The 71,629-nt window shown below is 37.4% G+C and overlaps 4 protein-coding genes and 1 pseudogene across 9 annotated transcripts; all 5 read right to left on the bottom strand.

Annotated features, from left to right (window-relative positions):
* Positions 1-14,783: 14,783 nt before the first annotated feature.
* On the bottom strand, positions 14,784-15,419 carry LOC149397849 (germin-like protein pseudogene; annotated as a pseudogene).
* A 14,150-nt stretch (positions 15,420-29,569) lies between these two features.
* On the bottom strand, positions 29,570-62,582 carry LOC149397846 (mediator of RNA polymerase II transcription subunit 15a-like). 2 transcript variants are annotated; one of them, XM_089614128.1, is made up of 6 exons: positions 31,297-31,338; positions 30,803-30,906; positions 30,504-30,606; positions 30,299-30,404; positions 29,940-30,094; positions 29,570-29,827 (listed from the first exon to the last, which is right to left on the bottom strand). In XM_089614128.1, the coding sequence occupies exons 2-6, from the start codon at positions 30,886-30,888 to the stop codon at positions 29,744-29,746; spliced, it is 534 nt and encodes a 177-aa protein (XP_089470254.1). In that variant the 5' UTR covers positions 30,889-30,906; positions 31,297-31,338; the 3' UTR covers positions 29,570-29,743. The 2 variants fall into 2 exon arrangements, with proteins under 2 accessions (XP_089470254.1, XP_089470253.1); XM_089614127.1 differs by lacking the exon at positions 31,297-31,338 and adding an exon at positions 62,518-62,582 and having other exon boundaries at positions 29,571-29,827.
* LOC149397848 (aconitate hydratase-like) lies at positions 54,305-57,522 on the bottom strand. Of its 3 annotated transcripts, none has more exons than XM_089615563.1 (9): positions 57,281-57,522; positions 57,110-57,178; positions 56,785-57,021; positions 56,336-56,354; positions 55,369-55,558; positions 55,143-55,196; positions 54,882-55,020; positions 54,742-54,798; positions 54,305-54,637 (listed from the first exon to the last, which is right to left on the bottom strand). In XM_089615563.1, exons 7-9 carry the CDS (start codon positions 55,011-55,013, stop codon positions 54,527-54,529), a joined length of 300 nt encoding a protein of 99 aa, XP_089471689.1. In that variant the 5' UTR covers positions 55,014-55,020; positions 55,143-55,196; positions 55,369-55,558; positions 56,336-56,354; positions 56,785-57,021; positions 57,110-57,178; positions 57,281-57,522; the 3' UTR covers positions 54,305-54,526. The 3 variants fall into 3 exon arrangements, with proteins under 3 accessions (XP_089471689.1, XP_089471686.1, XP_089471687.1); XM_089615560.1 differs by having other exon boundaries at positions 55,143-55,287; positions 57,281-57,521; XM_089615561.1 differs by lacking the exon at positions 56,336-56,354 and having other exon boundaries at positions 55,143-55,287; positions 57,281-57,521.
* Positions 58,826-60,797, bottom strand: LOC149397847 (UTP--glucose-1-phosphate uridylyltransferase 3, chloroplastic-like). Its single transcript, XM_089615928.1, has 3 exons — positions 59,950-60,797; positions 59,652-59,824; positions 58,826-59,574 (listed from the first exon to the last, which is right to left on the bottom strand). Exons 1-3 carry the CDS (start codon positions 60,049-60,051, stop codon positions 59,526-59,528), a joined length of 324 nt encoding a protein of 107 aa, XP_089472054.1. The 5' UTR covers positions 60,052-60,797; the 3' UTR covers positions 58,826-59,525.
* Positions 60,924-62,665, bottom strand: LOC149397845 (mediator of RNA polymerase II transcription subunit 15a-like). Of its 3 annotated transcripts, none has more exons than XM_089614125.1 (5): positions 62,557-62,665; positions 62,273-62,366; positions 61,905-62,007; positions 61,700-61,805; positions 60,924-61,499 (listed from the first exon to the last, which is right to left on the bottom strand). In XM_089614125.1, exons 2-5 carry the CDS (start codon positions 62,356-62,358, stop codon positions 61,213-61,215), a joined length of 582 nt encoding a protein of 193 aa, XP_089470251.1. In that variant the 5' UTR covers positions 62,359-62,366; positions 62,557-62,665; the 3' UTR covers positions 60,924-61,212. The 3 variants fall into 3 exon arrangements, with proteins under 3 accessions (XP_089470251.1, XP_089470250.1, XP_089470252.1); XM_089614126.1 differs by lacking the exon at positions 62,557-62,665 and having other exon boundaries at positions 60,925-61,232; positions 61,345-61,499; positions 62,273-62,487; XM_089614124.1 differs by lacking the exon at positions 62,557-62,665 and having other exon boundaries at positions 62,273-62,488.
* Between the last annotated feature and the right edge of the window lie 8,964 nt (positions 62,666-71,629).

Here is a 71,629-nt window from a genome sequence, read left to right as displayed (position 1 = left end):
AGTCTCCCAAGACTGCACAAGAGATTGAGGACATGAGAAAAATTCCTTACGCCTCAGCCGTGGGAAGTCTCATGTATGCAATACTTTGTACTAGACCAGATATCTGCTTTGCAGTTGGCGTAGTAAGCCGTTTTCAATCCAACCCTGGACCCGAGCACTGGATTACTGTTAAGCATGTTCTTAAGTATGTTCGGAGAACTAGGAATTTGATGCTTACATATTCAGGTACTGACTTGACTATGACGGGATATACCGACTCCGATTTTAAAGTGGATAAGGATTTCAGGAAATCCACTTCAGGATTTGTGTTCATCCTTAATGGTGGATCTGTGGTTTGGAGGAGTATCAAGCAATCTTGCATTGCTGACTCCACAATGGAAGCAGAATATGTGGCTGCTTGTGAAGCAACCAAAGAGGGTGTGTGGCTTAGAAAATTCCTTAAGTATTTGGAAGTCGTTCCAAACGTCGACGAGCCCTTGACCCTTTATTGTGTTAATAGTGGGACTGTCGCTAACTCAAAGGAACCTCGAAGTCATAAGCGCTCTAAGCATATTGAGAGGAAATACCATTTGATTCGAGATATCGTGCAGCGTGGGGACGTGGTGGTGAAGAAGATCTCAACGGTGGACAAATTAGCAGATCCATTCACCAAGGCCCTAGCCAACAAGGTCTTTGACCAACATCAGGAGGGATTAGGCATGAAGGACTACTCACATATTCTTTGAGTCAAGTGAGAGTTTGTTGTCAATGGTGCCTACAAGAAGAGTAGTAGTATTTACTTATGTACATTTGATGTAATAAAGTCTCATGAAGACTCTTGCTTGTAACTGCTGAATAACTAATAAAAGTTGAAACGTTCATTGATTCTTCCTTGTATATTTGAAGCTTTATGATAAACTATAAACTTTACTCCTTAAACAAACCTAACAACAAATGAAGAGTCAAATATAGATTTTCATGAACAAACTCTTCATGGTTTGCTTAAAGCAATATATCCACCATCTAAGGATCAAAGGGCTATTGATCTCAGTATGATTGTTAGGAGAATCTATGATGTCTGGTTATGGGACATTGAGAGTTGGAGACTCTATAGTTCTTCCTACGTATCTTCTGAAGGTACTGAATTGACCAGTGCACTTCTAGAGACAAAATAAGAACAAACCATTTAACCTCTTTATGTCTCGGAGTCACTATGTATGAATTGCATCATGCTTACCTCAATCCTGAAATGAGACATGTCATTTCATAGCTTACGTATTCTCATTTGAGAAAGTCAGAGTTCTAGATTCACTATGTGATATAGACAAGACCTATTGGTGAAGTACTAAGTTATGAAGAGATCATGAGTAACTTTGTGAAGATCTCATAGATCTAGAATTCATGTACAAGATTGCTGAAATGCAATGTATATCACCTCATGCTTTGTTCCTTGGAATGTGAATAAATGAACTGGCCAGTGTCCAAATTGAGTCATGACTCTTTTGGATGAATCAATGTTAGCTCCTCGTCAATACATTGTTTCTAACTTATTCACAAGCGACAAAGGAGTTGAGGAAATAACAACTAGAAAGGTAAAATGGTAATTTTGTAAATCCCATCTAGTTGATGATATTCATGAAGGGTAAACATAGATAATATTCAATGGATCCACTCATTACAATTAAGTAGAATTCTTGAGTAGAAAATATATTCATTTGAACCGAGAGATTTCAGTGTCAACTCTTTAGTGGAGTCAATTGACATTAAGCTAGAACTTGGAAAAAGTTTGTGAACTTTTGAGTCCAAGTATGCTAGCTCAAGCTTTGTTCATTTGGATCCATAATGTCACTACCACAAGTAATTAGAGTAGGATTAGTTAAACTAGAAGCTAAGTCAAAACAAGAACTAGACAAGTTTTACGAAAATTGTATAAAGGGTAATTTTGTCCTTTTGGACATGGGATGGTATGAATGTCAATAAATAAGTTTTTTTGACATTGTCATATGATGACAATGGGTTCAAGTCACTCGGCCATAATGAGAGAATTGGGCCTTGAGGATTGAATTTCATTTCATGGAATTTTATTTGAAAATTCTTAATGGGCTTTTCTTATGTTATCATGAACAAATAAAAAGACATCTAGAAGCTCCAAACCGTCCACACCAAAGAGAGAAGAGAGTTTATTTTGTGCATTGATGTATGAAGATACTTGCCAAAAGAAAAAGAGGAAACAAATTTTCTATGAGGACAGAACATGGACGGCCAAGGCAAGAGAGAGGCAATCAAAAGAGGAAACAAACTTGCTTCTATAAGCTAGTTTGGACGTGTTACATGAAGAAAAGAGGAAATGAAGATTTGCTCATGAATATGTGATTTTCTATAGAAAAAGATGTAACTACCTTTTGAAGGTAAACTTCCTCCTATAAATACCCCACCTCATTCACAACTCACAACACACAATTTTAGAGATTGAGAGCTTCTCTCTCTAGAAAAGTGGCAGCCCATCTCTCTCTCTCTCTCTCTCTCTCTCTCTCTCTCTCTCTAACCCTTCTTGTTTTTTTGTTTTGGCACCTAGGACCTCATTAGACCTAGCATTTGTTTTAGCTCTTTGGCTCCAAGACTTGTTCTTGAGTTATCGTGTTTAAAAGTGCCCACACACTGAACTAACCATTCTCTTAAGAATCTAGTAGTAGAAACTTTCGTGGTTGCTCACAGGTTCAAGAAGACTAGTGGGAGAGGCGTGCTGTGTGGGGAGACGAACGTTTCCACCTTCCGAAAGCTTCTCAACGTTCAAGCTCCATTCGCGGTTGGTACCGAGTAAAAACTAAATGTAGTTTTAAAAATTTTAAATTATATGTTCATGCACTTTGTCTAGGTTGTAAAATCGTTTTACGTGTTTTAAAGAAATTTTTTTATATTCCGCCGCTTGCTAGAAGCGATAAAACTTTTCTTAACCCTATATTTATTCCAACACTCTCGTATCCGTCAACAACTTCTTGAACAACTGCCGCCTCTCTGTCTCACTGATTCGGACAATTCTTCACCACGTGCCCTTCTTCACGACACTTGTAACACTTGATGATGAACTTCTTCGAATTCCAAGACTTCGACCGTGAATTTTTCTTTCCCTTAGTGTCTCACTTGTCGGATCTACCTCGAGCCATGAACAAGTTATCTCCGCTAGTACCTTCCATCTCTATCCGTCGTTTGTGTTCTTTTGACTTCAAAGCTCCAACAACGTCGTCGAGCTTAGTTTCCTCTCTACCATGTTGAAGAATCTTAACCATGTGCTCGTACGACCTCGGCATAGAATAAAGCAAAACCAATGCTTGATCCTCGTCGTCGTATTCATGTCAATGTTCTCCAAATTGACAATCAACTTGTTGAACTCATCGAGATCTCCATCAAATCCTTTCCTTATGCCATATGGAATGTGAAAAACCGAGCCTTCAGAAACAAAAGACTCGACAATGTTTTTTTTTCATATAAAGTGACTTTAGCTTCAACCATATCTCGGCCGCCAACGCACACTGTATCACCTCCCGTAAGACTTTATCACCGAGACTAAGAATCAAGGTGTTAAAGCCCTGTCAAACACCTCCACCTTCTTCGTCGCGTCCTATATCGCCGGAAGCTTATCGGACCTGTTAAGAGCCTTCCCGAGACTCATGTTCCTAAGGTGAGCCATCACACCCTTGTGTTCTTGCTGAGAATTCTACTTAATGAAAGTTTTTCTATATGTACATACTTGAATTATCAATCCATCTATTATATGCAATAACAATATCAAATTACATACTTGAATTCATCTTAATAGATACGTAGGTCCTTTACATAGTTAACAACATATTAGCGATAATAATACAATAACAATATCAAATTATATAAATATAATAACTACACAAAGAACAATAACAGTCATGATTAGCAAAAACCTCAACATATCTTTGTTAATCTGTTGACCGAGCTTCTTCAATTAAGTTGCACAAACGCATCTTGTCCAGCTTGTTCATCTTTTTCATAAAATGAGTATTATAATGATACAAAGTACATTCTACATCCTTCAAGAATTCTCATGTCCCTTGCTGCCGTGGGTGCACTCCCGGAACCAGACCCTCATCTCCATGGTGTCACTACGAGAAATACTGAAAACAGCCCAACAACTATAGCCGTGACTTTTGAGCTAATAATACCGCGATATTTAGGAGATTTTAATAGCCGTGGACGTTCATTTAGGTTGTCGTGGACATTAAACTGAATTCATAGCTGTTTGAGTAGGTAGTGATTACAGTGGTGCTTAAGGAAGAGGTCATTGAGAAGCTTGGCTAACAAGCGACTGGGTGTTGCTAGACCATCATTCAATTATGTTACCTGCTTTTCGAAATCTGGAGGCGGCAAAACGAGAACTTCCAGATCTGTTACATGAAATTAGTACGAGATTCCTGATAACCCTAAATATCTTGGCCATGTGAGCGGGTGGTGGTTGGCGTGATGATCAAGTTGCGGCTTCAAGTCGTTTTGCATCAATCAGATAATTTTATCATGGTAACATCACTACTACAAATATGGGCATCAGGTGCGACAAAAGTCGCACCTGATGCCCACCGAGTCGCACCCGATAGTACTATCGGGTGCGACTAAGTCGCACCTAATAGTCCGCAACTAATACTATTGGGTGCGACATGTCGCACCCAATAGTATATACTATTAGGTGCGACACTATTGGGTGCGACTTATCGCATCTGAAGTCGCGCCTATTTTTCTGTGCGAAAGGAGGGAATTTGACTTTTGGGTGCGACATGTCGCACCCAATACCTTACCCGCCAACATATTGGGTGCGACTAGTCGCACCCAATAGCCTACCCGCCAACTTATTGGGTGCGACCAGTCGCACCCAATACTCTTCCCGCCATAGTATTGGGTGCGACTAGTCGCACCCGATTCCCAATTTATTTAAATTTTTTTTACAAATATTAGAATTAGAATATAATATTATTAGAATTAGAAATTAATATTATTAGAATTATAATAGAATTATAATTAGAATTAGAAATTAATATTTCATATTAAAATATTTTTAATATACAAGCAACTAATACGAATTTGTTCGCTAATATAAAAATATACAAGTGCAACTATTTTCGTTGTTGCCAATAAAACTTATCTATAGAGGAATTTCCTCTTCCTCCAAATAAGTTGCCTCCGCGGCCACTACTGCTGCTTCCTCCTCGGCCATTGCCGCTACCGCTAGGACGATCACGCTGAAACTCCGCAGAACCTGGCGTTTCATTATCAGCCATTGCCGCTGATGTCGGCGTAGGGGAAGCCTGAGTATGCATCTGTGTAAACGAAAGCAGCTGTCGCTGCATCTCTTCCATCTGCATTTGTTGTGCCGCCATTTGAGCTTGTTGTGCTGCCAACTGAGCTTGCAACTCGGTATACAGTACTGGATCGGCGCGTGACTGAGGTGACGAACCAGACGAGCTTCCATCTTGAGCTCGAGCCACACTCAAAGCCCTAACTGGTGTCGTGGGTCCTATCCCGACATCCCAATCACGGCGTGGCCCGAGAACGTCATGCATCGCATACTCCTCTATGCGTTCGAGGCTCACCTCTTCGCCTCTCTCCTCCGCTTGTCGCAAAATATCTGCCACTTGGGCGTTGATTCGCGCCTTTACAAAAAACCAAATAAAATTATTATATAATTATTATTAAGTAATTAAATAAAATAACTTACAAATTGTTGACTCGCGAAGGGCGTTGTCCAGTTGCCGTTAATATCTTGATGCTTTTTCTCCCACGTCGCTAATGCGGAGGACAATGTCCCATCCTCCTTCCTCTGCAAGTTTTAATCATCAAAATAAGACTAATGTGTCTAATGTTAATAAAAATTAAGCAACTTACGCTCTTCTGTCGATGAGCGAAAAAGGTATCGACCCTTGTCTGGCCTTTGTCTGCTTCTTCTTCGCATTTAGTCGGTTGCGGTCAGCCTTTGCATGCGAGACATAAATTCATTTAATTCGATTCGATGAGAAAAAAAAATTCATGTTCAACTCATACCTTATGTTCCGGTGTGTTGAACACCTCTATTGCCTTCAACCAAGCCTCGTACGTATAGCCCTTTGGTGTTTCTTCTCTGGCGAGCTCTATTTTCCCGCAAAACTTGTTGAAGAATCTAGATGATAACTTTGACTTTTGGTTGCGTCGCAACCTTTTCATTTCGCGAATGATAGTAGACTCTATCTCGTTGCGAATGCAATCAGCTGGCACTCTCTCGCCAGTTGTAGGATCCTCGTACACAAAACGGTACTCGTTATGGATTGCGGTCATAATGGCCGTCACATGCTGAGGCTCGACTTCATTCCAGTCATTTGCGTGTGCTTGAAACGTCGCCTTGATCAAGTTTCCAAGACGGTTCGAGAAGGTGCCGATCAAGGGATTTTGCTCCCTGATGTCCTGGTAGATCATCATGTGTCGCCGATAGTAGCGAACTACATTCGCACCAGGAGTCCCTACCCCTGCTCTTGCTGACACGAGACCCTTCGTTGGTCCACGTGTGTTCTTCGATCCGGAGGATCCCGGCGTCTGTGGTGGATCCTCGCCTCCACCTGCTCCAGTCGACATCCTATAAGAAGAAAACAAAATTAGAAAACAACGAAACGTGGACGACACCACGAAATTTTATTACAATGCCCTCACATATGGCGGAGGAAAACCGTGGTTACATATTAGATAAATAATACTCATTCATCATCATCACTGCCTATAATGTTAGGATCTTCTATATCTACATCAACATCTTCTCCCTCAAAAACGATGTGTGCCTCATTATCCTCGTCAAATTCTTCATCATCGTCAACGATACTGACTAGCTCAATTTCAGCGGTTTCGTGTCGATGATTCAGACCTTCGATGTTTGACAATTCTATTGTCAATGGGACCAAGGCTGATGTGGTAGGGTCAACTTCGGGAATGTCCCAAATCCCTCGATGATTGCATTCCTGAACAATTTCCCAATCGCCACCTTTAACAAGATCTTGGATGTAGAAGACTTGTTTCGCCTGAGTCGCGAGTACGAACGGCTCATCTGTAAACCACTCTTTAGCGGTATAAGAACTCGTCGCTCCAGTAATCTTATCAATATGCACTATTCGCCCCTGTATTGTACTTGTCACCATACCAAATGCATTTGAATAGTACGACACGACAGTTATGTCGCCCTGTATTGTACTTTTCTTATCCTCCAGATACCTTCCAATGAACGTTAGAGCTTCTTCTACAACGTAAGCTTCCGCAATAGAGCCTTCGGGCCTAGCTCTGTTTTTAACAAAATGTTTTAACGTCCCAAGGTATCTCTCAAAAGGGTACATCCACCGCATATGAACCGGGCCGCCATACAATGCTTCCTCTGGTAGATGAATCGCCACGTGAACCATGATCGTGAAAAAAGCAGGTGGAAATATCATCTCAAGCTTACTTAGTATCTCGACAAGTTGTGCTTCAACTCCAACTCTGACCAGTAAGGCAACTCGTAGAAGATGCTTTTCTTCGCCCAATTAAGCTCACTCTCGGCTCGCTTTCGTTTTCTGCCAACGGAACCAGCGTATTTGCCAGTTTTCGTGCAAGAAACACTAGCCAACTGAGCTAGTATGTCTTGCGGAGTCAACTTGTCGGGTTTACTGCGTCTCTCGTGGCGATTTGTGTAGTGATCGCTACGTTTCCTCAATCGGTGACGCGTGGGCAAAAATCGACGATGGTCGTAGTACACAATTCTATTTCTGACTTTCAGTGACGGCGTGTCAAGGTTGCACGTGGGACAAGCGAGATACCCTTGGCCACTCCATCCCGATAAATACGATCGAGCCGGAAAGTCGTTTATCGTCCATAGTAGCGCAGCACGCAACCGAAACACTTCATCGTTGGCTCCATCTCGAACGTTGAATCTCGTCTCCCACAATTCTTTCAGCTCTTCAACTAGTGGCTGCAAGAACATGTCCATGTTTTTTCCTGGTGAGCTCGGCCCGGGAATAAGAAGCGTCAGCATAAGGTACTCTTTCTTCATGCACAACCAAGGCGGCAAGTTGTACGCAGTCAGCACCACAGGCCACATGCTGTACGCTAGACTCATTTCTCCAAACGGGTTGAACCCATCAGAAGCTAATCCAAGCCGTACGTTCTGAGGCTCTTCGGCAAATTCTGGGTATCTCTCGTCCAGGTTCTTCCACGTCGTACCGTCCGCAGGATGTCGCAAAATGCCTTCTTCTCTGACGCGATCTCTTTCGTGCCACTGCATCTGAAGCGACGTGTGTCGAGAGGCGTACAACCGCTTCAATCGATCTTTCAGGGGAAAATATCGCAATATCTTTTGCGGTATCTGTTTCCCAGTCGGCTTCCATCTGCTCTCGTTGCAAACTGGGCACACTTCAGCTTTCTCGAGATCTTTTCGAAACAAGACGCAGTCGTTTGTGCACACGTCGATCATCTTGTACCCCATGCCGAAGCGCTTCAGTTTCGCCTTTGCCTCGTAGTGCTTTTTCGGAATTCGGTTACCGGTTGGATGAGACTTCCTCAAGAGCTGCAAGAGTTCTGTGCACGACTTGTTCGTCCAATGGTTCGTGACTTTGATGTGCATCAACGAAACCAAGAACGACAAAGACGAAAACTCTTTGCATCCAGGGTACAATTCTGCTTCCAACTCAGCAAATAAGTCTTCCACTTGCTCCTCCGCACGCACCTCGCTCGGGGTCGGATCCGCAAAGTCGTCGAAATCCTCGTGGTCCATGATATCATGCAGGGCGTCGTGCAATCCTCCTACTCCTCTCTGATCAGTTCCAATGGGGTCTTCACCATGAGTAAGGACAAGGCGCTCGCCGTGATGATACCATTCTGTGTAGCCTGGGGTAAACCCATTGTCCATGAGGTGATGTCTTACGACCCCGATGGCGTGCCATCTCACGTTGTTGCAAGACTTGCAAGGACAACGATATTGGCCATTTTCGTTCGGTTGTCTGCTTGCAATGCGGATAAACTCGTTAACCCCTGTTTTATACTGCAAGCTCAACCTCTCGTTCTCGGTAACCCAATCTCTACTTGGATTAGACATTGATTTCGCTGAACGAGAAAGACAACGAGAATTATTAATTAGCATTGAAAGTCTGATCTTACTAAAGGACCGAGAGCGAATTTAGAAGGAATGAGAGAGAGACTGTGAAAGGTATCTTATTTTTTTTAAAATGGATTGTTGAAATTGTGGGAAAGATACTAAAGCGCCTCAAAATCCTGGAAACAATCCTGGAAAATGGATTGTTTTTGAAAATGGACTGTTTCTAGTGGATTTCGATTCTAATTGGTTCAAAACTCTACCGAAATTTTGGCAGAATTTCCCCTATAATATTGTTAAACCAAAAACCTGCAAACTACTTTAAAAACATTTAAAATCCATCCAGAAACTATCATATTAATTAACTAAGTCCTAAACCGAGCCTCCGTGGCTCGGTCACAACATTTTATCAATATCTATAGTTTAAACAATTAACCAATTTCAATCTTAATTAAACTAACATTTAAAATTTAAAATTAGTTACATAACCAATTTCACTATTAAGTACAAATTGTTAACAATTAAACTACAAATTAATTAGTTAACTAAACTAACAACTTATAACCAATTTGATTTCCACTACAAATTAATTAGTTAACTAAACTAATTATAAACACTATATATATTAACAATTATAACTACAATAATTAATACATGTACTTATTAAACACAAATATACTTCATTCATTAAATTAACAAATTAATCAACAAGTGAATTAAATTAACTATTTATTAACCTAACATATTAACATACTTATTAAAATGTAATAACTAATTAGCATTTTTATAAACATGTGAATTAATTACATAAATAACAACTTAACAAATTTATTTACCTAATTTATGAACTTAACTAACTAATTACTATAACTAATCAATTAATTTAATTAACATAAATAACCACTAACCTTCACCGACGGGGCTGCGAGGTACAAGGCGCGGCAACGCGGAGGCGACGCGACGAGGACGGGGCTGAGGCGACGCGGCGAGGACGGGGTTGAGGCGACGCGGCGAGGACGGGGCTGAGGCGACGCGGCGAGGACGGGGCTGAGTCGACGCGGCGAGGACGGGGCTGAGGCGACGCGGCGAGGACGGGGCTGCGAGATGATGGCCGGGGCTGCCGAGGCACGACTAAAGGTCATAATTTACAAAAATAAAATAAAATAAAATAAAAAACATACCGAGGCTGAGAAGATAGTGGTCGGAGGTGGTCGTGGCGGAGGGATGGTGGTCGGAGGTGGTGGTGACGGAGAGATTGTGGTGGTGGCTCGCGGTGGTGGCCCGCGGTGGTGGCTCGCGGTGGTGGCCTAGGTGGTGGCTCGCGGTGGTACCTCGGAAAAGAGAGAGCGAGGGAGATGGTGGTGGCTCGCGGTGGTGGCCTCGGTGGTGGCTCGCGGTGGTGGCCTAGGTGGTGGCTCGCGGTGGTACCTCGGAAAAGAGAGAGCGAGGGAGATGGTGGTGGCTCACGGTGGTGGGAGGGAGAGTCGCAGAAGGAGGGAGAGTGCAGAGGGAGAGAGAGAGGGAGGGCTGTTGTTGTGAAGAGATGAAGAAGTCGAAGCTGTTTAAAAACAAACCCTAGTAATCAGGTGCGACAAAGTCGCACCTGATACTAGAATAGGTGCGACTAGTCGCACCTAAAAACAATAATAGGTGTCGCACCTAAAAACAATAATAGGTGCGACTAGTCGCACCTGAAAGTAAAAAAATAAATAAATAAATACCACGTCAGACAAATGAAAAAAATGAGGGGGAGAAGTTGAGCGCTTATTTTTTTAGGACTTTCAGGTGCGACTAGTCGCACCTGAAAGGTTTCAAAACTATTAGGTGCGACTAGTCGCACCCAATACCACTTAAAATCAGCGAATTTTTTTTCATTTTTGGAGCCTTTTGGGTGCGACAAGTCGCACCTGTTGCCCATTTAGGTGCGACTTTTAGGTGCGACAAGTCGCACCTAATGCCCTTCCGCACCAGAAAGGCTTATTTGTAGTAGTGCATGACCACGTAAATTGTCGGTCTTCTGGCCGACCCTAGCTCATTAATTTCCCAATCCCTTAATAATATAATCGTAGTGATTACTATCTCGGCCTATAGAAAAAAATATAATATAAATAAAGCAAGTAGGTCATATATTGTCAATTAATTTTAAATTTTCACCAAACTTGTATAGAGTCTGATGTTTCGGAGCGTTAACTATTGGATATTAGAGTTAAGTTCACATGTACAGCAATGACATATGGAATCTTCTTGTATTTATAAATATTAGTTTAGTTTTATATTGACTAGTTATTTCATATTGGAAAAAAAAATGGCTATCTATTGAATAGTTGGTAATAAAATACCTGTAGTTCTCGTTGCTGTGTTAAGCGAACTAGCTAAGATTTTAATATAGGATATAAAATATAACACTCCGAATTAAGTAATCCCAAATTTTAAATTTTAGTTTTAACTTTTCATAGCAAAATATTCGAACCTTACTCACAATTATAGCACCTAATATTAAAAGACACGAAAATGGAAACAATTAAAAGATTTAAATTGTAAGGTTAGCAAAAATTAAGCACAAATTGAAAAATTAGGTATAATAAATGTAAACGTAGAAAAATAAACGAATATTTTGATTCTATTTCAAACTTACGGCGTGCATGATATGAAAGCCTATAAATGCGAACGTATTTCTCCCAATATCCCTTACAAAATCATTAAAAGAGCACATAAAGAAAAAAAAAATATTGAAAATATGAGTATGATGACTCTACTCTCTACCCTCTTCCTCTTTTCAATCCTTCTCTCACCGTCTTTCGGTGCCGTCCAAGACTTCTGTATCGCAGATTACACCGCCCAAGAAACCCCTTCCGGGTCCCCTGCAAAGACAAGTCAAGGGTCACGGCTCGAGACTTCGTGTTCTAGGGTCTCGGGTCTCGAACAAACACGTCCAACATCTTCAAATCCGGCCTCGCCGCGGCGGACTACAACACTTTCCCCGCAGTCAACGGCCACGACATTTCCAGCGGAAGAGTAGGCTTCGAGGCCGGCGGTGTAAGCCCTCTCCACGTTCACCCGATCGAGGGGCAGCGAAATCGACTTTCTCCTCGAGGGAACCCCTAATCGTCGGAATCATGATACCACAGAGAACAAAGTTCTCTTGACGACCCTCAACAAAGGCGACGTGGTGGTCGTCCCTTAAGGCCTTTTGCACTTTCAATACAACGCGGCAAGGTCAAATCCGGCTACAATCATCGCAGGGTTTAACAGCGACAACCCCGGAATCCAATACGTTCCTTACAGTCTGGCTGGAAATAATTTATCTACCTTTTTGGTGAGTGTCAATACCTTCATCACCCCCAATGAAATCAGGAGGATCAAGGCTTAATTTGGCGGAAGTGGATAAATACATTATGTTAGTTTTATTACTTGCCGAAAGACTATGAATTTACGTATAATCAATCATAATTACTAGAAAAAATTGCCTCAGCTACCGCTTGATAAGATTTTTCCAATTTTCCACCAAAAATTTAATTTGGGCAAAAATACTACTACACCACTTGTACAAATATAATTTTACCCTCAACAATTGATGTCAACAATTTATGTCAATTGTTGACATAAATGTCAATAATAAAATATCGATTATTGACATCTATGTCAACAGACAGAGAACCCAAAACTCACAGATGTCAACAATAGATATCAATTGTTGACATCTATGTCAACAATAAATGCAATTGTTGACATCATGTTGAGGGTAAAATTGTATTTGTACTACTGACTTACTAGTATTTTTGGCTAAATTAAGTTTTTGGTGGAAAATTGAATTTTTTTTTGTTATCAAATGGTGGTAGTTGATGCAATTTCTATAATTACTACTCTATATATATGTTTCTGCCACAACTTTTGCCCTGATACTTTTTTTGTCTAGCCTTGATACTTTTTTTTGTTTCTCGTTACAACCATTTATCTCGAGTTTCCGTTTGTTTAAAAAACAGGTCCTTCCGCCAAATTGCTCAATTCTGTTAACTTTTTTATTAATTTTTTTTAATCCAGTGTTGCGCATGCATACCCAATTCAGAGGAAAATTATTCAAATGCCCTTGGATATGATAAGTGTATAACTTATTGTTTGATTAAGAAAACGACTCAATTTTCTTTGAATCGAAATCGACAAAAACCCCAAAATCAACTTAATCCCCTCGACCTAAATCCCCATAATTGAAATTATATATTTGTCATAATCGAATTTTGCAAAGAACAAGCAAGCCCATGGCTCGGGTAGTACTTGGAGTAAGAGTCGAATTTATGCAAGAAACGAAGAAGTCAAGTTGACGAATCAAAATTGAGGAACGCGGAGATGCTACTGTTGATTGGTTTGCTATAAGCAAACTTCATGGACAGAGTTATATACTGGAAGAAGGTTTTTCGGATGTTCTGGTATGCTGTAGAAGAAGTTTGAATTTTTTAAACTAAAAATAAAAATTTATAAGGATTTTAATGAATTTATGAATTCAAGTTTGAAGTTTGCATAACAAGAAGAACGTGATTTTGCTTTTTTACTTAAGCTATAATGATTTAATTTTACTTTTATTACTAGAAAAATTAGAATGGTATTTTGAGATCCTACCGTTAACATGTATGATCTTGGGGTACATGGGTATGAAAGTATTATTTTATCCTTACCCCGGACCCAAAATACAAACATTAAATCTGTATATACTCGGATCTCTGAATCCAAGATTTATGTAACTTTTGGCATTCGATCAAGCACGAAAGCAAGCTGGTCAAGTCAGCCCCATATATTATATTCTTTGTGTTTAATCAAAATTTGATGATTATTCCCATACTTTTTAAAAATATGAGATGTATCACATATTACCACTACTATCAAATTTATATCTTATGAAATTTTACTGACGCAAATTTATATTTCATTTAAATTTTAAATTTTGCATAAAAATATAAACAAAAAGGCTGTTGATTTTTTTAGAATGGATCTGAATGTGGAGTAGGAAGTTAAAATTATTCGTGGATTGTTGTGAAAGATAAATGAATGCAAATACAATGATGTCCTACAATTTTTATTTTTATTTTTTATTAATGTATGATATTATTAGCATAAACTTTGTCTTATTGACGTCAATACTATTTTGTATGCGCATCTTTTATTATTATTATTATTAATAGTATCATATATAAATACCTATTAAATAAAAGAGATATAGTCGCCGCAAGGCATAATATATAGCCATGAATTGTGCTGCTTTGGCGAGTAAGCACATGGTTATTTTAGTTGCAATTTTATTTACTGTAGTGAATGGACATTTTAAAAAATTTACTCCTCTTAACGGCCGTTAGTTTAGAGGTATAGGACAAACCATTACCATCATAATGCATCATTTTGTTGCTGTTTTTTTTTTTTTTTTTTTTTTTTTTTTTCCCCTGTTTGTTATTTGCATATATAGTTGTTATCATATATCTTGATGTAGTCTATCGGTTTTAGTTTTTGATGTCTTGTTACTTATTAGTATTTGATTTAATCATTTTTAACTCATATATTCCTTACAAATGTAATAGAGGTAGAACAACATAAAGACAAAACTAACCGTCTCCTCCAAAGCATAGATAAATATTACTTTCTGAGTAGCAAGAACATAGTCTTTTTATTTTATTCAATACATAGAGCAGATATATTACGATCGTACGATATAACGTATTTATCCACTCCCGCCAAATAAACGCTTGATCCTCCTGATTTCCGGGTCGCTGATGAAGGTATTGACACCAACCAAAAAGGTAGGTAAATTGTTTCCGAACAGACTGTTGGGCACGAATTGGAGGCCGGGGTTTTCGCTGTCGAACGCCACGATCACCGTGGCCGGCCTCGACCTCGGTCCGTTGTATTGGAAGTGCAAAAGGCCTTTAGGGAAGACGATCACGTCGCCTTTGTTGAGAGTCGTCAAGAGGACTTTGTTCTCCGTTGTGATGATTCCGGCGATTAGGGCTCCCTCGACGACGAACACGATCTCCGTCGCCCTCGGGTGAGTGTGGAGAGGGCTTATTCCGCCGGCCTCAAAGTCTACCCTAGCCATGGCGATGTCTAGGCCGTTGAGAGCCGGGAATGTGGTGTAGATCGCGGCGGCGAGGCCGGATTTGAAGATATTGGACGTGTTCGTGCGAGGCGCGAGACCCGAGAACACGAAGTCCCGAGCCGTGACTCTCGACTTGTCTTTGCAAGGAAACCCTGAAGGGGTTTCTTGGGCGGTGTAGTCTGCGATACAGAAGTCTTGTACGGCCCCGAAAGCCGGCGAGAGAAGGATGGAAAAGAGGAAGAAGGTAGAGAGTAGTGTCATCTTATTTACTCGTTGTTTCAAAATGTTTTGTTTTGTTTGTTCTGATCATTATTTTGTTAAGGATATTGGGAAGTACGTTGGCGTTATTTATAGGCTTCCATGTCATGCACGTTGTAAGTCTTAATTTTTTACGCAGGTACGTACACCTATTTGACTTAATTTTCTTCTTCATTTTGAAATAGGATTTAAGTCTTTTTTTCTAGTTTTATTTTTGTTTCTTTTAGTTTTTATGTTCATCGTAATGCTTTGAATCTATACATTGTTATGTTCGCAATTTGACAGAGATTGAGAGTTTAATGTGAGATTGATATCTTCATATTGATCAATAATAACGTTTGTATCCATGTCGCCAATCCCTTTTGCGGTACATTATTCTTCAAAATGTAATGCTTTGAATCCTAATATTGTTTGATGTTCGTTTCGCAAATATGACATTGTGTTGATCATATTCATTTTGTTTTACAATTTGGAAGGACATGAATCGTTAGAGAAAAAGGAGTGAGTGTTTTTATTTATTTATTATTATTTGTTACTCTAATGGCGGAGTATTATTTGGTGATATAATTATGAGTACTGTTCTAATAATTTTCTATGAAAAGTAAAAACAAATATTTAATTTACTTAAGTCGAGTATTTTAATCTTAAATCTGGGTATTTTGCTATTTTTATACGATATTTGAAATCTGAGCTAGTTTGCTCAAGATATTTGCTTATAGTGGCTAGTAAGGAGAATATAAATACTGGTTAGTTTTTGACGAGCTATTTTAACCGATAGCCAATTTTTTTTTTTTTTTTTTTTTTTTTCCAATGAGAACGAACTAATTAATCAGTAAACATTTATTTTCTCATAAGTATGAACTTAACTAGCTAATATTAATAAATACAAGAAGATTCCATTTATCATTGTTTTACATGTAACTAAACTCCAATATCTAATAATTAACGGTCTAGAACTTCAGACTCTATACAAGTTTGGTGAAAATTTGAAGATAATTGATAACATGACCGACTTGCTAGCTGGGCATGGGCATACGTAAACTTTAATACATGCCCAACTTCGTTGACATTTTCATCAACTTTTAGTTTGACGTATGGATTTTCAACATAATTTATATTATTACCGAATTTAGCACCCGAAACTAGGGATAGAAATGATGTCCACACTATTCATGAAAAAAAAAACTATATCTAATCATTACCCATTTTTTTTAAATGGATTTGGGTAACATATGAGGGTTTTCCCAATTAAATATTATATCTTTTGTGAAAAAATAAATAAATCTTAAAAATATAGATTGATGAAAGTATAAGAGAAAAACTCTCTCAAAATTTATAAATTAGATAATATACACAAAAATAGTAGGTTGTCTAACCTAGTTTTCTGTGTAAGAAATCATTTAAAACGGTTAAAGTATGCGTATTGTATTTAAACATCATATTCTACCCATACTCATATACTTTACCAATTTCTCATTTATTAAGATAAGATCCTATCTATAACATGTGTGATCTTGGGGTACATGAGTATGAAAGTATTATTTTATCTTTACCCCGAACTCAAAATACAAACACTAAATATGTCTATACTCGGAACTCTGAATCCAATATTTATGTAACTTTTGGCATACGAGCAATCACGAAAGCGCATCCCAGTTTTCGAAGAAAAAAAATGTAGCATAACAGATCAATTTTTCAAGGGAAAAACTGAACGACCATTTTCAAGCCGGTCAAGTCGGCCCCAAAAATTCTCTCTCTCTCTCTCTCTCTCTCTCTATATATATATATATATATATATACACATATATATATATATATATATATATATATATATATATATTCCTTGTGTTTAATCGAAATTTGACGATTATTCCCACACTTTTTAAAAATATGAGATGCGTCACTTATTACCAATTTACTACTACTATCAAATTTATATCTTATGAAATTTTATTGACGCAAATACTATCTTTTTTATAATTATTTGTTGACTTTTTTTAATATATTTTTTTTTCTCTTAATTGTCCACAATACTCTTAATGATTAGTACTTGCATGGTAGATGAGAGTTTGGGCTCCGTACTTGTAGCGTGGGTGCACTTCCATCAACACACAAACGGTTCTTGGACGACGGAGGCCGCGAAAGTCGCATATGTAAGTTGTACTTCTAAATCATATTTTATATTGGATACTTATTCTTACTAAAACGCTGATTTTGATTGTTTTCTTTCACATGTGTACGTAAGAGATAGAATCAAAGCACCAATAAACAACATTCAGCGGCAAGCGATGGAGTGAGGTGTGGAGGAGGAAGTGATGAACGTTGTTCTCGTGGAGAGTGGAGACTGGGAAATCAAGATAGGTACTTGAGTGATTGGTGTGGAGGAGGAAGTGATGATTGTTGGATGTAGGTTTTAACACAGAACTAGAGTAAAATTGTATTAGTCTTGTTCTTTGATTGCTTGTGTTATTCATGAGCTATTAAGATTGATTGCTTGCACGTTAAGGTATTTCAGAGTTTCACTAAAAGTCAACAACAACGATTTAGATAATTTTACCATCATCCGATCCACGTGCGGCCATAAGATTCGGTCATAGACTGAGAGACATGCGATTTTAAATGTTGTTCCAAAAGCGAAATTAAGGTGAATAATACTTTGGCCTTTAGAACATAATAGATTCATAATGGGAAAATAACACATTTATACCCTGTGTTTTAGTGAAATGTCGAGTTTAACCATCGGTTTTCAAAAATGTCGAGTTTATACCTTCTGTTTTACTAAAATGACGAAATTATACCTTCTGTTTAACTAAAATGACGAAATTATACCCTGAAATAGATAACAGTGTCACGAATATTCTTTTTATAGACTTTTCATTGACGTTGACTATAATATTTATATATAAACCCAATTATCTTTAGTCATTCGCGTCATATATGTAATTTATTTAAAAACTAAAAAAATAAACAACAGTCTCTTAATCGTGAAGAACACAGAAAGAAGCAAATGGGTAAACATTGATAGTTGATAGCCATCAAAATCGCATATTCGAACAGAGAATCAAGGATTTAGAGTTACAATTCGAACACGGAATGAAGTCATCTCTTATAAGGTATGAGTTTTATTATTTAATTTCAATTTAAGGCTATTTTTATTTCAAAATTGAGAATTTGGAAGTTAGGGTATTGATTTAGATTTGATTCGGTTTTTTTTATATAAGAGTTAATATCAATGAAAGGGAGATTTGTGACGCTATTATTCATTTCAGAGTATAATTTTGTCATTTTAGTTAATGGCATAATTTCGTCATTTTAGTTAAACAGAGGGTATGAACTCGACATTTTTTAAAACCAAGGGTTAAACTCGACATTTCACTAAAACACAGGGTATAAATATGTTATTTTCCCATTCATAATTATGTATTGTTTTTGCCTAGGATGGTACCAAAATTATTTTTTGGTTCTTTTTACATAATTATAATTTTTTATACTGTTGCCATAGCGTTCACCAAAATATTTTTTTGTATATTACAATATACCTTTTTATTTTATTTATAATATGTGAACAATGTTGGAGCTAATTGGAACAAAATCTTTAGTTCCAGTTAGGCCGAAATTTAAATATTTCTTGTTCATGTATTAACTCTATATCAGGTATATCTATGGGTTTCTTAATGTGCAATCTACGATAAGCAACCAAAATAATATTCCTTGGTGAATAGGGCAAAAACTGTTCACATTGGAACATCCCGTGGCATTTGAAATTAAAATTCAGGTAAGACCATATTGGAATTCGGTGAAATTTGAAAGGCCCAGGTTTAATAAGAACTAAGAAGTCAGGGGTCAAGGAAGATGATTCATCTTGATGGTGGTTTGTCTTTTTTTTTTATTATTATTATATTCGTGTTCCCCTATGTTTTATGTCTTCGTCCAAGCCTTCCGAGGCTTCTACTTCTTGACATATATTGTAACACTCAAATTTTCAATTGAAAATAGTTATTTATTAATATAAGTTTATCTTGTTTATCGTATATAGAAGCTAACAATTTATGTCTTATCTCTAACAATTTAACACACATTGTGGACTTTCTTCCGAGCCTCTCTTCAACATCTCAGAAAGGAAATTACTATCACTCGCATCTTCTCTAGTTGGATGAAAAGTAATGTTAAAAATCTATTCCAACATAATAAAATTCATGTCTTGTGTATTGTCATGTGGAAGATATATATGGAAAAGAAGGAATGCCTTGTTTTGGAGACATCTTTATCAATATTGGAATGAAACATCAATAATTGAAACGGATTGTAAAGAGCTTCTGGATGCTATTTATGGCCCGATTCAACTCATGGACTGGTAACTTACAGGTGGAATTTCATTAAGAGTTTTCTAAATAATACACAGATAATTCATGTGTATCGGGAGTGCAATATGGCAGCAGACGTTTTATGTAAATTTGGTCATTGTAGAGATAAGCTTGAGATGTTTCGTTTATATAGTCTTCCTATCAAGTTCAACAATTTTATATTAAAAGATAGCAAAAAATTTAGATATCAATCTTTGTGTCATTTATACCTCATGCTATTTGTTTGTTATTTATCAAAAGATGGAACCACAATTTTCCTTCGTCATAAGTGAGATTTTTAATAAAAATTCGCATGGTTCTATCTGGCCACGCTTAAAAAATAACTAACAATTTATTTTAGCTAGATACATATATTTGAAAATAAATCCGATTCTTGTCGTTTTTTTACTAAAGAGAAATAAATATAATACTAATTCTATAAGAGTTAATGCCGGCTAAAATATTCGAAGTTTTACGTTTGGGTGGTACACTTAACTACCCATTCTTTTTGTTTCGGCAGGTAAAATAACAAAATTTGTTTTTGGCTCCACCGTTGCAACCTAATTCAAATCGACGACTCAGACTTTAACAGTCATTTTACTTTATTATTTTATCATTCTCTTATGATAAAAAATAAGAATTTTTTACTCGAATATTCCCTAACTTTTTTAGAGAGTGGCATTTTAGTCCCTAAATTCTTTCTTAAAGTATTTTAAATCTATTGATTTTGTAGCATTTTGGTCCTTTTCGAAAAAATATATTTTATTTCATGAAATTATATACCATATAAACTTAAAACATGTTTATATACTAATATACATTGTTAATTTTACAAAATAAATTTATCAAAACATATTTTAATCCTAAGGCACTAAATTAATATATATACAAAATTAGATTTCTAAAACATTAATATGTTTCTTTCAGTTTGTAAATATGTTTTAAGTTGATTAATTAGGTGTTGAATTTTAGAAAAATATTATAATTTTTTTCTTTCTAAAAAGATCAAAATAATACAAAATCAATAGGTTAAATACCAAAATACTTCAAAAAATAAAAAAGTTTAAAGACCAAAACGCCAATATCATAAGAGGTTGGGGACTACTTCGCAAAAAAATTAATAAATTCATATAAATAAAACACAAAAAATAAATTTAAAAAGTCTCTCTCTCTCTCTCTCTCTCTCTCTCTGTGTGTGTGTGTGTGTGTATTCTTCTGTAATTAGGATTTCAGTAAGATAACAAAACAACAACAATTTATTGTTGGAAATAAAGAGTATTTATTAATAAGTGTATAGTGATTTGTGGATAACAAGTGTATTGTATTGGTCTCGGGCTTGGGCTTGGGCAAGTCCTTATCTTTTTATTGCAAAATTCACTTGCGAAATGTTTTAATTCCATAAACAACTGTTGTGTTATGTTGAGAATTAATTTTTGAGGTTGTGTAATTGAACCGTTTGAGGAGTTATAAGCTTGTCTGAGGAGTGAATCCAAACATATTTGTAACCCACGGAGTTAGTGAGCATTAATGAATTAATTGGCTATTATGGCTGAACGTTTTGGATGGTTCAATTCGTGTAACCACTGCCATGCTCAGCTATAAAAGGCCTTGAGTTCTCTCATTCCGAACACACAGTAAAACCGATCCATCTCTCTCTCAAAAATTGTTTTCTTTTACTTGTTTACTTGTAGTCCGGTGGTAGTTTCTGACGCTCGAGTTCTAGTTCTCCGAAGTTGAGTCTTGAGGTGCATTTCTCTTCTTATTAGTCGTTGTATCCTCGGAGACTTCCGCTCATGAAATCCAGCACCCGTGGGAGGACGATAAAAAGCTTCAAGGAAACCGTCCAACGGGTCTCGACACTTTCCTTGCCGATCTCTTTTTCTTATTCATTTCCGGTTTATGTTCTATATTATTTCCTTGCTTTTGACTTTAATATCTATCTATATTATTTGTAATATTGCTAACAATCTTGAAGCTTTTTTATATTCCGTTTAAATAGTTTGCGAGGAATAAAAGAATTTTGAACGCTGTTTCTTTTCTCTGGATTCGGTTTTATTAAATGTTACTCATTTTGTTGCTTAATTTTGTTGCTTTCTTTTGTAGAAAATGACTAAGTGAAAGACACGACGAATGTGAGTGCTGATGGGAGTCTCACCGAGAATGCCTCAGTGGTGAACACCCTGACTACCATGATGGTTGGTCAAATTCATGTGACCTTGGGTCAAGACTCGATGGCGGCTACAGCCGGGAACGGACCTGCGGGTCTTGTCCAATCAATGGCTTCAATGGCCATGAACGGTTCAAACGGTTCCGTGGATGTGCCCGCCGTCATACCAGGCGAGAAGCCCGAGAAGTTCACGGGCTTCAACTTCAAGCATTGGCAACAAAAGATGTTGTTTTACTTGACAATGCTCGGTCTTGCGTGGTTCCTGACCGAAGATCCACCAACTCCTCGCGAGGACGAAACCGATCGTGTAGTTCTAATGGCGTTTAGCGCATGGAAGGATTCCGACTACTTATGTTGGAATTCTGTGATGAATAGTCTCAACGACTCGCTGTAAAATGTGTATTGCTCCAAAAGTTCATCCAAAGAGCTTTGGGATTCATTGAATCGGAAATACAAAACCGAAGACGCGGGCTCTAAGAAGTACATCGTTGGCCGCTTCTTCAATTTTCAAATGGTGGATTCAAAGATCGTGGTAAGTCAAGTCCAAGAGCTGCAACTTATCATCCACGAGATTCATGCCGAAGGGATGATCATTAGCGAGTCATTCCAAGTTGCCTCTGCCATCGAGAAAATACACGCGGGGTGGACTGACTTCAAGAACTATCTCACGTACAAGCAAATGAGATGAGTTTTGAAGACTTGGTTGTTCGTCTCCGAATTGAAAAGGACAACCGTGGCTCCGACAAGAGGTTTAAGACCCACTCCGAGAAGGCCAACGTCGTTGAACATGGCGAGAGCTCAAGGGGAAAGAAACCCGCAACATATGCTCTGATAGAACTCATTCTCCACCTTAGACTCGATGGAAAATGGGGATAAGTTGTTCGTGGGCGACTCTGCCACCTCTGAAGTCAAGGGAAAGGGCGACGTCTTTCTGAAGATGACCTCTGGGAAGGAGTTGAAGCTCACGAATGTGCTCTATGTGCCCGATATAAGGAAGAATCTTATCTCTGGGACTATGCTGTGTAACCATGCGTTTAAAATGGTTTAGAGTCTCAAAAGATTGTACTCTCTAAGAATGAGATGTATGTGGGTAGGGTTTATATTAAGAATGGTATGTTCAAGATTAATGTAATTGCCATCAAGGTCAATGAAATGAATAAGAATAATTCTTCTGCTTAGATGATTGAGTAATCTAATTTATGGCATGGTAAACTGGGTCATGTGAATTATGACATGTTGAGAAAGTTAATTAACTTGGATTGCATTTCAAAGTTTAATATTGACTCAAAACATAAATGTGAAATTTGTGTTGAAGCAAAATTAACGAGAACATCTTTTCATAGCGTTGAAAGAAGTAACGAATCTCTTGACTTAATCCATACCGATTTATGTGATTTAAAATTCATGCAAACAAGAGGTGGAAATAAATATTTTGTGACTTTTATTGACAATTGTACAAAATATTGTTACATCTACTTGCTTACGAGCAAAGATGAGACAATGGAGAAATTTTTCATGTTCATTAGAAGTTGAGAATCAACGTAATAAGAAGATTAAAAAGGTCCGAAGTGACCGAGGAGGTGAATATATTAAACTTTTTGGGGGCGTTTTGTGCACAACATGGTATTATTTACGAAGTCATTCCTCCTTATTCTCCTCAATCAAACGGCGTTGCCGAACTAAAGAATCACACTCTCAAGGAGATGATGAATGCGATGTTGGGGGGGGGGGGGGGGGGGGGTGGGAGAGCAATTTTGTTTGCAAATTACCTTTTGAGCAAGATACCTCGAAAGAAGGAGGATAGGTCTCCGTCTGAGTTATTTAAAGGAAAGAGACCTTCCTATATATATTTGTGAATGTGGGGGTGCTTGGCCAAAGTAATAGCTCCCCTTCCAAAGAAAATGAAGATATGACCAAAAATTGTAGATTGTGTCTTCATTGGATATGCACACCATAGTAATGCATATCGATTCCTTGTGTATGAATCGAAAAACCCCGATATACACGAGGATTCAATTATAGAATCTAAAACTGCTTCGTTCTTTGAACACGTGTTTCCTTATAAGTATAAGGAAGATGAACCTAGTCCATCAAACCAATTTCTTGACGATATTGAGGAAATAACTCAAGAAAATGATGACGAGTCTGAGGACGAGATAAAGTCCGAGGGACTTAGACGAAGCAAACGAGCAAGGGTAGAAAAATCATTTGGTTCTGATTTTCTGACATATACGTTAGAGACTCCACCTCAAACATACAAGGAGGCTGTAAACTTCGTTGAGGGTCACTTATGAAAAGATGCCATAAGAAGTGAGATAGACTTTATCTTGCAAAACCATACTTGGGAGTTTTTTGATCTTCCTCCTGGAAGTAAAACACTTGGTTCAAAGTGGATATTCATGAGGAAGATGAAAGTCGATGGTACTATTGATAAGTACAAGGCAAGACTTGTAATCAAAGGGTATAGACAACAAGAGGGGTTTGGCGACTTTGAGAATATGAACGTGAACGTGAACGTCTCTTCAATGCAAATCTGAACGTCTACAAACGAGTTGGGGAAACAATGGGCGATGAAGATTGAGAGAGAGCTTTGGACGGAAATTTTATCATCTGATTATTCTGTAATTAATTCTTTGCTCATATTTATAGATGACTTCTCATTTCTTGAATAAATTTATGATTGTTGTAACTTGTGCTTGTGCATTGTCGCTCAAGTTTTGAATAACTGTGAGTTTCATTAGCAAAAAATTCAAATATAAGTTGATTTTTTATCATTGCTTTTACATTTTTTTTAATTTATATTTAATCAACTATGCTTTTACAGTTAAAGACCGGTAACTACAGGCTACATCAATGTTTTTTTTCGGGCTCGAACTGATCTATTCGTTTGTTAAACCGGGTAAGATCCTTGACACTAAACTAGTCTAAATAAATACAAAAAAATTAAGTAACTGCCCACCTAAACTTAGAGAAGTTATAAATAGCTAGTATTTGGTAAATTTTAAGTAAATAATCATTATAATGACATGACATTATGTGGCACATGAAAGATTTTTTATTTCCAGTTTTGAATTTCTCTTGTGGATCTACTTTGATTTGTGTTGATTTTGTTATAAATGACTCTGTCATTGTGACTATGAAGTTAAGAGGTGCTGGAAAACAAAATTTGGTAAATTTTTCTGGTCGCCGAAAATCGCCGCCGCCGCGGGACTGCCACCGTTGCCGGCACTCCTATGTCAAAATTTTAGCCAAGACCATCCCCTGACATCTTTCGTTGTTCCGAACTAAATGTATTGACATTTCTAGAGACTAAACGTAGGAACTTCAAATAATAATTATTGATAACATTGACCTTGAAGTTATATTAATTTAATGCTCGTGTGTATCTAACAAAATAGTGATCGATCGTGTATTCACGTATTCTTCAATGAAGAAGGTTAGAAGGGTCTAACTCATACAAGCCAAATCAAGGACACAGGACATACAATAATGTAAACATGGCATCAAGTACTGCTCAAATAAATAATAACTCTCAAATGAATACCTCCTCAAAGGATGACTACAACATTCAACAAATTTTTTTTAAAAAAAAGAACATTCAAATCGGGAAAATAAATTAACGCTTTTGATGAGGAGGTTGCACAAGATTATAAGCGCTTGATGAGTTGCGACTTGGAATTTGATGAGCCAAGAGGTTGAGTTCCAACTCCATTGTCTTCATCTTGGAGCGGAGATCATCCAGGATATGGTCTTGTTTCTGTTCTCCAGCAAGTAGATGCAATTTACGCCAATGTAGACGAGATTGAATGCGGCGATCCAAGATTGCGAGTTGGGATTCCATCCTCTTGTGGGTCAAGCGGAGAGCCAAGTGAGATAAGGCGTTGGGGGTCAGCTTTCGAATGATGCCTCGCGTGAGGCGCTTCTCGTTGATTTGGGCCTTGATGAGCTCAAGCTGTTGGGGTGTGAGGAACTTTGGGCCTGCCTTGACCAGCTTCTCCACGACCCGCTTCAGCAGCACCGGCAGCATGTCCGCCTCGAACAGCTTCTCTTCCCGTTTCAACTCATTGTTTTCCTCTTCGCTGCTTATATTTAGGGTCTTGAAATTCCTGTTGGACGGTGGCAACAGCTCGCAGAAGCCGTTGTTGAGGACGCGGTCAAGTGGAATGTCGGACTCGGCGCACGCGAGGATGCTGTAGTTGGACTTGTTCCTCACGCGTAGGTAATCTGGTAGTCTGTTAGCATCATCACAATCATGGTGATCGCTGGTTTCGGGTTGTTGGAGGTATTGTTGGAAGTGCTTGAGAAGCTTGGGTTGAGACTTGAAAACGACGTGGCGGAGGTGGTCCAGGCTAGCTTCTTTGTCTGCATTGAGGAAAGGATCGAAGGAGGCCATGTCTCGGAGGAAGGTGGCGTAGGACTTGGGTGATTCGCGCTCCAGCTTCTCCAAGAACCCACCGCACTTCTTCACCGCCCATTCCATCCCATCATCGCTCGCCATTGCTGTGTGTACGGAACAGACTAGTAATGAGGGACCCACAACAACAACAAAGGAAACTCAGAGACTGCGTGTTTCTTCAGCTGCTTTTCTTCTTCTTCTTCTTTTTTTTTTTTTTTTTTTTGCCGTGAGAGAATGAACAAGAGAAGGTACGGTTGGGGCTTTATTTATTATACAAAATAAGGGATTTGAGTAGGATTAGGAATCCGAAATTTACGTAAATATGTTTAAAAAAAAAAATTTAACCTCTTCGTATGTCATTATAGTCACAAAATAAAATAAAGAATTTAAAAGACTTATTTTTAACCTCTTTTAATTTTGGTGTTGTGACTAAATAGCCTCTAGTTAATAAAATTATAAAATAAGTAATGTCGTATATAAAATCTACAAAATGTCAAAATATAATAAAATTTAAACTTATATATATACACATCTACTCATATGTATGTATAGAAATATACATTAATAATAGAGTATATATTTATGTGATTTGGAATAAAGGTATTCTCTAACTTTTGATTAATTGTATATTTTGTAATAATGATGAAATTTAATGTATATATACGTAAAATTATAATAAATTAAGCCACATAAAACTTGCCAATTGTATTTTAGTCATCGTATTTAACTGGTTAGTAGTTGAAAATTAGTGAATTTGATGATGTGTAAAATGTTGAAATAGGATGGCTAAAATACGATTTAACCAGATTTCTGTGATATTTATGGTGTTGAAACAAAATTTACACACTGAGGAAGAGTATGAATGTGTCAAGTGAACAAAATTTAACTACATAATGCTTAATACCATTTGAGAGAAATTAAGGATTAACGTCAATTAGTTAGAACGAGGATAACAATATTTTCATATAGTAAAATTATAGAACATATATTTACATGGGCAGTGTAGCAAAAATGAAATTATACAATTTGTTTTCAGTCTATGTTTCACAACTTTTAGTGAAATAACCAACAGGTTTATGTGGCAATAATTAAGGTCTGATTTGCCCTTATTTATTAACAAATTCGTCATTTTCTCTCTCTTACTTTTTTCCTACACTTTTTTTACATAAAAACTTCAAAAAATCATATTTATCTCATATGAACTTGAAATTGAGTGATTTCAAATCCTGCGGATTCGTGATGCCGAGATCTTCAAATATAGATCCATTGTGTTTGATGAAAAATCATGTTTAATACCATAGATGTAGAAAAATCACGTTACTACCTTAAATATGAAAATAACTGAAATTTTTTGAAATTATAAAAAAAAATTTGGAAACGTAAATATGATGCATTAACATGATTTTTCATCAAACATAATGGGTGTATTTTTGAAGATCTCGACGCCACGAATTTGCAGGATCTGAAATCACTCAATTTCGAGTTCGTATGAGAAAGATACGAATTTTTGAAGTTTTGATGCAAAAAAAATTATTTGAAAAAAATAGGAGAGAGAAAGTGACGAATTTGTTAATAAATAAGGGCAAATCAGACCTTAATTATTGTCACATAGGCCACTTGGCTATATCCCTAAAAATTATCAAATGTAGGCTAGATCCAAAATCACATGTTTAAAGTGGCCTATTTAGTTACAAATCTCTATTTATATTAATTTATAAAAAGTGAGGGCATAATTTGCCACAATTAAAGAGTTGCATAATTTTGCATAACTTTTCACAATTAAAAAGTGTTCATGATGCTGAAAAAATAAGTGAGGGCATTATTCAGAAGTTTACCCGCTAAAATAATAGCCTTCACTGAGTGACTATTTTAGAGAAACAAGACTATGGTCTTTATCGTTTGTTCGGTAAATCGCTTTACATGTATTTACGTACCATGCCGAATATGTTAGAAGACCAAGGATTTAGGCGGGAAATTCGACCCCTATATGTTAGAAGAGAACCATAAAAACAATCGTAGAGTTTCTATTCCCTTCCTGTTATTGGAAGTTCGTGTTTCATTCAGTTTATAATTCGTATTTGTTGTATGTGTTTCAGAACAAGTTGTCATAAATCTTCACCACCAAATGTTGAGTCGAAGTATCCTCCACGATGAAATCAAAGTGCTCATTCCATATCGGATTCAAAGGAAGTGTGGTTGAAGCTTGTTAAAGACTTGGAGGTCAAGAGAGACACCAAGAACAAGACTGCGTTATGTTTTGGTGTCTTTTTCTTGTATTGAACTTCTTCCGGCTTTGCCGAGTTTTCAATAAAGTGCCGGTGTTTCTTTTAAAAGAAAAAAAAATTAACCCTGCAGCGGTACTTTTGTTGACTTAAAAAAAATAATTCTATCACGAAATAAAAATTAAATTTATGATGATTGTATCAAAGAATAAATCAAAATGGTTTTGGTAAGAATTTTTTTTACTGTGTTCAATTTCTTAGAAAGTTATCTATTTAAATATATATATATATTTAGATTTCTATATTCTTTAGCTAAAGTTAATTAGTCTATTTAATAGTCATTCAAACAAAATAAGTCAACAGAGTTTCATGCCTAAAATAGGGTTTTTTTTACGCATAACCTGAATCGTAAGTATTTCAGGGTTTTCATTATCTGATATAGGTAAGTCTAAAACTAGTGTAAAACGTAGATTAGGGTTTTTTTGGCTTTGCATTGTTAAACTAGTATATGAAGGTTAAAACTAAGCATTATCCGTCTAAATTTATTTTGGGATGACAATAAATTAATTTATGCCTATCTTTTGAGGCTTACGCCTCTATACGCCTAAAGGCTTACGTCTCGCCTCAAAAACAGAAATCGCCTCGATTACCGTTTACACCTTTTAAAACTATCATAAATATCATACATTTTTCGTCATTTCGAGTTATGGAACCTTCAAACACTTGGGGACGCTCGTGAAAGCTTGGACAACCTTGAACGCCGGTGGATCGGAATCACTTGGAGATGTCAGAAATGGTCGAAATTTGGTGGAGCTCATCGGATTGGGGGTTTGAGAGAGAGAGAGAGAGAGAGAGGGAGAGAGAGATTTTCAAGGAAATTTTTGTTCGAAAAGTGTCCAAAAGTTCAATTTTGGATATTATTAAACTAATGAGTCTAATCTTGGCATTTTGATAATTTTGAGGTCTACAAAATGAAATTTCTCAATTCAAAACTATATATACCATACCAAAACCCTACAGAAATTTCACTGAAATTTATATGAAATTAGATTCTAAAATTCAAACTATACTATACGATATCAAAACCTATATATCAAAATTATATATACACCACCAAATGTAGTTATACTAATCCAAAAATAGGCCAAAGTCTTCCTTGTTGCTCAAGCCTTCCTTGCTACTTTATGTACCTACGAAGATCAAGACAATCGTTGTAATTTGATAACGATTTCCTGATTCATTTTGCTGAGTTCAGGTATTTTTTCATCCTCCACAAGTTTGATCTGCAATAAAGTTTATAAATTTAAATTCGTCAACATTAGTGTCTGGTAGTCCAAATATGTACTCGTAGTACAAACAAGCAGGGACGCCTTGGATTTCCGGATTCTGACTAACCACATTTGGCATTCCAGATGATAAGCTTGAAGAGTTCTGTACTCCGACCCGATTCTGAATAATTTGAGGTGATAATTGTCGGCACTGATTAAGCGGCAATTGCATTCCGATTGACCGAGCCTGGTTGTGTACACCGGGTTGCATGCCCAGAGATCCTACCCAAAAACGTAACATAGATTAAGCACTATAATTCTATCATACAAGGCAACAAAAATAAGAGAGCTTTTGGTCAAGTAAAAAGCACACAAAGAAAACCTATTAATACAGATTCAGCCATGATCTGCATGTTATTAAAAGGCAGGAAAGTCAAAGCAGCGAAAACCATAGCATTGTACCACCTAAACACTTCAAAGGTTTACCTTGATCCAGTGGCCGGTTACTATTGTCAACTCGGTTGGGCATTGAATCTGAAACCCAGATGTCTATCTTATGCATTCGTTGTGAAATTTTACATAGATAATCCCACTAGAACAGTCAACATCCAACGAATGCATTATATACATATTTATATGAAACAAAGCATGTTAATATTTGCATCAGCTTGTTTGTGTGTAAAAAATGTACCTTGCTCAAGGCTTCATTGTAGTCTTTTTCCTCAAGCCCTTCAGCAGCAAGAACATATTGCTCTTGATAACCGTATGGGTGAAACTTCTTTAGTGAATCCAGCCTTTACATGAAATACATGGTCAGATTTGTTACTAAATAAGTTTTGTTCTAAACAAAAAATTGTAACTTTCACAATGAAGATCTCCTATGAAACAATGGACAAACCAATTTATGAGACACACAACGTAATTTATAAATAAATGCAGAGACCTCAAATGTTAACTTTCTCGCATTCTGAGTTCGAAAGTAAGACTCACATCCTATTGACCATCTGCTGTCGGAAAGGTTGCAACTGTGTCCGCCAATCTTCGGTGTCCATAGGACTCGAATTATTCATGTCCATCAAAATAGCTTAAAATCACTGCCACAACACAGCAAACAAATGAAAAACACGAAAAACCAGGCTCGGTTTATCTAATCTCAACGATTATATATACATGAATGTATCCGACTGCGCAATCATAAAGTCAAACAAAATCCAATCACGAAGCCATTTTTTATTCAGGTGAATGAAAAAACCCCCTAAAAGTTAGATTCATTTTCAGTGCAACGCAAATTGGTTCGATCGTAAAGGCGCTTGCTATAATAAGGATATGAAATCAAGGGTTAAATGATAGGGTTTCGGACTGGAAAAACCGGACATCGGAAAGTTCGGTGTTCATTGAAGAACAAGTGCGAGCTTTAACGAGGATGGAGAAAAACGCTGTTATGACAGAAAATAAAAGAAAATATGTATACACAAACTACGAACCTCGAATAAAAGCAGATTAAGAATCAGGTAATTACTCACGAAACTGTTTAAAACGACATGTCGTCTTCTGGCCGGGTTTTATCTTTTGGGTTCCGCTTGGTTCACGAAACTGACAAAATATGCTTTACAGTAATAGTCAACTCAAGATAAATACTATTAATTTGCAAAAATTTTAATAAAATTCGCATGGTACTTACTGTCCCCGCTTAAAAGAAAAACTAACAATTTATTTTTGACAAATACATATATTCGAAAATAAATCCGATTCTTGCCCTTTTTTTTTTTTTTTTTTTTTTTTTCCTGAAGAGAAATAAATATAATACTAATACTGTAAGAGTTAATTGCAGCTAAAATACTCAAAGTCTTACGTTTAGTACGCTTAACTACTCATTTTTTTAGGCGGGTAAAATACCCAAATTTATTTTTGGCTCCACCGTTACTACCTACTTCAAATCGACGACTCAAAATTTAATACTCATTTTTTTTATTATTATTTTATCATTCTCTGATGAAAAAAAAAAGATTTTTGGCTCAAATACTCCCTAACTTTTTTAGAGAGTGGCATTTTAGTCCCTAAACTCTTTTTTTTTTTTTTTTTTTTTTTAAAGTATTTTGGTCTCTACCCTATTGATTTTGTAGCATTTTGATCCGTTTCGAAGAAACATATTTTATTTCATGAAATTATATACATATAAACTTAAAGCATGTTTATATACTAAAATAAATTGTTAATTTTACAAAATAAATTTATTAAAATATATTTTGATCTTTAAAGCACTAAAATAATATATGTACAAAATTAAATTATTAAAGCATCATGTTACATTTTTTATACTTTTTTTTTTTAAATTACAAACAACTTCTTTTAGTTTGTAAATATGTTTTAAGTTGATTAGGTGTTGGATTTTATAAAAATACTATAATATTTTTTAAAAGGGATCAAAATGCTACAAAATCAATAGGTTAAAGGCCAAAATGCTTCAAAAAAAAGTTTAAAGACCAAAACGCCAATATCATAAGACGTTGGAGACTATTTGCGCACAAAATTCAATAAATAAATATAAATAATAAACAAAAAATATAATAAAAAGTCTCTCTCTCTCTCTCTCTCTCTCTCTTCTTCATTTCTTCTGTGATTGGGATTCCAATAAGATAACAGAACAACAACAATTTATAACTTGTATTTGTTTTGTGTGTTTGAGAAATAGATAATATTGAATAGAGAGAAGAGGCGTATTTGGGTTTCAGAGCAGTGAACTTGACTCTCTTGACTGTTCTCATTATCGTGTATATATATATATATATATATATATATATATATATATATATATATATATATAATTACATGAACTGATCTCAGTAGTTACACTCTAACTAACTCTAACAGCTTACTCATAGGTAATTCTAACCGTCTATACAATCTCACTTACTTATCCTAACTCAGCTCGCTACTATATACTACAATACACCCCCTCATGCTCAAACCGGCGCAACGAGATTGAGCTTGGAACAGAGCTTGACAAAACGTGGAATGGTAAGTGGCTTAGTAAAGGTGTCGGCGACTTGATCTTCAGTGGGCACGTAGCGAACTTCAAGCTGGTTGGACTGGATTTTCTCTCGTATAAAATGCACGTCAACCTCGATATGTTTCATCCGAGCGTGGAAGACTGGATTTGAAGCTAGGGACGCGGTTCGGATGTTATTGCACCATATTATTGGTGTTTGTGCGTCCAAGTTGACTCCGAGCTCACTGAAGAGTGATTGAAGCCAAATGACCTCCGATGCCATTGAAGCGAGGGCGTGATACTCCGACTCAGTGCTGCTCCGAGCAACAACTTCTTGTTTCTTGGATGCCCGGGAGATTAGACTGTCTCCAAGGAAAACACAAGTCCCTGTTGTGGACTTGCGACCATCAAGATTACTTGCATAGTCGGCCGTCGGAGAAGGCTACTAAGTTGAGCCGAGGAGCTGCAGCGAACTTGAGTCCTTGGTCTGGTGTGCCAGCGAGGTAGCGAAGGACTCGTTTGTAGGCATTCCAGTGGTTGATTGTTTGGGCCTGAAGAAATTGGTTTATTTTGTTGACCGAGAAGGATATATCTTGACGAGTCATTGTGAGGTATTGAAGGGATCCAACTGTGCTCTGGTAGAGAGACGGTTGATCAAAAAACTCGCCATTGTCTCGATGTAGCTTGTGACTTTGGCACATAGGTATAGGACATTGATTGGACTAAAGCATATTGGTCTTTGTCAACACTTCTCGAAGGTACTTTTTCTAAGTTAGGCACATACTAGACTTATCACGCGTGGCTTCAAATCCTAAGAAGAAGCTGATTGTGCCACGACTCTTGAGAGTGAAGGCTTTGTTTAGGTCTACAATAGCCTTTGAGATCAGACTTGGGTTATTGTCGATCACAAGTATATCATCGACATAAACAAGCATTAGAATGCACGCTTGTTTATGGCGATAGGTAAACAAGGACGTATCAGACACCAAGTTTGTGAAGCCCCACTCAAAGAGAGCTTTGTTCAATAAAATTATAGAAAATAAATTTACATTAATTTATAAAAAGCGAGGGCATAATTTGCCACAATTAAAAAAGTTGCATAATTTTGCATAACTTTTCATAGTTAAAAAGTATTCATGATGCTGAAAAATAAGTGAGGTAATTATTCAGAAGTTTACCCGCTAAAATAATAGCCTTCAATTATATTAAGTTCCCTGGAATTGAAGCCAATCGGGACGTTAGAGTTGACCAACAAAGATTTAGGAGAGAAACTCAACCCCTGTATGTCAAAAGAGAACCAGAAAAACAATCGTAGAGTTTCTATTCCCTTTCTGTTAGTGGAAGTTCGTGATCCATTCAGTTTATAATTCGTATTTGTTGTGTGTGTGTTTCATAAAAAACTGTCATAAATCTTCACCACCAAGTGTTGAGTCAAAGTTGTTGGAATTGATCTAGGGTTTAAGAAAAAGTTTAAAAAATTTTCTTTTCAAGTAAAAACAATTTTTACTAACCTAGACAAAGAGCAAGCACATGTAAATAAAAACTAATATGAGCATAATAAATTTACTAACCTCTTTAGAAGCTTGAACGTTGATGAGCCTTCGGAAGGTTGAAAACGTTCGTCTCCTCGCAGCACGTCTCTCTTGCTTTCCTCGCCAACTCGAGCAACCACGAAAGTTTCTATCACATGAATCACTCGAGAATAAATGAATTAGTGAGTGGGCACTTTTAAACACGACGACTCGAGAACAAGTCTCAAAGTCGAAGAGCTAAAACCACTAGGTCAAATGAGGACCTAGGTGCCAAAACAAAAACAAAAATAACTAGAGAGAGAGAGAGGAGAAATCGGCCACAAGGTCTAGAGAGAGAGTCTCTCAATATCTAACTTATGTGGAATGAATCAAATGAGAGGAATGAGGTGGGGTATTTATAGGAGGAGGATTACCTTCAAAAGGTAGTTTCCTCATACCCCTTGCACGTCCAAATGAGCTTCTAGAAGCCTTTGGATTTGTTTCCTCATTTGCTTTCTCTCTTAGTTGGCCGAAAATGCACTTTCCTTCTAAAGGAAATTTGTTTCCTCTTTTTCTTTTGGCAAGTATCTTCATACATCAATGCACAAAATAAACTCTCTTTTTCTCTATGGGGCTGCACGAAATTAGTCTCCCATTCTCTTGGGTTGGACGGCCAAAGGGCTTCCAGAAAGCCTTTCTAGATTTTTCTTTACTTGTTCATGACAACATAAGAAAAGCCCATTGAGAATTTTCAAGTAAAATTCTATGAAATGAAATTAATCATGAAATGAAATTAATCCACAAGGCCCAATGAACACATCATGGCCAAGTGTTCTAGGCCATCATATGACCATGTCAAAAAAATTTATTGACATTCATTTCATGCTATGTCCAAAAAGACATATTTACCCTTTTGACAATTTTCGTAAAACTTGTCTCGTTCTTGTTTTGACTTAGCTTCTAGTTTAACTATTCATACTCGATATGATTTGTGACAGTGATCTCATGGATCCAAATAAACAAAGCTTGAGCTACACACTTGGACTCAAAAGTTCACAAACCTTTTCCAAGTTTAGCTTAATGCCAACTGACTCCACTAAAGAGTTGACACTGAAAATCTCTCGGTTCAAATGAATTTATTTTCTACTCAAGAATTCAACCAAATTATAATGAGTGGATCCACAGAATATTATCTATGTTTACCCTTCATGAATATCATCAGCTAGTCGGGATTTACGAAATTACCATTTTACCCTTCTAGCTGTTATTTCCTCAACTCCTTTGTCGCTTGTGAATAAGTTAGAAACAATGTATTGACGAGGAGCTAACAAGTCACATTGTTTCATCCAAAAGAGTCAAGACTCAATTTGGACACTGGTCAGTTCATTTATTCACACTCCAAGGAACAAAGCATGAGGTGATATACATTGCATTTCAGCAATCTTGTACATGAATTCCATATCTATGAGAACTTCACAAAGTTACTCATGACATTCTCAAAACTTAGTATTTCACCAATAGGCCTTGTTCGGAATCACATAGTGAGTCCGAACTCTGACTTTCCCAAATGAGAATACGTAAGCTGTGAAATGGCATGTCTCATTTCAGGATTAAGGTAAGCATGATGCAATTCATACATAGTGACTTCGAGACATAAGAGGTTAAATGGTTTGTTCTTATCTTGTCTCTAGAAGTGCACTGGTCAATTCAGTACCTTCGGAAGATACCTAGAAGAACTATAGAGTCTCCAACTCTCAATGCCTCATAACCAGACATCATAGATTCTTCTAACAATCGTACTGAGGTCAATAGTCCTTTGACCCTTAGATTGCGAATATATCGTTTTAAGCAAACTACGAAGAATTTGTTCATGCAAATCTACATTTGTCTCTTCGTAAGTTGTTTAGTTTGTTTATGGACTAAAGACTAATGTTTTATCATAAAGCTTCAGACAAGGAAGATTGAATGAACGTTTCAACTTTTTATTAATGAATAAGCAATTACAAGCAAGAGTCTTCATGAGACTTTATTACATCAAATGTAGAATATAAAGATTACAACTCTTCTTGTGGGCACCATTGACAACAAAAGTATCTTCCACAATGAAATCAAAGTTCTCAGATAACTTTGAGAGAGATGAACGAAAATGGGTTTGGTGATCGAGAGAGAAAAAGCTCTTCTCGTCAGTGTATTTTCATTAAGTTATGAACTATTACAGATATTGGGTTATATACACTTGATGGTTCTCTAACTGCTCTGTAACAACTTAACTACCTATACAGCTCATCGCCAGCTCATCTAGCCGCCTTCGCTTGACCAGCGTGTTGCACACGCTCTTCATCTTCAGTAGCTGAGAGCTCTGTTATTGTGACAACTGACGTGGCTCGTGGTGATTGGCTATTATCCCCCCTCAAACTATACGGCGACTCGTTGACGTGTAGTTTGTCACGTAGCTTTAAGAAGCGAGTAACGGAGAGACTCTTCGTGAGCATGTCGGCCGTTTGGTCAACAGTAGGCACATAGCGAATTTCTAGCTCGTTGCGCAGGACCATATCTCGGACAAAGTGGAGATCAATTTCCACGTGTTTTGTACGAGCATGGAATACTGGATTGGCGGCCATCGCTGCAGCTCCGATGTTATCATACCAGACAATCGGAGTCTTCGAAACTGGGACCCGAAGTTCACGGAGGAGGGATCGAAGCCAAGCAACCTCAGCAGCAACATGAGCTAGAGCGCGATATTCTGCCTCCGTGGATGAGCGAGCAACCACGCCTTGCTTGCGCGAGCTCCAGGAAATGAGACAGCCGGCAAAGAAGACGCAATAGGCACTCGTGGAACGTCTGTCGTCAGGATTGCTAGCCCAATCCGCATCCGCAAAGCTAGTCAGGTGTAACGACGGAGCAGGTCGAAGCGCTAGACCATGTGTAATAGTGCCTTTGAGGTAGCGAAGAACCCGCTTACAAGCAAGCCAGTGAGCCGAGGTCGGAGCCTGAAGAAACTAACTTAGGTAATTGACCATGTGAGCTATGTCCGGGCGCGTCATCGTAACGTACTGAAGAGCGCCAATCGTGCTCCGGTAGATAAAGGGATTGTCCATTGCCTCACCGGTGAACTTCGACAAAGAGACACCTGGGGCAGCAGGACTTGGGCAAGGTTTGGCACCTGTCATGTTGAGACGTTGCAGGAAATCAGCAATATACTTCGACTGGGACAGGTAGAGACAATTGGCATCACGAGTGGCTTCAATTCCGAGGAAGTAGTGAATTGAGCCGAGTTGCTTGAAAGCAAACTGAGAGTGAAGATCGCTGGTCAGCTGGGCTATGGCTTGATCATTGTTGCCGGTGACAAGAATGTCATCCACATACACGAGCAAGAGAATGTAGACACCGGCATTGGCAAACATGAACAACGAGATATCAGCTTTGGATTCAGTGAACCCCTAGGTGAGCAGTGCTTGGCGAAGCCGGTCGAACCACGCTCTCGGAGCCTGCTTTAAGCCGTACAGCGCCTTCTGGAGTCGACAGACGTGGTTAGGAAACTGTTTGCTGACAAAACCACCCGGCTGAGCCATATACACTTCATCAGTTAAGACCCCGTTAAGAAACGCGTTATTGGCATCCAATTGCTTAACATCCCAATTTTTGAACACTGACAACGTAAGAAGCAACCGAATCGTACATGGCTTGACGACGGGACTGTAAGTCTCTGAGAAGTCTACGCCCGGAGTTTGAGCAAATCCCTTTGCAACTAAGCGTGCCTTGTAGCGTTGGACAACACCAGATGGAAGATACTTAACCTTGAAGACCCATTTATTCCCAATAACCTTATGAGATGTTGGGGCAGGAAGAAGGGACCAGGTCTGGTTCTGAGAGAGAGCAAGCAGCTCCATCTCCATGGCTTCCGTCCAGGCAGGACTAGAGAGAGCTTGTTTAACTGAGCTTGGTTCACTTGGGCCAGGTAGGACAGCAATAGGATGATTTGACACAGTGAACACTTTCGGCTTAAAAATCCCGGATTTGGATCTTATGTGCATGTAGGTGGTGTTTACCCGCTGTGGAGAAGTTGCTGGTAGACCTGGTACACTCGGCAGACTTTGACAGATGGCTGACGTGGCTAGGCTGTAGCTGTCACCGGGCTGGGCACTAGGCTGAGCAGAAGCCAGCCTGGGACCACTGACATCTTCAGTCTGCATTGGCACGGTACTGGGAACACAGCTGGGACCACCGGGTAATGACAGTGGAGATGTATGTCCAGCTTGGTTTGCAAGGCTACACGGTATGGGATTAGAATTGTTTGGGTTATTTGTGAAAGTGGTACTGTTGCTGGGACCACTAGGTTGGACAGGACAAGGATTTATTTGTGGCATATTAGCTTTTTCTGACTGAGGGTAAGGAGAGAACGAGGAAGATGGTAGTATTATGGGTAGTGACTCATCAACTGGCTGAGACTCATCAGGAAAGAGCATTGAATAAGGAAATTCAAATTCATTGAAAATAGCATTTCTGGTTATGTACACCCTACCAGACGAGTGAAGACATTTATATCCCTTGTGTAATGGGCTGTAACCTAGGAAGAGGCATTTTGAAGACCTAAACTCAATCTTGTGATTATTGTAGGGTCTCAGATGTGGGTATACACTACAGCCAAAGACTCTAAGGAAGGTATAGTCAGGTAACCTATTATACATTTTTTGGAAGGGGCTGAGACCGTTAAGCACTAAGGTAGGTAGGATATTTATGGTAAAAACAGCAGAAGAAAAAGAATCCCACCAGTATTGGAGAGGTAAACGAGCTTGAGCCAACATTGACAACCCCAGTTCCACGATATGCCGATGTTTCCTCTCAGCTCGTCCGTTTTGGCCGTGAACATGAGGACATGGATGTCTTTCTGCAATGCCTTGATCAGCAAGAAACGGAGACAGTGGCCGATATTCTCCTCCCCAGTCACACTGAACACCACAAATCTTCGCATGCAGTGACTTTTCGACAAACTTCTTGAAGCTTTTGAAGACGCCAAGAGCTTCTGATTTGACTCTTAGTGGATAAATCCACGTGAATCTTGTGTAGTCGTCGATGAAGTGTATGTAGTAACGATAGCCTTGACTCGAGACTATGGGTGAGGGCCCCCACAAGTCTGTGTGTATGAGCTGTAGTACACGAGTAGATTTTGTCTGTGAGAGGGTAAAAGGCAACGTGTGACTTTTTCCATATTGACAGGCCGAACAGAAATCCTATGTAGTTTTCTTTGGACAAGCTATATTACATTTATGTAAAACGTTGTGTACAATTTTTTCTGTGGCATGGCCAAGTCTATTGTGCCATAATTTCCATTTATCACTACTATTACACACAGTGAAACAGGAAAACAATTGACTATTGCACTTATTTACGTTAGAGGCTTGTGCACTATCTTGAACTTGTTCGGAGAGAGTTGATGCTGTAGGAACCGAGACATTGAGAGTTAGAGGATTGGACTTGAGCCTTGAGGTTGATGTTGAATTTTCGAGTGAGTAGAGGCCATTCTCAATCGTTCCTCGAAGAAGAACTTTCCCTGTTCTCTTGTCCTTGATAACACAAGCATCAGCGTGAAATTCGACGAATACATCATTTTCAGATGTTAACTGTGAAATACTAATCAAGCTCTTTTTTATTTCAGGAACTCTGAGAATATTTTTCTACTTGACTCCTCTAGTATCACCATTATTTATGTTTTTATCCACAAGACTTGAATGTCCAAGATGAGTAATAGTTTGACAATTACCATTTCCCACCATGAGCTTCTCTTTTCCTTTGTAGCTTGTGCTCACTTGCAGATTTTCCATGTCCGACGTGACGTGGTTCGTTGCACCGGAATCTGCGTACCAGGCCGGGTCAAACACAGTCTCTGGTCCTGCGAAGAATGCTGACATGGCGGCTTTCGAGTCTTTTTGTGGCTGAGGAGTTGATTGTTGTTGAGAGGAGGGAGGTGTGGCCTGATAAGATTCATCAAGGCGGTACCAGCACGCTGTTGCGATGTGTCCCTGCTTGTTGCAGATCTGGCACGTCGGTCGTGAGTTGTTTGATCCTCTAGCACCGGAGAACCTTCCTCTATTTCCTCTGTTGCGGCCACGTCCTCGTCCATGAGACTCAGCATAATTCACCATTGCCGTGTGAATCTGGCTATCGATGCTGCTCGCAAGGTGTTCGATTCGAGATTGCTGAGAAAGCGCCATGGCCAAAACCTCTTGTACAAAGATTTCAACACCACTGAGTTCCTGGCTCTGTAATTTATCATTCACCATAGCTACAAGAACATCATATTCACTCGGCAAGCCCATCAGAACAGCAAGAACGAGTTCATCCTCAGAGATTTCGTAACCAGCCAGAAACAAGGAATCTTCTATGCTCTCCATCTTTGAAAAATAATCAGAGATGGAAAGTGAACCTTTCTTGGTTGTTTGCAACTGGAGTTTGAGCAGCATCACTCGTGCTCGACACTTGACTGCAAATCGTTGTTCCAAAGCGGTCCAAAGAGCTTGAGAGGTTCTGATTCTGGTCACGGATCGAAGAATCGTTGTTGATAGTGAAGAGAGCATCCAACTCAGGAGCAGTTGGTCTTCACGAGTCCAGATCTCGAAATCTGGGTTTGGAACTGAGATTTTTGTTCCTTGTTCGTCGATCAACTCAACAAATCGTGGCGGCTGAGCTCTGGTTCAATAGATCAGACCTTGAAGGTTGTGACCTAGGATCGCCAGAAGAGTTTGAGATCTCCAGACGAAGTAGTTCTCGCGGTCGAGCTTCACCGTGACGGCATTGTTGAGCGTAGCTGCGAAGTGTGGATTGATCACAGGTCTAGGATCGCTGTTGATCTTAGAAGATGACGGAGAAGAGAGACCTTCATTCGCCACTGTAGTCGCTCTGATACCAAGATAACTTTGAGAGAGATGAACGAAAATGGGTTTGGTGATCGAGAGAGAAAAAGCTCTTCTCGTCAGTGTATTTTCATTAAGTTATGAACTATTACAGATATTGGGTTATATACACTTGATGGTTCTCTAACTGCTCTATAACAACTTAACTACCTATACAGCTCATCGCCAGCTCATCTAGCCGCCTTCGCTTGACCAGCGTGTCGCACACGCTCTTCATCTTCAGTAGCTGAGAGCTCTGTTATTGTGACAGCTGACGTGGCTCTTGGTGATTGGCTATTATTCTCATTCCATATCGGATTCAAAGGACGTATGGTTGAAGCTCGTTAAAGACCTGGAGGCTCATTCCATATCGGATTCAAAGGACGTATGTTTGAAGCTTGTTAAAGACTTGAAGGTCCAGAGAGACACCAAGAACAAGACTGCGTTCTGTTTTGGTGTCTTTTTCTTGTATTGAACTTTTTCCGACTTTGCGATGTTTTTCAATAAAGTGCCTGTGTTTCTTTAAAAAGAAGAAATAAATTAACCCTTCAGCGGTAGTTTTGTTGACTTTAAAAAAATATTTTATCCGGAAAAAAAAAATTAAATGTATAATATGATTGTATCAAAGAATAAATCAAAATGGTTTTGGTAAGAATTTTTTTTTTAATTGGGTTCAATTTCTTAGATAACAGTTACCTATTTTAATATATATTTTCATATTTGTGTATTCTTTAGCTAAAGTTAATTAGTCTATTTAATAGTCATTCAAACAAAATAAGTTAACAGAGTTTCATACCTAAAATTTATAACCAAAAGGGGTACTAGCGATCGACTTTAAAAAGATGGTATAAATGTTGTGTTTCCAATAAAACACGAGCTACATATTATATTCATCCCATTTGATTTTTCATGGAAGATGAATTTATGATTGGTGAAATTCCGTTTAGCGAGAGAGGCAAGATGTCGCACCAATGTAGAGGCAATGTGTTCAACAACTTGATCTGATGCAAATAATGGATAATAAAATAAACAGTACGTAAAGTAAAGGACACACAATATGTATACCCAGTTCGGTGCAACGTCACCTACATCTGGGGGCTCTCAGTCAATGGAAATGATTTCACTATCAAGTAGTCAATAGTAGAAACAATGGACTTATATGAACAACACTGAAATCAATGCCCTAGAACTATTACTACAAATGATTACCAAAACAGGGACGCCCCCTGTATTTGAGACCCCTCTCAATTCCACTCTTCAAGCACGCTCCGATGCTTGGCTAGCTTTAATGTCAACGCACGTGAAGACTTTAATCAGGCTCACAAAACTCAATCTCACAAACACTCAGACTTTTGGAAAAGTGTTTGTAGAATTAAACCGCTCTTATCAAAACAAATAGTCTCCCAGTTCGCCAATGGTGCACGTCTAGGATCCTTAAGTATTTTGATAAACTGTCAACAACTTCTAAGGGGGTAGCACTCGGCTTTTATAGCAGTCATACAAGTCTGGAAGTCAAACTAGGGTTTCCTTAACCATAAGCGCGTGAAGATTATCAAGGAAAGTCTTCAGCGATAGGATCTGGCAAAACATGAAATTTGCTAGAATTACAATATGCGCACAAAGAGAAAGATGTCTCTACAAATCCTAAAGCATGTTGTCCGACATCTTTTCAACTTGCAGTAAAAAATAAGCCAACACATAACGTAACAACAAACTCCCTATTTGGCTATTTTTTAGGCAAGCACTTCCAGAGCAGTTCTCAGTTAGTTAAAGTCTCAGTCAAAATAAATTACATGAAAGACTACCTCTCCCAATGATTGCCTCAAAAACATACCAAAGGCATGTATAAACTAAAACAAGGGAAGACATATATCTGAAAAAGCAGACGAGAACTGAAGCAAACAACATATAATCACCACAATCAACATAGTCTGAATACACATATCGAAGAGGACAGAAGAGGCTGATCACAAAGAGAAGCCAATGAGTGTATCAACCAGAGCATAAACAACTAAAGGTGACCAAATATTTAGATTGAACATAACAAATAAAGAGAGAATCTATAAAGTATGAGTCCCGGCAAAACCTTCATCATCGTCATCTTCATCTTCCTCATCACCACTATCGTCCACATCTTCTTCCTCGTCCTCTTCTTCATCTTCATTCTCTTCATCTTCTAGAGCAGTCAGAGCGGTCTGTGTTGGTTGTGAGGTAGAAGCACCATCAGTACAAGGAAGATGGGTCATCACCTTAATAAGACCCAAACAGCTTTCCGGCGAGTATAAGTCTCAATGATCTCCTTGAGAGTAGAGACTTCCTGAATAAGAGCCTTGAGAATGTCACTCTATACAATCTCGGAAAGAACAATAACCTACAAAGTTTCACCAGTGATGACAGATGTCGCGATAGAAGTCATGACAAGATCACGAGCATGTTTCCCTTCAAACAGCTTGTGACTGAAAGTCAGTTCACTCGGAGCCTTTCCAACAACATCATCAGTATGCAAGACGTCCTTCTATCTGATAGATGAGACAGGCTAAGTCAGCCTTGATGCTAGAGCCGTGAGAGGAAGGGACCCAATTGGCAATACCAATCCTATACAGTACGAAGTACTTGACAGAGAGATCAGAAGAAGTTAGGGAACCTTTCTTCGGCCAAGTCTTCTTCTCGTCATTTGAGAGCTCTTTAGCCATAACATTCATGGAGGGAAGACGATCAGCATTAATAATCTTCCCACGACCCATGAACTCGTTGATCACTGAGGGAGAGACATCAAACCAGGGCCCACAGACATAAACCTTTCTGAACTTTGGACAATGCGATTGATCAATATAGGTAGACATGTTCACAACAAACTCCTTCACCAACTTGGGATAGTAAGGACCAATCAATGTGACAGTCTTGAGCAACTATGCATCGTTCAGTAGCTCCATAATCACATCAATCTTCAGAGCCTCTTTGGAAAGCTCTTTCTCAGGAAACACATTCCTATGAAAAACATACCTCTACTTCATCACACGATCTTCTTCATGGAAGAAGACATTGTCCAGAGGAGCAGGAGGAACACCCTTAGGAAGCTTTTCGCCTCCAATAGATCTACTATTAGCCAAGGACAAGCTCTCAGGAAAAGCTACCTCTTCTTCTTCCTCAATGTCGTCCAGGATGTCAGCGACTTCTTTCTCAACATTCCTCTGTTTCAGCTTCTTCTTGTTCAAACTAGGCCTATGCACGGTCCGGTCCAAAACCAGCCAAAAAACCGAACCAGACCGTTCAAAACGGTCCAAAAAAACACAAACCGGACCGGACCAAAAAAACTGTAAAAACCGGACCGGACCGGACCGTTTTGAATCATTTAGACCGAACCGGACCTTTTTGAACCGTTTAGACCGGAATAGACCGTTTAGACCGGACCGTTCTAGACCGTTTGGACCGTTTTGAACCATTTTACATAATTAAACAAAAAAAAAACCATTAATTTTCCACTAAAAAAATATATAGTCATGTATGGGAGGGAAATACATGCACAAATGCCTAATTTGGCTAATTGGACATCAATTTATTTATTTTTATTTATTTTATTTTTTTAAATTGAACCGGTCCGGTCCGGTTTAACGGTTTTTTTTTAAACCGGACCGGATAAAAAAACCGTTTTAAACCGGACCGGCGGTCTAAAAATCACCGGTCCGGTCCGGTTTACGGTTTTTACAGTTTTTTTTGCGCCGCCCTAGTTCAACCCCTTCTTCACAGGCTTGCTTTTCTTCTTCTTCTCATAAGTCTTGGTCTTCACAAACTTCTTCGGACCCTTGTCCTTTACAGTCTTCTTCCCAACACTCTTCTTCTTCTTTCCTTTTGGAATAAAGGATGCCAAAACATCATCATCGCCATCAACTTTCCTCTTTCCAGAGGTCTTTTCATAAGGTCTCTCAGTCTAAGAAATAAACTTATCACCAGTACTAGCAACAACAACTTCTTCAGCTATCTTCATAGCTATATCACTAGGAGGCATACTCACTTCCTCAATTTACCTGACATGCTCACTGTTAGGCACGACAGATGCAGGGACATCTTGTGCAACATCCTTCTCACCGACCGAATTGGCAGCAATATCATTATGAGATAGACCAAGAATTCCGTTGATAGCATCAGCATGAGGGGGATCAGTGGAAAAAGTAAAGATCCCAAGTTGTCAAAATCAATATCTACACTATTTTCATTCATAGTCCTAGGTTCTGGGTTCTCATCAATCACATCAACATTATCAACTTTCTTTTCTTTCTCAATCACATGGGGGTAGAGACAAAACCAGAAATACCTTGAATCCACGCATGAGGGGCTTCAATTGGAGAAACCGAATCCTGTTCTTTTGAGGGATCATCTTCATCGTTATGATCAGAGACAGTGACTTCATCACTCTCTTCCTTTTCAGCAGACAATTCACTGGAAGAGACGGACCCAGTGATATCTTGGATTGACAAGACAACCTTCTTTTGGAGCAATCATCACACCCTTCTTCTTGGCAAGAATGATTTCTCTTATAGGGAGAGTCTTATCAGGTTGAGCACCTCCGGACTGACCATCGGCACTCTTCCTAGAGGACATTCTCTTAACACGAACACCATGTTGGGTGATCTGAAACTCTGTGGCTTCCTTCGCGACAACTTTCTTCTTCGCCATGGCAGATGTTCTCTTCCCGCTTCTTGTTCCAACCATTCTGACAAAATTTACAAGATAACCTCCACAAAATAACACGAAGCTAATGGTTACGCTAACCAGAAAATCGTCAATTGCATGAGCAGAGAACTAGAGAAGTACAAAAAAACGTCGTGAGATAAACTGGGCAAAGAGATTACTCAAGCCCAAACAATAGGGTCGTATATACAAAGCGACAATATGACAATGAACGATAGAGTTTTCTCAAACAACCAAAGAAGAGAAATTGAGGAAGAACAAATACGAAGCCCAAACTATAAACCAAAATGGCATAAGAGCCTTGTACACTCGTCGAATGGGTCAACCAGAAAAATTGGCCCATGAATAAAAAGAGAAGAAATTCCGATAATAATCATCCACACAAAACAACATAATAGAATAAAAAACCCTCAAAAAATAAGACTGGTCTAGATCTAGAAATTGCTGTTGATCAATAACACACAGCTCAAGTGATGACCGAAGATCCTCAAAACGATTAGCATCCAAAGCCTTAATAAATATTTCAGCTAGTTGCTTTTTCAGTGTTAATATATTCGAGCCTAATTTTCTTGTCTTCCACAAGGTCTCGAATAAAGTGGTGGCTGATCTCTATGTGCATAGTCTTGCTGTGTTGAATAGGATTTTTAGAGATATTGATAGCACTGATGTTGTCGCAGAACAATGTCATGACATCTTCACCGACACCATACTCAGCAAGCATTTGTTTCACCACAAGAGTCGAGTGCAGCTGCTACCTGCTACAATATATTCAGACTCTGCAGTAGACAAAGAAATACAATTATGTTTTTTGCTGAACCGTGAAGTTAAGTTGTTTCCAAGATAAAAACAACCCCTGAAGTGTTTCTTTTATCAACTGCACATCCTGCCCAGTCAGCATCACAATATCACTCAAGAGTTGAAGTAGTATCAAAGGAATATAAGAGGCCAAAGTCAGGAGTTCCAGAGATGTACCTTACAATCCGCTTAGCCTTAGATAGATGACTAACTTTGGGATTGTCTTGATACCGAGCGCACACACCCACAGAGGAAGCAATATATGGACGACTGGCAGTAAAATATAAAAGGCTTCCAATAATACTTCTGTATAGGCTTTGACAACAGATTCACCAAGTTCATCTTTAGTAAGTTTAACTTGAGTGGCAGCGGAAGTGCGTTTGTGAGAAGATTTTTCAAGGCTAAACTTCTCCACAATGTTCTTGGCATACTTACTTTGAGATATAAAAATACCATCATCCATTTGTTTGATCTGAAGACCCAGAAAGAAGTTAAGCTCACAAACCATGCACATTTTGAATTCAGATTGCATTTTTTTGCACAAAAAGGTCCACCATCTTGGCAGACATCCCTCCAGACACAATGTCATTGACATAAATCTGTGCAATCACGAAATTTCATTCTTCCTTCTTTATGAACAGGGTCTTGTCGACTCCTCCACCAACATCCCAATTATGCACAAGAAACTGTGTGAATCTTTCATACTAAGCACGCGATGCCTGTTTAAGACCATAGAGAGCCTTTCTAAGCTTGTACACATGCTGAGGAGAGCTAGGATCAACAAAGCTATTGGTTGTGCAATATACGCCTCTTCCTTCAAGTACCCATTGAGAAAGACACTTTTGACATCCATCTGGAAGAGTTTGGAGTGAAGATGGTAGGAGATGCCAAGAAACAATCTGATAGCTTCAAGTCGAGCTACCAGAGCAAAGGTTTCGTCAAAGTCCACTCCTTCCACCTGTGTTTACCCCATTTCTCTGTAGTTGACTGGATTCTTTGATCGAGTACGAACCCTGTCTTCAATATCACCAATGACCTCTTCAACATGATGATTTTTCTGAATTCTCCTAGAAGGAGAACGTCTTTGAGACAAGACTTCAGTTTCCTTGTCAGAGCAAGACTTATCATAAAGGGAATCATCTTTTGATACAATGTCGTCTATGTTATCAGCAACATATATCCTGACATATTTATGCTAGGTGTAGTATCATCCTCATCATCAACACTTACAGAAACATCAGGGGGATCATTAACAATAACATTTATGGATTCCATCATGGATTTAGTCAGCTTATGAAAGTACCTAACATTTGGCTTTCTCCACCTCCAAATCTCATAAAGAGTTACAGTACTACCCGGGCGAATGGTAACTCAATTATGAGTAGACAAGAAGTGTTAAGTGCTTCAGCCCAAAAGTGTAGTGAAATGTCTTTAGCAAGCATCATTACCGGTGCCAATTCCTGAAGAGTACGATTCTTTCTTTCTACAATCTCATTCTGTTGGGGAGTAATGAGAGCAGAGAATTCATGAGCGATGCCCTCTGCAATGCAAAAGTTAGAGAAACTAGAGTTTTCAAACTCCATTCCCATGATTGCTTCTGATTCTGACCACTTTACCAATGCTTTCACCTTTCTCTCTTTGCACTTGATTGCACAAGGCTTCAAAAATAACAAAAATGTCAGTTTTTCACGAATAAAATCAACTCATGTGTACCTGGAGAAGTCATCGACACAGACAAACACATATCTCTTTCCATCAAGGCTTTCAATCTGCATAGGACCCATCAAGTCCATATGTAAGAGCTCCAGAACACAAGAGGTGGTAAGATGTTGCACCATCTTGTGAGACTTCTTGACCTGTTTCCCTATCTGACAATCCCTACATATTTTACCGCCAACAATTCTAATCTCTGGAAGACTAATAGTAACAATCTTGTTCATGCTTCTGAGATTTAGATGACCTAGCTTTTGATGCCATTATTTGGCTTCATCAACTTGTGAGATGAGACAATTTTTTTACTGGAAATCCTTTGCTTGGAGACCACATGTAGTAATTGTATTGAGATATGAGCCCTGATCATAAGCTTAACTTGTTTCTTGTCAAGCACAACACACTCATCACGAGTAAAATTAACCGACAGATTCAGATCACAAAGTTGACTAATACTTATGAGATTAGCAGTAAGACCTTCAAATAACAAATCTTCTGTCAAGCAAGATAATCCATGATAGTTAAGCTGACATTTACCAATAATCTTGGCCTTGACCCCATCACAAAAAGTGACATGACAATTTGAGTAAGGCTTTATGTATGATAGAAAGCTCTTAACTCATTTCATGTGTCGAGAGCACCCACTATCAAAATACCAGTCATCTACAGTAGAGGCATGAAGATATGTGTAAACAATGTTAGCCCTGTAAGAGGTCTTTACTCTCCAAACTTGTTGTGGTTGAGATTTATGATTAATCTTTCTTTGGGAGGATTGATGCTGATGAAGATCCCTCCCAAAAAGATGATAGCAAAAAGGATGTATATGGCCATGACGTCCGCAATAATGACAGACCCAACGAGGTCAGTTGACGAGAGACCTCATTGATCTAATCTGCTGCTGCTGAAACTGATTTTGACGTTTTTCAGTGACAGATGTCCGAGTCATGTTGTGAGACATCTGGGGGGCCTTCTTTTGAGGAATGAAAGTAGTTTGGGAAGTGGATGCACCATTATTATACTCTAGGCCCTTCGTATTCTTGACAGGTTTCCCAGCAGTAAGAATTTTGTCTAGGCAATCGGTGCTTGAATTCAACATTCGGACAGATTTGGTCATTTGTTCTAGCTCACCATTTAGTTGGCTCACTTCACGCTTTAGCTCAACAATGGTATCCAAGAGCCTAGTTTTATCCTCAGTGAGAGTAAAAATTAAATCATTTTGCTTATCTAGTACCCGAGATTCTTCAACCCACTTAGTATGTAACACACTATAAGCATCATTATGAGTATCATCAAAGAGTTCATCATTATCAAGAGTAGAAGTATGAATCATAGAAGAACCAGCAGCATTAGCATGAACATCAGGAGTATGATTATAAATAGAGGCAGTAAAAGAAACAAAATTGCTTATCTAGTCCGAGTCACTCTCATCAGCTTCATCATCGGAAAGAGTGACATTGTATCCTCTCTTTTGCTTCTTCAAGAAATTTGGACATTCTTTTTTAACATGCCCATAGCCTTGAAATTCGTGACACTGAATACATTTGCCTCTGCTAGTATTATTGTACATTCTGTCTCCGCATTTGCCATTTTTATGAAATTTCTGCTGAAAGTTGTCTTTGACATCTTGTGAGATATTCTTCCCGGTCATCTAGTTGAACCTCTTCATAATCTTGGCAAGCATAGCAATAGTGTCATCAACCTCATCATCTGAGTCAGAATATACCTGCTCTTACTGATCTAGGATAGAGCTTTTGAGAGCCATTCATTTACTCTTCTTCTCGATCCAGGGGATGGACAACTCGAATGTCATGAGAGACCCCATGAGTTCATCAAATTTTAACGTCTACAAGTCATGAACTTCCTCAATAGTGGTGATCTTCATTTTGAATTTAGGACTTAGAGCCCTCAGCGTTTTTCTGACCAGATCCTCATTACTCATAGGTTTCCCAAGAGAATATGATTCATTAGCAAGATCCTGAATACGCACATTGAACTCAGCAACATACTCATCTTCAGAGACAGAGCTGTTGAGAGCCATTCCTTTATTTTTATTTTCAATCTTCGGAAAGGACAACTCGAATGTCACTAAAGATCCCATGAGCTCATCAAACTTCAAAGTCTTCAAATCATGAACTTTTTCAATGGCCGTAATCTTCATCTTGAATCTGGAACTTTGAGCCCTTAGGGTCTTTCTGACAAGCTTCTCAGCAGTCATAGGTTTCCCAAGGGAATAAGATTCATTGGCCAAGCCACGAATGCGCACGTTGAACTCAGCGACAAAATCATCTTCAAACATGGTAAGGGCTTCAAAGTTGGTAGTGATATATTGAAGCTTTTGCTCGCACACTTTGGTAGTCCCTTCATAAGCAACATCAAGAATCTCACATGCTTCTTTTGCACTCGTACACGTGTTTATGAGCCTGAAAACATTTTTCTCAAAACCATTGAAAATAGCATTAAGAGCACGAGAGTCACCCAAGGAAGCTTCATCCTCTGTGGGATTCCAATCCCTCTCAGGTTTAAAGCCGGTTTCAATGCCTTGCACCTATGCCAGCCTTCCAATATCCATAGCTCGTTCCATCGAGCAACGTGGACGATTAACAAATCCTCCTTCCCTGAAACTATCCATTATAAACATTATAGATTACGCAGGAAACCCCCTTAAGATTTGGGCGCCCGCTCTGATACCAATTGAAATTCTGTTTAGCGAGAGAGGCAAGATGTCGCTCACAATGTAGAGGCAATCTGTTCGACAACTTGCTCTTATGCAGATAATGGATAATAAAATAAAGTGCGTAAACTAAAGGACACACAATATGTTTACCCAGTTCGGTGCAACGTCACCTACATCAGAGGGCTCTCAGCCAGTGGAAATGATTTCACTATCAAGTAGTCAATAGTACAAACAATGGACTTATATGAACAATACCGGAATCAATGCCCTGGAACTATTACTACAAATGATTACCAAAACAAGGACTCCCTCTATATTTGAGACCCTTCTCAATTCCACTTTTCAAGCACGCTCCGATACTTGGTCAGCTACAATGTCAACGCACATGAAGACTTCAATCACGCAATCACAAACTCAATCTCACAAAGACTCAGACTTCTGGAAAAGTGTTTGTAGGATTACACCGCTCTTATCAAAACAAATAATCACCCAGTCTGCCAATCGTGCACGTCTAGGAACCCTAAGTATTTTGATAAAGCGTCAAGAACTGCTAAGGGGGTAGCACTGGGCTTTTATAGTAGTCATACAAGTCTGGAAGTCAAACTAGGGTTTCCTTACCCATAAATACGTGAAAATCATCAGGGAAAGTCTTCAGCGATAGGATCTGGCAAAACAGGAAACGTGCCAGAATTACAGTCTGTGCACAAAGAGAAAAATGTCTCTACAAATACTGAAGCATGTTGTCCGACATGTTTCCTTAACAACTTGCAGTAAAAAATAAGCCAACACATAACATAACAACAATTGAGTTATGAATTTAAAGAGGGACCAAGTTAAATTGCTATATACGCAGTAATTTTTAGCCAATTTCAACTCAATTGTCACGATCCAAAAGAGCTATATTTGTTCCATTTGTATATGGCTCCCTTTATTGAGCCACAAGTGCATTTGGAGCTTTTATATTGTCCGTTGGAAATGGAAAACGGGTGCACGATCTCTTTCAATGCCAACTTCTCGTTGACTTCTTTAGAGAAGGTCCTTTAAAACGGTGATAATGAAACGGAACCCAAAAAAAGCGAAAAAGAACTGGCGTGGAAGAAAGAGAAGTCATAATGGAACCAAACTTGAATCCTAAATGGAACCAAACGTTTGACATTGTCGACGAAGATGGACTGCACGACATGCTAATAGTCAAGGTCTATGGTCACGAAAACAAGTCTCTTTTTTTTTGGCCTTTTAGTCAAAATTTCTTGAACTAATTTGTGAGTGCATTGTGGTGGCCCCCTAAACTAGTTTATTTTAGCTAAATGGTCACCAAATGATTGTTTTTGTAGCGTGTTAGTGCATTACATCATATATATATATATATATATATATATATATATATATATATATATATATATATATATATAATCCAAAATTGTTTTTAACTTTTTCATTGAAAATTCAACATACTTAATACATACATACATATATATACATATATATATACTAGTCTGAAACACGTGCTTCGCACGTGATATTTCTAGTTGTAATCACTAAATAATTAAAATATGTATGATTTAATTTACCAAGTTTTTCTTCAAAGCATGAAATTATAAATGAATATTAAGATATCAAATATTTCAACCATACATAATACTTAGACAGTTTAATTTTTGAGAGACTCATAATAATTGCAAACATTTCAAGGAAATATATAGTCAATGACATACTTTAAAAAAAATAAAAATTGACATAAGTAAATAGAAAGCCAAAAGTTTGGTTTCTTTACGATATTATAAAATAGAACAGCAAGTAAAATTTGTAGAGGTTAAATTGTGTTATTAAGCTCCTTAAATAATGGGCACTAAAGAAACCAGCAATTAAGAAAAATCCCTTAAAAATCATGAATAATAAAGAAAATGCAAAAAATTTGATGGTGTATGGGTTAGACTTTCATGAGTAAAGAAAACTTATTATGTTAGTTTTCAATGAAATATGGAGACACATTAATGATGAAGGGAAATAAATATCAAAGAGAAAAAGAAAGTCAATTTAATATAGAAAATATAAAACTATTTAAAGATAAGTAATGCGTAACAAAATTACAATAGGTAAAAAAAATGCTTTTATGATTCTATATGAATCCAATATGTACTGCATTTTTTTTCTTCTACACTGCCTAATTGTTTCGTGCTCTCTCACCATTTCAGGTTGTATGTCATGGTTAAGAGATCCTACTTTCCAAATTTCTGAGCCAATGTCATTGCATCAATATATCGCATATCTCATGGACCATCTGTAGCATGTAAGATAACTGTTCTATCTTGATCCATGGTCTTTCAATCTACTCATTCCAACCGTCTCTATGATACCTTAGTATTCATCATCTTAAATTTTGTTTTGTTTATGCCGGAAGTAATCTAGCCTTTGTCTCAACTTGGACATACATATCAACCACATATGCACCAAATGCAGCGCGTTCATCAAAAGAAGACTTCTATAAAGGACTTATTCGCAATCTATAACAGTAGTAATCACAAGAAGAAACTGAAGCTCTATTGTTGCTTGTGTAAATAAGCCGAAGGAAAATTGGAAATGAGTCGATTAAAAAATTTGTTAAAAATATTGTTGAGCAAGTTGAATATGAAAAAATATATATAATTATAAATTATACATGTCGTCGTCTCATTCATTATTAGCTCGTCAATTGAATCCATTTATTCACACGAGTGAGAGGAGAATGAGCGTCGTTGGTTCGCTTCCTCCTTCGTTGAGCTTTACTCATGCCTCGGTTCTAGCCAGCATCTCTACACAAACATTAAAGTATATTGCAGAGGATCACACCATCTAAAAAAATAATCTATTCTATAATTTTTCCTGGTACGAATCGAAACAAGAACATCATGAACATTGTTTCCATTAGGTGAATCTTCATCAACCCATAAGCGACAACTCCGCTATTGGTATCATCATTGATAGTATCTACAACATAAGATGAAGAAATATAGCAAGAAAAAGAAGGCAACTCAAGAATAAGCTAAATAGTTTGTTAGCAGCAATATGGCAAGACAAGTTTTAATCATAATATATATATATATATATATATATATATATATATATATATAAGAATTTGTAATATTATATACTCTGAAAAAATATTAGTAAATGATTAGTACCACTCTGAGAATTTGTAAAAAGACTCGAAGGGAAATCTCTAAAGTTGTCAAACGAGGGCTGCAGAAGTTAAAAAAAAAAAAAAAAAAAAAAAAAAAAAAAAAAAAAAAAAAAAAAAAAAAAAACTGTATGGAAAATACACTTGGTCTTTTTTTCATTTAACAGCCAATTTCTAAATTTAATGCACACCCTATGGTAAACGAAGTCAAGGCACGAGAATCAATTATTTCAGGGAGAGCACATATATTAGCAATTGCAGTACGACATTCACAAGATCCAGAAGAGACAGAACAGTAATCATGTCATATCTGAGCCCGCGACACCCCTACGCTTGGGCCCCGGAATACAGGGTTCAACATCTCCGAGAGTTAACTCTAGAAAAGAGGAATACACTCTCTCAACCTGGGGCTGAATCCAAAAAAAAAAAAAAACACTCAGTCGTAGATCTATAACTAAATATTTTGAATAGTAATGAGGGGTTTTTTAGAATAAAAGACTGCAGAATTTCTTACTTTGCTGTAGTTCACAAACATCTTATTGGCCCGCAAGAATGACTCTATCATTGTAACCTACACAGAACAATTTTACAAGCAAGTGAAGAAAATTGAATATCCCAAAGCAAATAATTCTACACATTTAAAAAAATACATACGGTCTCATCACTTCTGCCAGTGAGTTTCAGATATTGCAAAGTAACATGATCCACTGGAAAGCCCATAGTTGCACCATACTCGGGAGACATGTTAACAATTGTCGCACGATCCGCTAAAGACAATTCACTCATGCCGTCCCTGAAAAATGTATAAAATAATTACAATGGAGATGAATAGCTGAGGGGAAGTAGTAACAACTGAACCAATTGAAAAACAGTGCTAACACCATTAAACATATATGATTGTAGTCATAGATTTACCATAAAACTCCACAAACTTGCCAACAACTCTGTGCTTCCTTAGCATTTGAGTTACTGTCAGAACAAAGTCAATAGCCATCACTCCACTTCACAACTTTCCTAATAATTTAAATCCGAAAACACCACGCAACACCATGCTCATGGGCTGGATTCACATAGTAATAGAAGGGGTGAGTAATAATTTTCTCCCTTAATGAAAAAGGGAGACTTGTCACAGTGCAATTACCTGGTGGACAATCCCAGATCCAGGAGGAACAACAAGCTAGCATGTTATCAAATGCATTTGACCCCCACTTGAGGAAACCAAATCGTTCTTTGTTTCGGATGAACTCGAGTTCCATATTTTTCTGCCAGCATTCTCTGACCTTTGCCACATCCAGTTAAACGGAGTGATCAATGACAAGATCTACCGGAACCTGCATTATGGAGTCAAACGTTAAGATTGTTCCCTTTGAGGTGAAAAAGGATACAATAAATATATGAAGAAGTATTAATTGGTATATTTATTTAAGTATTAGAAATCATTAATTGTACCCAAATTGTTTAAAGAAAATCTAGATAGGTTGATATTATTTTTTTTGTGAGTTAAAATTCTAGACATGATCGATGTAAAAAAAATCCAATTGTGGACAATTTGTCATCACAATCCACAATTTGTCATCACAATCCACAATTTCAATGGTAAGCAAAAAACATTAACAAAAAATGCAAATAGAAAAACAATAGCAGCCTCTTTCATCTGGATTTGTTTCGGACGTCCTCTGGATCTATCCGCGGCTTTTTCATCTCTCCATGTCCATACACGGTGAGCCCCTAGATCGCCGAAGCCTTGCGTTCAAGCAGTATGTCTTGGCAGCTCTCACCCTCGGCGTTACGAAGCTCCAGATCTATAAAGATTCCAAGTGCCTCCCTAAAGTTTTCCGACTCCTCTCTTTACCGTGACCGAAGCAGGTCTTGTTCTCGAAGACACCAGAGGCCATACACCTCACTTTGTGTCTCTCTCTGTCATTTATGTTCTTAGATTGTGTTATATGGCAGCTCATGTGATAGCCAAATATGCTTTGAATTTAGCTTCCCTTGTGTTTTGGCTTAACTCTGTACCCCTGTTTATGGGACATAATTTCGGTTGATGCTTCAATGTTAAAGTCCAGGTGACTACTTTTTCTCTAAAAAAAAATAAAATAAAACAATACCAGCTGGTGCTCCCCAGCCCTGCAATGCCAACAAATTTCCAATAATACAAAAGTCACTACATATGAATACTTGGAAAAAACCTCAAAATTTTCAACGTGTTTCCAATGCGTCAATGACAATAAGAGAAACTATTTTTGACAACTGAAGAGGATAATTGAAATTTTGAGGTGTTATAGACCAAAGAAAAATTCAAGTTATGGAAAGGAAAAGAAATACCCACGATTGAGCGTCGGGCCATTGAAAGCCGAATTTGACGAGGTGATGCTAGACTAAACTTGTTGTATATATAAAATTATCTAAAACCTTAAACCAAACTATAAAACAACATGTTGCAGCTGCTCAAGATCAGGCTTCCTTAAAAAATGAAGACGAGCTTTTTTACAATGATTAAAAAAAACTTCAGCAGCGTGGTGACTTGCTGCCTGAGTGAGAAGGCTTCAAAACTGACCTTGCTTCAGAGATTTTAGCCGGAAAATGGAAAGTGTCGCCGCTTCGTCGTACTCTTCGCAAGCCATTTCCAATTGCTGAACTCTAAAGCTCTCTTCATTCCCGTTTCTAGGCCTCCCCTTTTCTCTCATCCTCACTTTCACGTACTCGTGCACCGTTCAATCAATTATTTTCTATCGACATATTACTGTCCATACATGATTATCTACCTTTTTTCATCACATCGCCGCTTCATCTCCTGGAACAGAACACCATTATACGATGAGTACATAAACAACATAAAGAAGATAAATTAAGATGTTTGATTCAACACAAACGACAAACACCTCGAATGTGTGAAGTTCGTTAAGAAGAAACTTCGAAGGCACTGTGATCGTCAGAGAAATATTGGAACGCTGAAACCACGGGAAAAAAAAATAAGAATGCATATTAACTAAGCTTATCAGAAAAACCAATCAGAAAGAATTTAGAAGAAAAAAAATCACGAGAATAGTTACATAGTCGACGACAAGCTTTGGGATTTTGTATGGCACTTTCCCGAGCATGAAATGTACTCTGACTGAACCACAAGAAGACAACACACAACCCACATTAATACGATATATCAATGATGAAGAGTGACATTACCGCTGTCTTCATCGTCGTTCAGTGTGATTTTCTCAAGAAGACAAGCACCCAATTCACGTAACGACTCGGAGTACTCTGCAAGATTTTGATGAATAGAACCCATAAATAACCAATAAAAAAAACGTGATGGTAAAAGATATTTCATGAGTTGGAAAAGAAATGTATCATATGAGCTATTCAGTCGCAGTGACTGCAGAGAGTAAGCTATCATAGCAGCCTCTCATATCCTCCAAATCCTTCATTAGTATGCAAAAAATCAAACAGATTAACACTCACTTGAAAACTACACACATATAAAATTTGGAAAAATGGGTCAATCTACCTACGCCTAAAGCTTCAATCTTTATGATCTGATTGAAATTTCTTTATTCAGTTATTTCATCGAACACATGGTGGACGAAATATACCTTTGAAAGAAAGATTCACAATCTTGTATTTTGCGGGAAGTAACACAATCGTTCCGTTCATAATCATCTTTTTCTTTTCCTTGATTTGGGATCAAAACCTGCACACTAAATCGAATCTATATACCGATCAAAAAAACAAAATACCAATTAACATAGATTACATGGACACGAAAATAATGATGATATTTTAGGCACCTTCTATATATTCTCGTGTTTTTAAAATATCACAAGATTCATTAGATATGACTCGGTATCAGCAACAAATATTCACAATAATCACAAAAACATTCAGCTTCACAATTAATAGAATGAACTGAAAATATAGATAAATGGAACTAATGAAGATAAGCGTGATCTTGAACAAGAACTCATCTTGCTCTGACTCGTCTTCTCCTCCTCCTCGGCCCATCTGCGTTAAAAGAATTGATTAACTAATAAAGTATGCATAGTGACCGCTTTACTTTATTATTATCCAGCGTAATAAGATTTAAAGCCTACAAATTTGGTTTCCTTTTTGAAGAAAAAAAAATCGGAGTAGGATTGATTTCTACTTTCCATAAACAAATCCGACTTTCCTTTTATGTTTCACGTAAGCCAAAATCATAGCACATGGCTATATATAGAGTCGCATAACCTGCAATACACTACACAAGTCTCATATCACGATTCTCGCCTTTAGTCTTTATTCGATGTTTCCCAGCATGGAATTCCAAGGAATCCCTAAACCCGACGCACAGTTTGTCTCAAGAAAACCGAGAATGAGAGTCTCTGCTACCATGCAATACACTTTCACAATCCCAGACTATGACGACGATCGCTACGACCCTGAGTTCGACGAATCTCTCAGCTTCTATGATCCACCCAATATCGACCGGTACGGCTACGGCGACGAATTTGATGCACCGGACAACATTGACGACGACTTGATGGAGGTCGAGGAAGAGCGGGAGAAAGATCTCGACGGTGCTGACGTGGAGGAACGCGCCGAGAATGTGGAAGAAGGAGAGGAACGGGAAGTTGAGTCCGGGCCTGGTCGGAAACGACAGTGTCGTTGCTGGCCCAAGCAACCTTGGGTTTATGTGGAACACAAGTTTTTTACATGACTCATCAAACATTGGATGAACATGCAGTTTAACAATGCATTTTATGTTTTTATTATTATATATATATAATTTTTTTTTATTATTCTTCCATTTATGTATGTTTTTTTTATTTGGATCTTGTTGGATTAATCAAGATATGTAAGATAGATAAATAGTATTTGAGCTGTAGTTAAGATGCACCCCATGTTCTATAATTTGAATTTTATATCAAGGATCGAAGCATACCGCACAACTTTTCCATTTGACAAAAACGCATTCCATAATATAAAAACAATAAGAATAGATGTTAAAAGTTTGGAAATAATGTCATAATTTGCTATACATATTAATTAACATTAACATGGAATAATAACAGCAAAAAATAGATATAATTTTATATACTTTATTTCTCCGAGTACATATACTTATTTTGAGTTACAATCGCTCTAATAACAAGAGATATTAACATAGAAGAATTAAGTAATGAGACGGTTGAACTTGTGTTTAACCATTCAGATCTAAAGTGCTTATGAGTAGGGGCTGAGATACACGCATATGTGAACTAGGATTCACATCTGCCTCAACGAATTTAATCATTATGAGTTCACAAGTCTACCAATTCTAAGTTAATATGCCAATGCCAAGAGGGTGAGATCTGTGGCAGCCACGACATTGCTGCATATTCACCTTTGTTACTTAATTGTAGAAGACTTGAGAGTCTCGAAGAAAATGTTATTAGGTCTACACTTTACCTGACTTGTCGAACAGTTGCTCCTTTTCTTCCATGGTCGTAGAACCATGTGAAAATTCCTTTATCATAGGCAAGTTTCCATATCACACCGTGACCACCGGGCTTGCATTCAGGTGAAAAAGGTTTGCTAACAATCCATTCTCCTTCTTCTGCGCTAACAGTTGGTACAAGGGGCTGGAAATTCACATAAATACGAATGTACAAAACCATCAAGCCAAATTTAATATACCTCTTCAATTGGAGGTAAGAATAGAGCATATATACTCGAGAACAATTCAAATAAAAATAATAACAAAAACCTGTTCAAAAAGTTGAAATCTTGATTGACCTCTTCCAAACCATTCAAGCCTTTCACAAAGAGAAGTAACATGTTTGTGGTTGTTCTTTGCAGAGCTCGTCATAATTGCAACAGGGGTGATACACAGTTTTCCATAAAGCTTGAAGTACAAGAATTCTCTAGCCTTTCACAAAGAGCAGTAACATGTTTGTAGCTTGTAATGATTTTGTTACGCATATGTTTAAAATTACCATTTTTTTTGCAACTCCTAGGTTGAACTAACACCTTCTGTTGTCCTAATTTACATACTTATGTTATTAGTCAAAGTTGAAACGAATTATTCAAACTCAGAGTCAGAACTCCCAAATAAAAAGGCTAAAATTCAAAAAATAATAATTAGATTATATACTATATACAAAACGTTGGGATTATCCGACACATTCCGAGGCAAAAATGTTATTGAAGAAGATGAGGGTTCAATTTATTGAGCACAACAAAAAATGAAAAGAGAAAAAAAAAATATGAATTTGCAGTATCTCGCCATCGGAGAGGGAGGCCGGAGGTGGAACCATGAATAATTGCCGAGTAGAAAAGAAACGAACTTGAATTCTACAAAAACAAAATTCAGAAATACCCAAAAACCTCGATTAGGTGAGAGAGACTGAGAGACAAACTTAACGTTTTGAACAGCCATATCAAAAGAACCAATGAATGTCACACTCTGTAAATGTCAATGAATGTCGAATAACGCTTGCCATCCCGAACGGCCAAAACATGCGACGTTTCATTCACTTCCACGAGCAGATTTTAAAGTACACGAAATAATAGGTTCATTTTCATCAAATAATATGTTTTAAGATAAGATAATGACATGTCCCATACGCTAAAAACGATTAGGAATAGTCTATGAATAGTAACTAATTCATTGTGACTTATTATATTATATATAGATATATATATATAACTCTGAAAATTTACTGAAATTTATATGTAATTAGATACTAAAATTCAAAACTATATATACCATACCAAAACCCTGCTGAAATTTCACTGAAATTTATATGTAATTAGATTTTAAAATTCAAAACTATACTATACGATATCAAAACCTATATATCAAAATTATGTATACACCACCAAATGTAGTTACACTAATCCAAAAATAGGCCAAAGTTTCCTTGTTGCTCAAGCCTTCCTTGCTACTTTATGTACCTACGAAGATCAAGACAATCGTTGTAATTTGATAACGATTTCCTGATTCATTTTGCTGAGTTCAGGTATTTTTTCATCCTCCACAAGTTTGATATGCAATAAAGTTCATAAATTTAAATTCGTCAACATTAGTGTCTGGTGGTCCAAATATGTACTCGTAGTACAAACAAGCAGGGACGCCTTGGATTGTCGGATTCTGTCTAACCACGTTCGGCATTCCAGATGATAAGCTTGAAGAGTTCTGAACTCCGACTCGATTCTTAATAATTTGAGGTGGTAAATGTCCGCTCTGATTAAGTGGCAATTGCATTCCGATTGACCGAGCCTGGTTGTGTACACCGGGTTGCATGCCCAGAGATCCTACCCAAAAACGTAGATTAAGGACTATAATTCTATCATACAAGGCAACAAAAATAAGAGAGCTTTTGGTCAAGTAAAAAAGCACACAAAGAAAACCTATTAATACAGATTCAGCCATGATCTGCATGTTATTAAAAGGCAGGAAAGTGAAAGCAGCAAAAACCATAGCATTGTACCAGATAAACGCTTCAAAGGTTTACCTTGATCCAGCGGCCGGTTACTATTGTCTACTTGGTTGGGCATTGGATTTGAAACCAAGATGTCTACCTTATGCATTTGTTGTGAAATTTTCCATAGATAATCCCACTAGAACAGTCAACATCCAACGAATGCATTATATACATATTTATATGAAACAAAGCATGTTAATATTTGCATCAACTTGTTTCTGCGTAAAAAATGTACCTTGCTCAAGGCTTCATTGTAGGCTCTTTCCTCAAGCCCTTCAGCAGCAAGAAGACATTGCTCTTGATAACCGTATGGTTGAAACATCTTTAGTGAACCCAGCCTTTACATGAAATACATGGTCAGATTTGTTACTAAATAAGTTTTGTTCTAAACAAAAAATTGTAACCTTCACAATGCACAAAGAAAGAAATCTACAAGATAGTTTATAAGAAGCATCTATTGTCTCATATTTTTTTATCCTTCTTGAAGATCCCCTATGAACGATGGACAAGCCAATTTATGAGACACACAACGTAATTTATAAATAAATGCAGAGACCTCAAATGTTAACTTTCTCGCATTCTGAGTTCGAAAGTAAGACTCACATCCTATTGACCATCTGCTGTCGGAAAGGTTGCAACTGTGTCCGCCAATCTTCGGTATCCATAGGACTCGAATTATTCATGTCCATCAAAATAGCTTAAATTCGAATATGAAATTAGGGTTTCGGATTGGAAAAACCGGACATCAGAAAGTTCGGTGTTCATTGAAGAACAAGTGCGAGCAAGGATGGAGAAAAACGCTGTTATGACAGAAAATAAAAGAAAATATATATACACAAACTACGAACCTCGAATAAAAGCAGATTGAGAATCAGGCAATTACTCACAAATTCCAAGTGAAAGCCAGAATTGCTATTGTGCACATTTACACCTATTTTTCTAAACTATCTAAAACGACATGTCGTCTTCTGGCCGGGTTTTATCTTTGGGTTCCGCTTGTAGAGAAACATGTAGAGAAGAGTAATCAAAGTAGTCACAAAGGTGTTGAAGGAGGTGTTTTTGGCGTGGGTTTAGGGTGGTGAATTTTTTTGGAAAATGTGTAGAGAAAATAGATGAGGAGTGATTTTTTGTAAAATTTTGGTATGGAAAGTTGGGATCCTTCGTGTGGTGAAATGAAGTATTGAGGTGTGAGGAAGGTGGTAGGAAGCTATTTTTTGGGGTGAGAAAGAAGGGAGGTAGGTGCAAGGGTTTAGAATAAGTTTGAGGCTCATCTAGTGAAGTGGGAGAGCTTGGACGAGCTTCAAGGTGGCCGTACAGCTAAAGAAAAGAAGTAAATTCGGTTAATTAAATATTTATTTTTTATTTTTTAATTGAACTTAACGGATAAAATTGACTGCACAATTAATTTTAACTGAATTTTCGGTTAAATTAACCATTCGGTTAATTTTAACCGAGTATCTTATAGGTTAATTGAGATTAACCGAATTTTCTCAATAAATAACGTAATATAATTAATGTTGTAGTTATTGCTGATATAAATGAGATTGTCGCAATCAAGGCGTATAATTTTTTTAAATTAGCATACGTGAATATAAACTCATAATCTGAATGTCAATGAAGTGCATTTAATTTGCACAATTACTTATAATGTTTAATAATATTAATATTTTTTTTTATATTATGCGGTTTCCTTAAATAGAGCTAAAATTACCACAAGTCTGTCGCACAAACCAAAGTTAATAGTATTAGTAGGTATTGTTTTGTTTCACATTAAACTCATTCATTAATATTTTAAAATTTGGCTTGTTGGTTTCGGTCAACCCGGTTAACTTCGATTAACTGGGAGGAATTGTTTTCGGTTAAAGTGAGTCATGTGCATGGCGAGGGCAAGGCGAATCATGTGCACAACGAGGGTAAGGTGAGTCATGTGGAGGGCGAGGGTAAGGCGAGTCATGTGCACTGCCGAGCATGGAAAGGCTTATGACGAGGTATGGCATGACTCGGGACGAAGCATGGCATTGCTTACAGTGAAGCATGACATTGCTCATGGCGAAGCATGGTACGTCTCACAGCAAAGCATGACACGGTTTAGGGCGAGACATGACAAGGCTCACAGCAAAGCATTACATTGCTCATGGCGAGGCATGGTGTTGGGAATATTGCCCACTTGAAGATAATGAATAAATGATTACTAAATTCGATAATAAGATTACTCTATTAGCATTATATGATTAGTGGGTTGAGTTCTAAACAATTAGAATCAATAACAACTATCTTCCATAGCCTCCGTATTAAACTGAGTCACGTGCTGGGCACCTGAGTTCGGGCGGTGAGCTAAAACGAGGTCGATGACTGATATACGCCTGGAAAGCTATATCTAAAGTCATATATGTGGAACACATATGTGAAGGCTGATCACTATGTGGGAGCATTCTACACTTGTGATAAGTGTATGACTTGGACAGGTCTTGGTGTAGATGTGTCGTTTAAGGACCGTTACGACACACTAACCGAGGCCACTATGATGGTCACAGTGAGACTTGATCTAAATCCTGAAGTGATCATGGACACTGGGTTATGTTACTGAGCTCTTTGACTCATTCGCTAAAAGGCTATTCATGCTAATCACAGCTTATGTCTTGGGAGTTTTCTCAGAGCATAATTCGAGTGGGAAATGATTTACAGATACGGAATCCAGCCTTCCTGAAAGAAGGTTAATGTTCACTCACCTAAGGGTTGATTCCAGAACCGATAGATTTCTAGCACTTTCGAAGTAAGTAACGTTCGAAAGAATCTTTCACTGGGGAAGCAACAATGCTTAGGGCTGATATGTATCAAGAGAAGTATAACGGAAAAATTGACTTCTCTTGACACGGGTTGAACCTGGAGGATCTTGATCACGAACTGACTATATCAGTGGACACTCGTCACGATGAGTAAATATAATTCTAGTATAAAGGAGAGTTCAGTCTTGGCTTACAAAGTGGAGTATTTGACCAAGATTAAACGAATCGATGGAAAAAGAGAAAGGACTATTTCGTCTTTTTCATCGGATTTGTTAAGCTTCTATTACTAGGTCCATAGTCCCCGATTCGGCTCTGATAAAGGCGGATAAGAACTTTCGTATAATAATGTTTAACATTATTAATCTCACTTGCTGTAATTGTGATTGACAGCATTAATTCTGGAAAACGGGTATTCGCAAAATTAAATAAATATTTATGGTAGAATTGTTTATTTATTGTTTGATCAAGTAAATAAACAATTATTAATTATTTGTTTGTTTATTGTTGGACCAAGTAAATAAATGATTAATTGGGTTTTAAGCAATTGGGCCTTGCACACATGGGAAAATCGGATTTGGGAATTTTGGCATGGGAATTGCGCAAATTCACCTTGGTCGTGTGCCTAAAAACCGATTTTTATAATATTGGTATTTACCAATATTTTCTCCTTAGTTGTTTAAATAAAGGAGAGAGAATAATATAAGATATTCTCTCCTTATTTAAAGGAAAATATTTAGGAGAATATATGAGAATATATTTAAAAGGGAAATAATATATTCTCATTTATTCTCTCACTAAATAAAATATTCTCTATTTAAATAGAGAATAATATCCCATAGATATTGATCTGATGGATGAGAGAAAAAGTAGGATTCACTTGTTGAGATCCAAGGGCCTAGATTTAATCCACCAGTGTGAACACAATAAAAAGAAATAAAATATTCTGGAAGATTCCATGAATATCTCCTTTTACTACTATAAATAGGGGTTCATTAGAAGGCAAAAATAAGAAATTTTTGAGTAAAATTTCGTGAACTCTAGCCTACCTTGGTCGTGCACTTCTGCCTCTCCCTCCCCTCGGAAATTCGTTTCCATTCTTAGTAAAATAAGAGAGAGATCTCGAAACACCTAGTTTCGTGATCTAGTGAGATAAAGACTGTGCCCACTCATCTTTCTTATTCGTCTCGGAGATTACGTTTCGGAAGACTAAGGTGTCATCCTCGAGTCCTTCATCAAGACGACACAAGGAATACGTGATTGGTTTAGGAGCATTCTGTAGCTGAACCGAAAATCAATGTAAGTATTCGTTTTTCGCTCAAATCGGTTGCTTGATAAATATGCTCTCGTGAATTAAATTAATTAATCATAATTAGATCTTGTTAATTATAACTATAATTTAATTAGCTTATGATCAGCGTAATTAATTATTTTTCCGCATTAATATGGTTATATGGTGAAATCATCTCAAACGAGTAGCATCAGAACGATTGTTCGTGTCTAATACGCGCTTGATTCACCAACACATGGCACGTCTTACGGCAAGGCATGGCACGGCTCACGGTGAAGCATAGCAAGGCTCATGGCAAGTAATATCGGGGCAAGGTCGAGTATCTGGAGAATGAGGTGTGGCGAGCTTGGATGAAATGTCTCGATGTTGCTCATTGACTTTGACTTTGTCATGAGTTCATGCCTTGAGCCATTTTACTTTCGGAGGGATTTTTTTCCGATGTAAGAAAATGACGCCTTTGTTGAAAAATAAGATGGTATACGAACAATCGCTCAAATACCAATTGTTGAGGAGTCAGTGGTTGTTGGCATCGGACACGAGCGATCGCTCTGATGTCATTTGATGGGTAGATTACTTCCCTAGGGTTAGTTACGGTTCTCATGTATTGAACACAAACAATCGTTTCAATACTTCTTATTCGGTAATCAATCTCTTAACCCTTACAATATGTTTACTAGTGTGGAATATAAGAATACACGAACAATCGCTAATCTTAAATGTAAGCAATAATTCGCAAGATACTCAAACTTATTCAATGCCAACAGATCTAATATTGGGCAAACATTATCAACTCAATACCATAAGAGCATTTTGGTTTAGATACCTTTTGGCTCAGCTACAGATCATCCACGCTCCTAACTTTTGGATTTCCTTACTTCTTACGTCTTGGCTCCAGGATTTTCATATCTCGGATGCTCCTTACTCCTTTGATCTTCGGATCTCTAAGCTCCCGGACTCCTCGGCAGCTCACTGAATCTTGGATCTTCGGATCTTTAAAACTTCGGACTCTTCGTGGACTCCTTTGCTCCTTAGATCTTAGGATCTTGAAGTTTGGGTTGATCGATACCGTAGTCTTCCAAGATGTAATCTCCGGAAGGAAGAGACCAAGATATGTGCCAACTCTTTTCTTACTAATTACTCCAACAAGGTGTTGGAATAATTCTTTCTTGGAATAATGCTTTCTTTCTTCGAGAGATGGTATGAACAAATTTTCCAACTCTGGGAGAGTAGAAAAAATTCCAAGACCAAGGGAGGGGGGCTGCCAAAATTTCAAGCTGTAATAAGGTTGTTTGGGAAAAATTCTATAGTGTATTGCACTCTGTTTTTCTTATTTTTCCAACTCCTTAAATCCCCGTATATATAGCTTTTCAGCTTACCCAAAATAGAATATGTACTTACCTGATTTCCTTTGATCTTATTCTAATTGATGTGAGAGATTTATTTTATTAATAGAATAAATCAAATATCTTCTAGATACTTTGATAAATAAAATATTCAATTCATATCTAATATTTATTTACTTCTCACTTTAAAATATATTAATCAGGTTACTAATTAATATAGAATAACTCCATGATATTCTCAATAAATAACATCATTATTATATTAATTATTTATCACAATAAAAGACGCTATTGTATAAATATGATAGTAGAGAATATCTCAATGATACTCTAAATAAATAACATAATTAATATATTATTTGTTTCTCACAATAGAATACACTATTCCATAAAAGAAAAAGCAAAGAATATCTCCATCATACTCTCGTATATAATTTACCACATTAATGCTGTCAATGGTGTCCACAAGAAGAATAGTAGACTTTACTTATATACATTTGATGTAATAAAGTTTCACGAATGCTCTTGCTTGTAACTGCTGAAATATGAATAAATCCCATTTTTACCCCTCTAAACTCGTACCTTCGTTACATTTCGCCCCCTGGACTCGAAAATGTTGCAAAACTCAACTCAGAACTCAAACACGTGTTACAAGGCCCAACTTCCGTCAGTATTTGGACGTTAAGTTTCACGTTTTGATGACGTGGTGAAATTTTAAAAGGTATACGAATATTTTCTATTATTCTAAATACTTTTAATATTTAAATATTGTTATCAGATTAAATAATTAAATATTTATATTATTCTCTCTCTCCTCTCTCTTTCTTTCCTTTCTTCTTCTTTTCTTCTCTGCATCTTTTCTTTCCTGGTTCGCGTGGGTTGTGTTTCCTGCTTCAGCGTGGGTTGTGAAATTAATCGTGTTTCCTCTCATTTAAAGACAACATGTATTTTGAAAACCCTTATGTCATTCTCCCGATTTTTAAAATCTGTGAATCTTGCAACCCTTCCGCTATAAGTTCCCCTATGTTCCCGAAAGCCGATGCTGCTTCGTTACCCATCTCCTCACCTTTCTTAGGTAAAATCTCTGGAGCAGGAAACACAACCCACGCGAACCAAGAAACACAACCCACGCGAACCAAGAAAGAAAAAAATGCAGAGAAGAAAATAAGAAGAAAGGAAAGAGAGAGAGAGAGAGAGAGAGAGAGAGAGAGAGAGAGAGAGAGAGGAGAGAGAGAATAATAGAAATATTTAATTATTTAATCTGATAACAATATTTAATTATTAAAAGTATTTAGAATAATAGAAAATACTCTTATACTCTTTAAAATTTTGCCACGTCATCAAAACGTGAAACTTAAACGTCCAAATACTGACGGAAGTGGGGCCTTATAAAACGTGTTTGAGTTCTGAGTTGAGTTTTGCAACATTTTCGAGTCCAGGGGCGAAATGTAACGAAGATACGAGTTCAGGGGGTAAAAATGGGATTTATTCCTGAAATATTAATAAAAGTTTTCATTCATTCTTCCTTGTCTATTTGAAGCTTTATGATAAACTATAGTCTTTAGTCCTAAAACAAACCTAACAACAAATGAAGAGTCAAATATAGATTTGCATGAACAAACTCTTAATGGTTTGCTTAAAACAGTATATTCACAATCTAAGGGTCAAAGGGCTATTGATCTCAGTATGATTGTTAGGAGAATCTATGATGTCTGGTTATGGGGCATTGAGAGTTGGAGACTCTATAGTTATTCGTAGGTTTCTTCTGAAGGTACTGAATTGATCAGTGCACTTCTAGAGACAAAATAAGAACAAACCATTTAACCTCTTATGTCTCGAAGTCACTATGTATGAATTGCATCATGCTTACCTCAATCCTGAAATGAGACATGTCATTTCATAGCTTACGTATTTCCATTTGAGAAAGTCAGAGTTCTATATTCACTATGTGATATAGACAAGACCTATTGGTGAGGTACTAAGTTCTGAAGATGTCATGAGTAACTTTGTGAAGATCTCATAAATATGGAATTCATGTACAAGATTGCTGAAATGCAATGTATATCACCTCATGCTTTATTCCTTGGAATGTGAATAAATGAACGGGCCAGTGTCCAAGTTGAGTCATGACTCTTTTGGATGAATTAATGTGACTTGTTAGCTCCTCGTCTATACATTGTTTCTAACTTATTCACATGCGACAAAAGAGTTGAGGAAATAACAACGAGAAAGGTGAAATGGTAATTTTGTAAATCCCCATCTAGTTGATGATATTCATGAAGGGTAAACATAGATAATATTCAATGGATCCACTAATTACAATTAAGTAGAATTCTTGAGTAGAAAATATATTCATTTTAACATTAAGCTAGAACTTGGAAAAGGTTTGTTAACTTTTGAATCCAAGTATGCTAGCTCAAGCTTTGTACACATTTGGATCCATGAGGTCACTACCACAAGTCTTTTGAGTAGGATTAGTTAAACATGAAAGATAAGTCAAAACAAGTTCAAATGTTGAACTAGACAAGTTTTACGAAAATTGTCTAAAGGGTAATTTTGTCCTTTTGGACATGGGATGGTGTGAATGTCAATAAATAAGTTTGTTGACATTGTCATATGATGACAATGAATTTCAAGTCACATGGCCATATTGATGAATTGGGCCTTTAGGATTGAATTTCATTTCATGAAATTTTATGCGAAAATTCTAAATGGGTTTTTCTTATGTTGTCATGAACAAATGAAGAAACATCTAGAAGCATGTTCTAGAAGCCCTCTAAACCGTCCACTCAAGCAAGGAAAGAGAAATTATTTTGTGCATTGATGTATGAAGATACTTGCCCAAAGAAAAAGAGGAAACAGATTTCCTCTAGAAGGAAAACAAGGGGGGCGACCAAGAGAGAAGAAATCAAATGAGGAAACAAATCCAAGGCCTCAATAGCATAGGTTGGACGTGCAACATGGGAAAATAGGAAATGAATATTTGCTCATGAATATGTGATATTCAGTAGAGAAGAAGAAACTACCTTTTCAAGGTAATCCTCCTCCTATAAATACCCCACCTCATTCACAATTCACAACACACAATTTTGAGATTGAGAGCTTCTCTCTCTAAGTTGTAGCCGCCCACCTTCTCTCTCTCTCTCTCTCTCTCTCTCTCTCTCTATCTCTCTCTCTCTCTCTCTCTCTCTCTCTCTATATATATATATATATATATATATATATCTCTTATTGTCCCTTTTGTTTTGGCACCTAGGTTCTCATTAGACCTAGCATTTTGTTTTAGCTCTTTGGCTCAAAGACTTGTTCTTGAGTCATAGTGTTTAAAAGTTCCCACACACTAAATCATAACCATACTCAAAGACTCTAGTGGTAGAAACTTTCGTTGTTACTCACAGGTTCAAAAAGACTAGTGGGAGAGGCGAGCTGCGTGGAGAGATGAGCGTTTCAACCTTCGTAAGGTTTCTCAATGTTCAAGCTCCATTCAAGATTGGTACCGAGTAAAAACTAAATGTAGTTTTAAAATTTTAAATTATATGTTCATGCACTTTGTCTAGGTATTAGCATGTGCATATAAATTGAAATATGAGTTTGAACATCATTTTCTTGAATTTACTCGAGTTATGATTTTGCAAGAATTGTTATTTTTAGATTTTTTTAATTTATTGCCCGTGCCTTTAAATTAAAAGGCATTTGATTTTCTACACCCTTGGGATGATATTAAAACAACTTATTATCAGTTCTAAAAGAGTTTAATTTTTTCATAATCAAAATCACGTTTTGATAAGTTTGAGAAATTTCGGGTAATTTTGTAACAAGTAATATTGTCTTGCTTGCTTTGCTTATTTACTCGCTCGTTTTATTTTTGTTGTTATTATCTCTTGTGCTATACTATTACCATGTTAATAATACATATTCAAAAGACTTAACAACTTAATAAAACGTTCCGTGAAACTTAAATCTTTTGCACTTAAGTCCCAACCGAATTTCTGTCCAATTTTCCTTTAGCTTAAAAAATACCTACTGTAAAAGGGACGTATCTTTCTGCTCATAACTTGGATTTGAATGGTTCTTAAACCAAATTAGAGATTTGTGAGTCTACTTTCTAAAACAGTTTGAATTAGCTCAATTGGACAAAGAAGTCACCATTTACGGCATTTTTACTCCGAGGTGTTCGATGTCCATGATTCCAGGATTTCTAGAAAATTTAATTTTTGAATTCCGAATCCCGACTCCCATTCCAAGAGTTCTAGAACTCAAATAGAAAAATTTCCTTGAGCAAAAATGTTTTTCTAAATGTTATAAACATAATGTGTAAGATTGAAAAGTTTTGATTTTTGAATATTTAATTGAAATTGAATTTTACAAAAACTAGTTTGAATTTTGAAAAACCGTTTTCACTCTAAAACTTGAAAATATTTTGTCATCCATATCAAATAAGTTTTCAATATGTTTTCAAAACTATATATATATATATATATATATATATATATATATATATATATTACTTATGTTCAAAATCTATTTGCTCTTGAAAATTTAA

This window comes from Urtica dioica, chromosome 5, assembly GCF_054948205.1.
Source record: "Urtica dioica subsp. dioica isolate 48M chromosome 5, U.dioica_male_clone48M_v1_H2, whole genome shotgun sequence".
Classification (NCBI taxonomy): Eukaryota; Viridiplantae; Streptophyta; class Magnoliopsida; order Rosales; family Urticaceae; genus Urtica; species Urtica dioica.
The sequence above is the reverse complement of the archived record's forward strand: the minus strand, read 5'-3'. Positions and strand labels throughout refer to the sequence as shown.

Excerpts from the sequence above, each read along its gene's own strand:
- LOC149397846 (XM_089614127.1), bottom strand. The coding sequence starts at position 30,888 with ATGGACATGAATAATTCGAGTCCTATGGACACCGAAGATTGGCGGACA. Across the intron at positions 30,405-30,503 it reads ACAATGAAGCCTTGAGCAAG|TGGGATTATCTATGTAAAAT; the intron begins GTACATTTTTTA and ends TGACTGTTCTAG. Across the intron at positions 29,828-29,939 it reads CATCTGGAATGCCAAATGTG|ATCAAACTTGTGGAGGATGA; the intron begins GTTAGTCAGAAT and ends ACTTTATTGCAG.
- LOC149397848 (XM_089615563.1), bottom strand. The coding sequence starts at position 55,013 with ATGAGTGAATTGTCTTTAGCGGATCGTGCGACAATTGTTAACATGTCT. Across the intron at positions 54,799-54,881 it reads CTGGCAGAAGTGATGAGACC|GTTACAATGATAGAGTCATT; the intron begins GTATGTATTTTT and ends TGTTCTGTGTAG. Across the intron at positions 54,638-54,741 it reads TGTTTGTGAACTACAGCAAA|CCCCAGGTTGAGAGAGTGTA; the intron begins GTAAGAAATTCT and ends TTTTGGATTCAG.
- LOC149397847 (XM_089615928.1), bottom strand. The coding sequence starts at position 60,051 with ATGACGAGCTCTGCAAAGAACAACCACAAACATGTTACTTCTCTTTGT. Across the intron at positions 59,825-59,949 it reads GATTTCAACTTTTTGAACAG|CCCCTTGTACCAACTGTTAG; the intron begins GTTTTTGTTATT and ends GTGAATTTCCAG. Across the intron at positions 59,575-59,651 it reads GCAACTGTTCGACAAGTCAG|CAATGTCGTGGCTGCCACAG; the intron begins GTAAAGTGTAGA and ends GTGAATATGCAG.
- LOC149397845 (XM_089614125.1), bottom strand. The coding sequence starts at position 62,358 with ATGGACATGAATAATTCGAGTCCTATGGATACCGAAGATTGGCGGACA. Across the intron at positions 61,806-61,904 it reads ACAATGAAGCCTTGAGCAAG|TGGGATTATCTATGGAAAAT; the intron begins GTACATTTTTTA and ends TGACTGTTCTAG. Across the intron at positions 61,500-61,699 it reads TAACCGGCCGCTGGATCAAG|GATCTCTGGGCATGCAACCC; the intron begins GTAAACCTTTGA and ends GTTTTTGGGTAG.